A 72,089-nucleotide genomic window follows, 5' to 3' on the forward strand; every position below is an offset into this window, starting at 1 on the left:
TTCATGGAGAGTGATGAGGACATCCAGTGAAGAAGCCCATTATCTTTACAGAATATTCCGGCAGATATCATCATAGAATCTCTACAGTGCAGAATGAGGCCATCCGGCCCATCAAACCTGCGCCGACAACAATCACACCCAGGTCCCATCCTCATAACCCTAAGTATTTATCCTGCTAATCCCCCTGACACTAAGGAGCAATTTAACATGGCCAATTAACCTAACCTTTCATTTGATTTGATTTGATTTATTATTGCCACATGTATTAGTATACAGTGAAAAGTATTGTTTCTTGCGCGCTATACAGACAAAGCATACCGTTCATCGAGAAGGAAAGGAAAGGATGCAGAATGTAGTGTTACAGTCATAGCTAGGGTGTAGAGAAAGATCAACTGAATGTGAGGTAGGTCCATTCAAAAGTCTGATGGCAGCAGGGAAGAAGCTGTTCTTGAGTCATTTGGTACGTGACCTCAGACTTTTGTATATTTTTCCCGATGGAAGAAGTTGGAAGAGAGAATGTCCGGGGTGCGGGGCGTCCTGAATTATGTGAGGCAGCGGGAAGTGTAGGCAGAGTCAATGGATGGGAGGTAGATTTGAGTGATGGACTGGGCTTCGTTCACAACCCTTTGTAGTTTATTGCGGTCTTGGGCAGAGCAGGAGCCATACCAGGCTGTGATACAACCAGAAAGAATGGTGCATCTGTAAAAGTTGGTGAGAGTCATCATAGCTGACATGCCAAATTTCCTTAGTCTCCTCAGAAAGTAGAGGCGTTGGTGGGATTTCTTAACTATAACGTCAGCATGGAGGGACCAGGACAGGTTGTTTGTGATCTGGACAAATAAAAACTAGAAGCTCTTGACCATTTCTACTTCATCCCCATTGATGTAGACAGGGGCATGTCTTCCGCTATGCTTCCTGAAGTCAATGACTATCTCCTTCATTTTGTTGACATTGAGGGACATCACACCAGTTCACCAGATTCTCTATCTCTTTCCTGTACTGTGTCTCATCATTGTTTGAGATCCTGCACATCTTTGGAGTGTGGGAGGAAACCGGAGCACCGGGAGGAAACCGGAGCACCTGGAGGAAACCCACGCAGACACGGGGAGAATGTGCAAACTCTGCACAGACAGTGACCCAAGGCTGGAATTGAACCACAATGACACAGCACATCCCCAATGCCCACTATCTCTTCCTCAGGCAGTTCCACCCCCCCATGGCAGCGCTAGGTTGTACAGGGCACAGCAGGAGACAGCAAGGCATGAGACCCTCTGTGGATTGTCTTGTAGGGTCCACCTGACTGGCCCAGGCACCGGAACCTCATCTTCAGCATCTCGTTGGTTTGTTTGACAAAAGGGTGAGTTGCAGCATGAGCCTCATTGTATCATTTCTCCGCTGCAGTCAGTGGCCTCCACACATTACCCTCAGTGGGTAACTCTTGGCCCCAAGGATCCAACCCTGAGAATGTAGAATTCATGCGCATACCCTGGAAATTCGAACCCTGCAGGAGGATGCATTTGGTCTGGTCTCAGAGCAGCTGAACATTCAGCAAGTGGAAACGCTTGCAGTTCATATAGCAGACAGCTTGAAGCACCCAGTACCTGTGAGGAGCCAGAGATCTACATCAGTCCTGTTGCTCTTGCTCCCTGGCTTGTCTGATCCTGGCCAAAATACACAAGGCTGTGCGTCCTCACGAAGATAGCATCCATGACCTTTAGGATGCACTTGTGAAATCCTGCAGAGGTCACCTGCAGAGTCCTGGAAGGAATCACTGGCGTAAAGATTTACTGGCTCAGATCTTTAAGAGTCAATGTGGAGGAAGGAAATTAATGATTGTTCCACACTGATTTTGGCTTTCTGAGGGATTCTTCTTTCACTTTCAGCAAAAACAGTGATTTATATTTATATCACACCTTTAATTTAATAACACATCTCATGTCACTTCAAGGAACAAAATATGATGCATAAGAAAAAAATGGGGGTGGGGGGGGTGGATTCTCTGGCATCCCTGTGGCATGTTTCTGGTGGCAGCAAGTCGCGTGCTGCTTGTCGGTTGCAGGATCTTCTAGTCCCGCTACTGTCAGTTGTGGGATTTCCCATTGATCGCATCCCATGCCACCAGGAAACCCATGGCAGGGGCAGGGCTGGGGGTTACCGTTGGCAGAACTAGAAGATCCCACCAGCATGAATAGCCAGAGAATTCCCGTCATTGTGTTACTTGCCCGAGATCCTGATTTATTGGTAGATTTCAAATAGCATCATAAGGAAGCGCGAGAGATCTTGGAGGGGTTTGGGGCTAGAGGAGATGACAGTGATAGGGAGAAGGGAGGCTGTGAAGGGATTTGAAGCCAAGGATGAGAATTTGTAGATCAATGAGCAGGATTTTCCAGCTGCTCCAGCCGGCGGGATCTTCCAGTCCCGCCGATGGCAGCAGAAGAGAACAGGAACAATGGGAAATGTCGTTGATTGTGGCAGGACTGGAAGATCCAGTCATTGCCCAATGGAAGGCCACCTCTGCCGCTGCAAAACACTCCATGCTGGGGGCGGTAAATGCCCCACCAAGATGTGGCTTGACTGGAAGTCGATGCCATTCACCAAACACAGGGCGATGGGTGAAAGGAGCTTGGTGGAGAGTAAAGACATAGGGTGGGATTTCCCCCCAGGATATTCCCCCCCCCTCCTCCGCAGTGTGGTTCAGGGTGGCGGGAGGTAGCGTGCCACTCACTGGTGGTGCTTCATTCACTAGCGATGGGATCCTTATTCTCCTGCCATTGTCAATAGAGTTTCCTGTTGAACGCAGGAGACTGTAAGATCCCGCTGGCATGAACAGCGGCAAGATTTCATTGATAGAACGTTTGTTGACCAGAGTTTACAGAGACTAGAATCATAGGATCTACAGTGCAGAAGGAGGCCATTCAGCCTAGCGAGTCTGCACCAACAACAATCCCACCCAGGTCCTATCCCCATAACCCCACGTATTTACCTTCCTCGTCCCCCTGACACTAAGGCGCATTTTATCATGGCCAATCAACCTAACCCGCACTTCTTTGGCGTGTGGGGCATTAGTTAGCAGTGACTAGGGATAATCAAATCTGGTTCAAATGCACGACTATAGATAACAGATGCAAAGGAGACATTAAATTCCCAAATTATTTCCTTCGCATCAATCAGCCCTCACCGCCTGCTGTGCGAATTGACAGAACAATGCTTTTATCATAATGCTGGAATTTTAACGCTGCATCATCTTCTCCCCTGCGATTTTCCCAACATGTCAAAGATTTAGTTCAGCTCCAGGTCAATTGACTAATGGTCACTGGTCGACAATTTGAAAAAGGAGATGGTCAGCGCTCATCGCCAAACATCATTCTCACAGCAATGAACAAAGAACAAAGATCAAAGAAAATTGCAGCACAGGAACAGGCCCTTCGATCCTTCAAGCCTGCACCGACCATGCTGCCCAACTGAACTAAAACCCCCCACCCCTCTGGAGACAAAGTCCCTTTATCCACATCCTATTCATGTATTTGTCTAGACGCTCCTTAAAAGTCACGATCGTATCCGCTTCCACTGCCTCCCCCGGCAGCGAGTTCCAGACACCCACCACCCTCTGTGTAAAAAACATACCTCGTACATCTTCTTTAAACCTTGCCCCTCGCACCTTTTAACCTATGCCACCTAGTAATAGACTCTTCCATCCCAGGAAAAAGCTTCTGACTATTCACTCTGTCCATGCCCCTCATAATCTTGTTGACTTCTATCAGGTCACCCCTCAACCACCGTCGCTCCAGTGAGGAAAAATCAAGTTTCTCCAACCTCTCCTCATAGCTAATGCCCTCCAGATCAGGCATCATCCTGGTAAATCTTTTCTGTACCCTCCCCAAAGCCTCCATATCCTTCTGGTAGTGTGGCAACCAGAATTGAACACTATATTCCAAGTGCGGCCTAAAGTTTTAAAAAATCTTTTGGGAGCATAATCTCAGCTACATAGCACTGTGGAAGGTGCTGTGTTTGTAACCGAGGACCCTCTCTGCCCTTCCGGGAGGATGAGAAAGGAAGGAAGGGAAGGGAAGGAGGTCATGAAGGGAAAGAAACAGAGGGAAAGGGAGAGAGAATGAGACAGAGAAAAACGGAGAAAGACAAAGCAAAAGAAAAACAGGGTTAGAGGGGGAGAAACAGGGGGAGAAAGAGAGAAATGGAGAGGGAGAAACTAAAGGTGCGAAAGAAATATGGATACCGGGATAGGTGTTCAGAGAATGGGATACCAGGCAGTCAGGTAGGGAGATATTTGGAGTTTATAAAATCATAGAATCCTACAGTGCAGAAGGAGGCCTTTCAGCCCATCGAGTCTCCCCTAGGCCCTATCCCCATACATTTACCCTGCTAGTCCCCCTGACATTAAGGGGCAATTTAGCATGGCCAATCCACCTAACCCGTACATCTTTGGAGTGTGGGAGGAAACTGGAGCACCCGGAGGAAACCCAGGCAGACATGGAGAGAACATAGACTCAAGCCGTGACTCAGGCAGTGACTCAAGCCGGAATTGAACCTGTGTCCCTGACACTGTGAGGCAGCGGTGCTAACCACTGTGCCACTGTGCCGCCCATTCGTCCCATCAAGCCTGCGCTGACAACAATCCCACCCAGGCCCTATTCCTATTACCCCATGCATTTACCTTGCTAATCCCCCTGACACGAAGGGGCAATTTATCATGGCCAATCAACCTAATTTGCCCATCTTTGGCCTGTGGGAGGAAACCCCCAGAGCACCTGAGGGAAACCCACGCAGACACGGGGCAAATGTGCAACCTCCACACAGACCTAAGGCCAGAATTGAACCCTGGGTCCCTGGCGCTGTGAGGCAGCGATGCTAACCACTGTGCCACCGTGCCACCCCTTGGGGGAGGGTGATTGTGAGAGGGAGATATCAGGGGATAGGGAGGAAGGTATCAGAGGTAAAGAGAGAGACACGGGTCACAGAGAGAGATATGGAGATCAGAGAGATATCTGGGCAGGGGGATGGAGAGAGAGATATCAGTGAGTTGGGGAGGAAGCCATCAGGAAGATGTTGGATGTCTGAAGGGGGGATTTGACTGGAGTGAAAGTCAGGGCCAAGGCCTGGAGGTTAGAGGTCAGGTGTGGCAGCATGCCCCTTTAAGGGCCAAGTTAGCAGGATGAGATCACATAACTCATTGGGCCAATCATGGTGAGGCTCACAAATTGAGAGCGGGAGTGAGGGTTTTTTTGGCAGGTGGAGTCCCGGAGTTTTGGAATTGAGAAGCTATCTCTGTCTTGTATCGAGTTATTTTCCCCCAGATAAACCCCTGTTCATTGACCTGCCTTGCTGGGCGTCAGTTCCTCACAGGGCTCTGTGGGAGCTCACAGGCTCTCAGGGGAGTAAGCCGCAGCAAATGGGATTCATGGAGGTAGCACGTCCTTACCTTTCTATTTGTATCGGTGGCAACCTTCGTTAGTGAGAGCTGGATAACAGAGGATGAACAACTCTGCAGCTGGGAGCACACGGGTCTGGTTCATCCATCACTTGGAGGTGGTGGGGGATGGGGGGATGCTGGGTGGGGCATTGCTGGTACACTTTCATCTTTTCACAGTGAAATCTCAGGATGTCTGTACTCTCACATCTGAATAAGAAGGTTTCAGGTTCAAGACTCGCTCCAGAAACTTGAGCACATAATCGAGGCTGATCCACCATGCGGTGCTAGGAAAGTACTGCACGCTTTCAGATGAGACATCAAGGAGACACCTTGTCCGCTCTGTCAGGTGGATGTAAAGCAGTCGCAATGCGCTCTTGACCTGTTTTCCCGAGTCCTGGACAACATTAATTGCTCAACTAACAACAACGAAAGCACATTATCTGACCGTTATTGCATTGCTGATTGTGGGAGCTTACTGCTGCTTTTCAGAGAATCATAGAATCCCTACAGTTCAGAAGGAGGCCATTCAGCCCATCGAATCTGCAGTGACAACAACCCCGCCCTATTCCCGTAACCTCACAAATTTACCACCTGAGATGAAGGGGCAAATAAGCATGGCCAATCAACCGAACTCACATATCTTTGGACTGTGGGAGGAAACCGGAGCACCTGAAGGAAACCCTCACAGACACCGGGAGAACGTGCAGACTCTGCATAGTCACCCAAGCCGGGAATCGAACCTGGGTCCTTGGTGCTGTGAGGCAGTTGTGCTAACCACTGTGGGACCATGCCACCCAGACAAGGCATCAGCAACAATCATTTCAAAATTCTCTCAGACTTTTGAAGAACATTACATAAATTCAAGTCTCTCTTCCTCTTTAAGAGGCCGGATAATCCTTTGTAGAGCAGCTAATCCCTGATACATTATTTCACGAGACACTATGGCACACGGGGTGGCACGGTAGCACAGTGGTTAGCACTGCTGCCTTACAACGCCATGGATCTGGGTTCGAATCCCAGCTTGGGTGACTGTCTGTGTGGAGTTTGCACATTCTCCCCGTGTCTGCGTGGGTTTCCGCCAGGTGCTCCGGTTTCGTCCCACAGTCTGAAAGACATGCTGGTTTGGTGCATTGACCTGAATAGGTGCTGGAGTGTGGCAACTAGGGGATTTTCACAGTAACTACTTTGCAGTTTTAATGCAAGCCTTACTTGTGACTAATAAACAAGCTTTACTTTCACTTTTAAATATTTAGATACACAGCAATAGCTGACCAATATTTTATTCCAACAGGTTTATTTGGTAGCAAACGCCAGTAGCTTTCGGAGCGCTACTCCTTCGTCAGGTGAGTGGGACAGAACTCCCACTCACCTGACGAAGGAGCAGCGCTCCGAAAGCTAGTGGCGTTTGCTACCAAATAAACCTGTTGGACTTTAACCTGGTGTTGTTAGACTCCTTACTGTGTTTGCCCCAGTCCAACGCCAGCATCTCCACATCAATATTTTATTCCCATTCTCATCTGATGGCACAAACGGAACTTTCTTCTTGCTCTGGGGATTGGTGAAGAGGGATTTTAGTTTGATTTAATTGGATTTATTATTGTCACATGTATCAGCATACAATGAAAAGTATTGTTTCTTACGCGGTGTACCGACAAAGCATACCATACATAGAGAAGGAAAGGAGAGAGTGCAGAATGTAGTGTTACAGTCATAGCTAGGGTGTAGAGAAAGATCAACTTAATGCAAGGTAAGTCCATTCAAAAGTCTGACAGTGGCAGGGAAGAAGCTGTTCTTGAGTCGGTTGGTATGTAACCTCAGACTTTTGTATATTTTTCCCGACGGAAGCAGGTGGAAGAAAGAACGTCCGGGGTGCGTGGGGTCCTTAATTTAGGTGCAATTTAGATGGTTTGGACTCTTAAACTGAGGAGCTTATGAGCAGAAGCCAGCGATCAGCAGGAGGCAGTTCAAAGCCACTGACATCCGTCAGAAATAAATGGAAAGAGCCAAGGAAAGCTGTTACGCCAGCGATTCTTTCATCGCAACTTTTCCTCCCGTACCTCATCTCTCCACAGCCCGCCAACCACCCGCCCCTTGCCATTCCCCCTTGCGTGACCTGGCTCGGAGGGGAATCAGAACTCATTTGAAATGCCTGTTGCTTTCTCAAATTGAACCCTGACATATGAAGCACTGGGCCTTTTTATGATCTTCCTCTCTTTGTCCTGGCCAGCTCTCATTTATAATTCAGGCAATGACCACAGGAAAGATGAAATTGGCTTGCTATTTTGCACACAAAAAAAAATTTGTAAGCATTTGTGACCATCACTGCAGTGGATTACAGACCCCTGCTGAAACTTGGCATTCGGAAGAATGAGAGCAGTATATGGTACTGGTTGGTCACAATAGTCTCAATGCAGGCTTGGAAGGCATTTTTATTTTGTTCAATAAAGAAGCATTGAAAGGGGAATTGCAATGCAAATGAGTTTGAGTTTTCTTTCTGAACTGTATCCAGCTCCCCGGAATGCATGAATCCTAACCATCATGTCAGCTTAGTTCAGCTGGTAGCTCTCGTGCCTTCGAGTCCAGTCGGCAAGTGTCTTCAAATCCCGCTCCAAGAACCTGCGTTGGGTTCTGCGGCCCTAACACTGGACCAAAGGGACTCTTTAACCTTCCCATTCCAGAATCAGTCTCGGAAAATCTCACAGCCCGGCGGTGGGGGTGGGTTCCTAATGCCAACCTCCGCCTCTCGATTCCAGCCTCCGACATGAAAACCCCCGCGTCTGTGAGAGAGGGGAAAATATGGATTTATATTGATGTATATGGGTGGCACGGTGGCATGGTGGCACAGTGGTTAGCACTGCTGTCTCACAGCGCCAGGGACCTGGGTTCGATTCCAGGCTTGGGTCATTGTCTGTGTGGAGTCTGCACGTTCTCCCCGTGTCTGCCTGAGTTTCCTCCGGGTGCTCCGCTTTCCCCCCACAGTCCAAAGATTGAGCTTAGGTTGGTTGGCCATGCTAAATTGACCCTAGTTTCAGGGGGACTAGCAGGGTAAATATGTGGGGTTGCGGGTATAGAGTGGGATTGTTGTCGGTGCAGGCTCGATGGGCCGAATGGCCTCCTTTTGCACTGTAGGGATTCTATGATTCTATACAGAGGGCTGGATTCTCCGACCTCGCCCATGGCTGGGATTCTCCAGTCCTGCTGCTGTGAATGGGGGCTTGGCTGAGTGTCAAATACTCTGCTCTCACTGGCAGCATCAGCGGGGTGTGAGTGGCCGGAGGATTCTGGCATGAGACTTTCGCAAACTCATGTCACATCAGACAAAGCAAAATACTGTGGAACACTGGGAATCTGGAATGCTGGAAATATTCAAGTCAGGCAGCATCTATGGAGAGGAAGGGCAACACGGTGGCACAGTGGTTAGCACTGCTGCCTCACAGCGCAAGGGACCCGTGTTCGGTTCCCAGCTTGGGTCACTGTCTGTGTGGAGTTTGCACTTTCTCCCTGTGTCTGTGTGAGTTTCATCCGCGTGCTCCGGTTTCCTCCCACCGTCCGAAAGACGTGCTGGTTAGGTGGATTGGCCATGCTAAATTGCCCTTTGGTGTCAGGGCGACTAGCTAGGATAAACGTGTAGGGTTATGGGGATAGGGCCTGGGTGGGGAGTGTGGTAGGTGCAGACTCGATGGGCCAAATGGCCTCCTTCTGCACTGTAGGGATTCTATGATTCTATGAATAGAGTTAATGGGTAGAATCTTACGGCCCCTCCCACCAGCGAGATCTTGTGTTCTCCCGAAGTCAATGGATGTTTCAACGACTCTCAGTATTTTTCAGCCCTGTTGTGATCGGGTGTTAAAATTCAGCCAATGTTCCAGGCTGAAGTGACCTTTCAGCAGAACTGATGTTCTGATTGATGTTCCAGTTCTGATGGAAAGTTGTTTCGATCCAAAACGTTAACTCTTTTTCTCTCCATTGACGCTGCCTGACCTGCTGACTATTTCCAGTGTTTATTTATTTTCATATCTGGGAGGGGTTTTTACAGCCAATGAAGTACTTTTAAAATTATACACCATGTTAATGTTCAAGTATGGGCGCTAAACATTCTGGGTGGGATTTTCCGGCTGTGATCACCCCAAAACCGGAAAATCCTGCCCGAGGTTAATGTACCGTTGCATGGTCCACCCCACCTCCCCTCCGTCTGTTATGATTTCTATGGTGGGAAAACTCCACCCTCTGTATTTTTTTTTGCTATTGAGGTGGTGACCTTCTTGTTGGCAATGATCTCTACCGGCTATGTTGGGCATGATATGGACAAAGATCATTGGGGAGACCATGCAGACGCTACGACAATGGATGAATGAACACCGCTCAACAATCACCAGGCAGGAGTGTTCCCTTCCTGTCGGGGAACACTTCAGCAGTCAAGGGCATTCAGCCTCTGATCTTCGGGTAAGCGTTCTCCAAGGCGGCCTTCACGACACACGACAACGCAGAATCGCTGAGCAGAAACTGATAACCAAGTTCTGCACACATGAGGACAGCCTCAACCGGGATCTTGAGTTCATGTCACACTATCTGTAACCCCCACAACTTGCCTGGGCTTGCAAAATCTCACTAACTGTCCTGGCTGGAGACAATACACACCTCTTTAACCTGTGCTTAATCCTTTCTCCACTCACATTGTCTGCACTTGTAAAGCCTTGATTACCTGTTAAGACTCACATTCCAACCATTATCTTGTAATTGAGTTTGTGTCTATATATGCCCTGTTTGTGAAACAAATCTTGCACTCACGTGATGAAGGAGCAGTGCTCCAAAAGCTCGTGCTACCAAATAAGCCTGTTGGACTTTAACCTGGTGTTGTGAGACTACTTACTGTGACTATGTTGGGGGGTTTAGTTGACAAGAGACTGAGGTTTCAGGGATGAGAAACTTCAGTGATGAGGATAGATTGGAGAGGTTAGGACTGTTCTCCTTGGAGAGAAGAAGGCTGAGAGGAGATTTGATAGAGATGTTCAAAATCATGAGCAGGCTGGACAGAGTAGAGAGGGAGAAACTGTTCCTGCTCACAAAAGGATCAAGAACAAGAGGGAAAGGATTTAAAGTGATTTGCAAACGAAGCAAATGTGATGCGAGAAAAAACTTTTTCACACCACAAATGGGTCAGGTCTCAAGAGCACTGCCTGGAGATGTGGAGGAGGCAGGTTCAATTGAGACATTCAAAAGGGCATGAGATGATTATTTGAATAGAAACAATGTGCAGGGGTATGGGGAAAAGATAGGGGAAAGGCACTCAGCCATGATGCTCATTTGGTGCAAACACGATGGGCCAAATGGCCTCCTTCTGCACCATAATAATTCTGTGATTCTGTAATTACACAAACAGTGATTGCAATCTCTGGAATTTAGCAAATTTAGATGAAATTTAGTGTAGTTAGATCACTTTTCCAAGATATTAAGGGGAATAGGTAGGGTATGCAGTGAGAAGCAATTTTTGATTTCATTTGATTGACTTGATTTATTATTGTCACATGTATTATTATTATTATGCAGTGAAAAGTATTGTTTCTTGCGCGCTATACAGACAAAGCATACCGTACATAGGGAAGGAAAGGAGAGAGTGCAGAATGCAGTGTTACAGTCACAGCTAGGGTGCAGAGAAACTTTATACGAGTTAGGTCGTATAAATTATGGCGGCACGGTAGCACAGTGGTTAGCACTGCTGCTTCACAGCTCCAGGGTCCCGGGTTTGATTCCCGGCTCGGGTCACTGTCTGTGTGGAGTTTGCACATTCTCCTCGTGTCTGCGTGGGTTTCCTCCAGGTGCCCCGGTTTCCTCCCACAGTCCAAAGATGTGCGGGTTAGGTTGATTGGCCAGGTTAAAAAAAAAATTGCCCCTTAGAGTCCTGGGATGCGTAGGTTCGAGGGATTAGCGGGTAAAATATGTGGGGGTAGGTCCTGGGTGGGATTGTGGTCGGTGCAGACTCGATGGGCCGAATGGCCTCCTTCTGCACTGTAGGCTTTCTAGGTCCATTCAAAAGTCAGATGGGAGGAGGGAAGAAACAATTTTTGAGTTGGTTGGTACGTGATCTCAGACTTTTGTATCTTTTTCCTGACGGAAGAAGGTGGAAGAGAGTATGTCCGGGGATTATGCTGGCTGCTTTTCTGAGGCAACAGGATTTGTAGATATTGTCAATGGATGGGAGGTTGGTTTGAGTGATGGACTGGGCTTCATTCATGACCCTTTGTAGTTTCTTGCGGTCTTGGGCAGAGCAGGAGCCATACTAAACTGTGATTCACCTGGAAAGAATGCTTTCTATGATGCATCTGGAGAAGCTGGTGAGAGTTGTAGCAGACATACCAAATTTCCTTAGTCTTCTGAGAAAGTAGAGGCGTTGGTGGTCGTTGGCAAGTCTGGGATTAAAGGCCAAAATGTTACAGCCTCACTTTTCAGGAATGAAAGGAAGAAAAACCCCTCCACACAAAGGGTGGGAGAAGATTGAAACTCTCTTCTGCAAAGGGCAACTGATGCTCAAGCAATTTTTAATCTTAAATCTGATTTTCATAGCTTATTATTATCAAAAGTTGAGAAGGGATATGGGGCAAAGTTTGATATATGGGCTGAATTCTCCAGCCATTCACACTGGCGGGATCCTCCATTCCCGCCGGCATGGGGTGACGTCAATGAGAATTCCCATTGACAGCGGCAGGGCCAGCGAATCCCGCCACTAACATACAACATGCCACCTCCCACTGGTGGGAAGTACATAGCTGGGAGACCGGAGAATCTCGCCCATGGAGTTAGATCAGAGATCAACCATAATTTAATTGAGTGGCGATACAGACTCGTAGGGCTAATTAGCCTCCCTATGTTTGGTAAGCAGTTAGCAACGAAGAAACTTGTGTGGCTCAAATGGATGAGCCAATATTTCCTTAACTGTGCCCTGTAGTTGACTGTCCATTGTTTTCTATCAAAGCCAGAAAGAAATGAGAGAGATTTAAATACTGAAGCATAGTGGAAGAAGGTGGCAGAAGCCCTGGCACACCCAAGCGATGAGCTGGCCTGTAAAACAAAGCAGCTGCTTGGCAGGGGAAGTGGCAATCCTCTGAGATGATTTATACCTTGGCAGCAGGAGCGATAGTGAGATGAGAAACCTTGGCAATGTCTCTTAACTGTCAGTTGTGATCCCCGGGAAGAAAATTTGAAGAACAGAAGGTATCAGGAACAGGAGGAGGTAATTCCAACCTTCGAGTCTACTCTGCCATTCAATAAGATTATGTTTGATCTTTTATCTCAATTCCATCTTCCCGATTCTTTCCTCACATCCCTTACTTTCCCTTAGGGTGGCACAGTGGCTAACAGTGCTGCCTCACAACACCTGGGACCCTGGTTCAATTCCAGCCTTGGGTGACTGTCAAAGTTTATTTATTAGTCACAAATAGGCTTATATTCACACTGCAATGAAGTTACTGTGAAAATCCCCTAGTCGCCATATTCCAGCGCCTGTTCAGGTACACTGAGGGAGAATTTAGCATGGCCAATCAACCTAACCTGCACATCTTTGGACTGTGGGAGGAAATCGGAGCACCCGAAGGAAACCCACGCAGACACAGGGAGAATGTGCAAATTCCACACAGACAGTGACCCAAGCCGGGAATCGAACCCGGGTGTCTGGCGCTGTGAGGCAGCAGTGCTAACCACTCTGCCACCATACCACCCATCTGTGTGGAGTTTGCACATTCTCCCTGTGTCTGCGTGGGTTTCCTCCGGGTGCTCCAGTTTCCTCCCACAGTCCAAAGATGTGCAGGTTAGGTGAATTGGCCATGCTAAATTGACCCTTAGTGTCATGGGATTTGGAAAGGTAAAAATGTGGGGTTACGTGGATATGGTCTGGGTGGGTTTGTAGTCAGTCCAGTCTCTATGGGCTGAATGGCCTTCTTCTGCACTACAGGGATTCTATCGGTAGCACAGTGGTTAGCACTGCTGCTTCACAGCGCCAGGGACCGGAGTTCAATTCCCGCTTGGGTCACTGTCTGTGTGGAGTTTGCACGTTCTCCCCGTGTCTGTGTGGGTTTCCCCCAGATGCTCCGATTTCCTCCCACAGTCTGAAAGATGTGCGGCTTAGGTGCATTGACCCGAACAGGCACCCGACTGTGGTGACTAGGGGAATTTCACAGTAACTTCATTGCAGTGTTAATGTAAGCCTTACTTGTGACTAATAAATCAACTTTAATTTTTACTTTATCTCTGCCTTGAATATATTCAACAAATTGAGCATCCACAGTCTCCTTGGGTAGAGAATTCCAAAGATTCACAACATTTTGAATAAAGAAATTTCTCTATTATATATTTAAGTAGTTGCATGATTGCTTTGAATGCTGGGCTCATGATTTGATGCTGATATCATTTGGTATGTTTCATACAGTTTTTAGTTTCAGTTTGTACTCTGTGCAGGCAACATCTCTTTCAATAAACCAGTTATGTGTTACTTTGAATCTACATGTGCAAGTCCTTCTCTTTTTGTTTAAAACCCACAAACCTTAACATAGGCAGGACTATACAAAAAGAAAACTTGATGAAGTGGGATTTTGTTTCATCGAGATCATCGAGAATAGATTGTAAGTGGAAGAAGAAAAAGCATTGTGAGTTCTCACACTTCGAACATTAAAAGGCTGGGGAACATCAACAACAGGATTAAAAATTAAAGTACCAGTGGAGGAAGACCAAGTAAGGAAAAAAAGAGGTGGAAGCTCTCTGTGTGGTTTGGTCCAATCTGAGAAGGGTGAGATTCCAGGCAGGACTTGGCATATCTGAAAAGAAGGATTGCTTTGCTGGACAACTGGGATCATTTGAAAAGAAATGTATCAAGTCAGCGGTCTCCAGGGTGAAAAGGGAAGTACTGGGCAGACAGTAAAGAAAGGTATACTGAGCAGTCTCGAGTCGCTACTGCCTGCAAGAGAAATAGTGGGTCACTTAAGTTCCATGCGGCCTTTCAATAAAGAAAATCAATCATGGATTTCCTATGTTGCGCATTTTCAATACTTTGTACAAGCGAATTGCTTGTACCAGCTTTTTTCAGTACAATAGGAAGTAAAACCTTTAATATGCTCTGAAACTTGGTTAGAATCATAGAAACCCTACAGTGCAGAAGGAGGCCATTTGGCACATCAAGCATGCACTGACAATAATCCCACCCAGGCCCTATCCCTGTAACCCCATGTATTTACCCTGCTACTCCCCCGACACTCATGGTCAATTTAGCATGGCCAATCAACCTAACCCGCACATCTTTGGACTGTGGGAAGAAACCGGAGCACCCGGAATTGAACCTGGGTCCCTGGCGCTGTGAGGCTGCAGTGCTAACCACTGTGCCACCGTGCCACCTGAGCAGTGCCAATGGCCAAACGTTTTGATAATTTGACAAAGATCCTTGAAGGCCATTACTCTCCAAAGTTACTTATTATCGTGGAATGTTTCAGGTTCCATTGAAAGAATCAAGTGGAAGGCAAAGGTTTTACCCAGTTTGTGGCAACCTTTAAAAGGTTGTGAGTTCAATGAATTATTGGAAGATGCTTTTCAAAATTGTCTAGTTCATGTTCTCCAAAATGAGGCAATCCAAAGATATGTTTTGACTTTAAACAGAGCAGTAGAAATTATAGTGTTGATGGAACTGGCTGCAAAAGAGGCTTCACAATTTGGTGCAGAAATGAAGATTCACAAGTTGCCCATAAGAAGTCAAAACAGCAAAAAGCATGTCACAGATGCGTCAATATGGGCCATACAGTGAGTGAATGCTGGAGCAAAGATAGTCAATGCAAGAATTGTGGCAAAATGAGTCACATTGCAAAAGCCTGTTCGGCCAGACCAGTTTCCCCTGTGAAGAATATTGAGAAGAATGTGGGTACCTTCAAGAAGAACAAGTTGTTTTATGCAAATATAATTTGCAATATCATAGGATAGGATCATAGGATCCCCATAGTGCAGAAAGAGGCCATTTGGCCCATTGAGCCCACACTGACAACAGTCCCACCCAGGATCTATCCCTATAACCTCATGTATTAACCCTGCTAATCCCCCTGACACTAAGGATCAATTTATCATAGCCAATCAACCTAACCCACACATCTTTGGAGTGTGAGAAGAAACCGGAGCACCCGGAGGAAACCCATGCAGACACGGGGAGAAAGTGCAAACTCCACACAGACAGTGACCCAAACCCGGAATTGGACCCAGGTCCCTGGTGCTGTGAGGCAGCAGTGTTAACCACTGTGCCACCGTGCTGCATATAAACAAAGAACAAAGAAAATTACAACACAGGAACAGACCCTTCAGCCCTCCAAGCCTGCACCGACCATGCTGCCTGTCTGAGGTGGATACTGGCAAGGTGGATACAAAACTGGCTCGTTGATAGAAGTGGAGATGCCGGCGTTGGACTGGGGTAAACACAGTAAGAAGTCTTACAACACCAGGTTAAAGTCCAACAGGTTTATTTGGTAGCAAAATCCACCAGCTTTCGGAGCGCTGCTCCTTCGTCAGGTAAGTGGGAGTTCTGTTCACAAACAGGGCATAGGAAGACACAAACAAATTCGGGTAAGCGTTCTCCAAGGCGGCCTTCACGACATACGACAATGCAGAGTCGCTGAACAGAGACTGATAGCCAAGTTCCACACACATGAGGACGGCATCAACCGGGATCTTGGGTTCATGTCACATTATCTGTAACCCCCACGACTTGCCTGGGATTGCAAAATCTCACTAACTGTCCTGTCTGGAGACAATACACATCTCTTTAACCTGTGCTTAACGCTCTCTCCACTCACATTGTCTGTACCTTTGAGACTTGATTACCTGTAAAGGTTCGCATTCCAACCATTATTTTGTAAATTAAGTTTGTGTCTTTATATGCCCTGTTTGTGAACAGAACTCCCACTTACCTGACGAAGGAGCAGCGCTCCGAAAGCAAGTGGATTTTGCTACCAAATAAACCTGTTGGACTTTAACCTGGTGTTGTGAGACTTCTTACTCGGTCATAGAAGACAGGGGATAGCAGTGGAAGGGTGCATTTCTGAATGGACGGCTGTGACAAGTGGCATTCCTCAGGGATCAATGCGGGGACCTTTGCTGTTTGTGATATATAGAAATGATTTGGAGAAAAATGTAACTGGCTTGATGAGTAAATTTGTGGACTACGCAAAGGTTGGTGGATTTGCGGACAGTGATGAGGACCGTCAGAGGATACAGCAGGATATAGATCAGTTGGAGGCTTGGGCGGAGAGATGGCAGATGGAGTTCAATCCAGACAAATGTGAGATAATGCATTTTGGAAGGTCTAATAAAGATGGGATATATAGAGTAAATGGCAGAACCCTTAAGAGTATTGAAAGGCAGAGGGATCTGGGTGTACAAGTACAGAGGTCACTGAAAGTGGCAACGCAAGTGGAGAAGGTAGTCAAGAATGCATAAGGCATGCTTGTCTTCATTGGCTGGGGCATTGAGTTTAAAAATTGGCAAGTCATGTTGCAGCTTTAGAGCACCTTAGTTAGACCACACTTGGAATTTCATGTTCAATTCTGGTCGCCACACTATCAGAAGGCTTTGGAGAGGGTACAGAAAAGATTTACCAGGATGTTGCCTGGTATGGAGGGCATTAGCTATGAGGAGAGTTGGAGAACCTTGGTTTGTTCTCACTGGAATGACAGAGGTTGAGGGCGGCCTGAAATAAGTCTACACGATTATGAGGGGCATGGACAGTGTGAATAGTCAGAAGCTTTTTCCCAGGGTGGAAGAGTCAATTACTAGGGGGCATAGCTTTAAGGTGTGAGGGGCAAGGATTAAAGGAGATGTACGAGGCAAGTTTTTTACACAGAGGATGGTGGGTGCCTGGAACTCGCTGCTCGGGGAGCAGTGGAAGCAGATACGATAGTGACTTTAAAGGGGCGTTTGAGCAAATACATGAATAGGATGGGAATAGAGGGATATGGTCCCCGGAAGGGTAGGGGTTTTTAGTTCAGTCAGGCAGCATGGTCGGTGCAGACTTGGAGGGCTGAAGGGCCTGTTCCTCTGCTATAATTTTCTTTGCTCTTTATTCAATTTGAACCGTCCCGAGGACCCTGGAATCAGGCGGGTGTGCTAGTAAAATTCCAACCATAGTTTATGTAGAAATTACCCCTTGTTTTAAAATATATCTACAATGTCTGAACTTCCCCCTTTGCAAACAAGATCCAAAATAAATAAATCGCTAAGACAAATCCAGCTTTTTATTACCCAACTCATTCCAAATGGGATAACGTCATATTTTTTCATGTTACATTGCATCAACCGTGTTCTTGCCTCCTTACCTAACCTGCCTAAATCCTTTTTGCAGGTTCTTTTTATGGATACAATAGCGTACCAAATATGTTACTCGATTTGTAATACAGAATACAAAACTAGCACAGTAATGGTGACCATGAAACGAACAGATTGTCATCAGAACTCAATAAATGCTGGAAATACTCAGCAGGCCGGCCAGACAGCAGGGATATAGAGTGAATGTTTCACATTGATGATCTTCCATCAGAATCTTCCATCATCTTGCTCTGATAAAGGATCATTGACCTGAATTCTGTTTCTCTCCAATTAGCTTCACCCCTCAACACACTGGGTGGGTTTTTCTGGACACACTCACCCCAAGATTGGAAAATCCCACCCGAGGTCAATGACCTTTGCATGGCCCATGTTCCACCCGCTACGATTCCCGTGATGGGCAGGACGGGAAAATTCCACCCAGAGTTTCTGTGCAGTTACAACACTGGCATCTACCTGACAATGTGCAAAATTGCTCGGGGATGTCCTATCTACAGAAGACAGGACAAATCAAATGCAGCCAATTGCTACCCCATAAATCAACTGTTAATCATCAGCAAAGCGATGGACAGTCTTGTGGACAATGCTATCAAAAGGCATTTATTCCCAATAATTTGCAACATGGTGACACAACCACCTTCTCAAGAGGAATTAGGGATGTGTAATTATTGCTGTCCGAGCAATGTGATAGCACAATCTGTGCACAAATTAACTGAAAATAGTCTTCCCACTTAACCTTGTGTTGTCAGTAAATCTGGATATGTTCTAATAAGTTCCTTCATTTAAGTCATTGATATAGATTGTAAACAGCTGGTGCCAAAGCACTGATCCTCTTAGCAGCTCACTAGTTACAGCATGTCCTTTTCATTCATACAATGAGTCACCGTGTGGAACTGTTGCAGTCCTTCTGGTGTAACTTCATCCACAGTGCTGTCAGGGAGGAAGTTCCAGGCTCTTGTTCCAGCGACAGTGAAGAAATGACAATATAGTTCTAAATCAGGATGATACGTGGCTCAGAGGGAAACGTCCACCCGCTGCCCTTGGCTTCTAGGCGGTTCAGGACCATGGATGTGGAAGGTGTTGTCGAAGCATCCTTGCCCCAATATCGTACTGCACCATTGTTGAATCATTGCTGCCACTATGTGCCAGGTAGCGAAGGTTTAAGCTGGTGGATGGAGAGCCGTACTAGCTTTGTCCTGGTTGTGTTGAGCTTCTTGAGTCTTGTTGGAGGTTTTCAGGCGGGGAGACCCATAAAATGCCATGGGCACCTTTCCTAGCAGATGACACCAAGATCGGTGGCATAGTGGATAGTGAAGAAAGTTATCTCCAATTGCAACAGGATCATGATCAATTGGGTCAGTGGGTTGACAAATGGCAGATGGAGTTTAATTTAGATAAATGCGAGGTGATGCATTTTGGTAGATTGAACCAGGGCAGGACTTATTCAGTTAATGTAGGACGTTGGGGAGAGTTATAGAACAAAGAGATCTAGGGGTACAGGTTCATAGCTCCTTGAAAGTGGAGTCACATGTGGACAGGCTGGTGAAGAAGGCATTCAGCATGCTTAGTTTAATTGGTCAGAACATTGAATACAGGAGTTGGGATGTCTTGTTGAAGTTGTACAAGACATTGGTAAGGCCACACTTGGAGTACTGTGTACAGTTCTGGTCACCCTATTATAGAAAGGATATTATTAAACTAGAAAGGGTGCAGAAAAGATTTACCAGGATGCTACCGGGACTTGATGGTTTGAGTTATAAGGAGAGGCTGGACAGACTGGGACTTTTTTCTCTGGAGCGTAGAAGGCTGAGGTGTGATCTTATAGAGGTCTATAAAATAATGAGGGGCATCGATCAGCTAGATCGTCAATATCTTTTCCCAAAGGTAGGGGAGTCTAAAATTAGTGGGCATAGGTTTAAGGTGAGAGGGGAGAGATACAAAAGTGTCCATCGGGGCAATTTTTTCACACAGAGGGTGGTGAGTCTGGATCAAGCTGCCAGAGGTAATAGTAGAGGCAGGTACAACTTTGTCTTTTAGAAAGCATTTACATGGGTTACGTGGGTACGATGGGTATCGAGGGATATGGGCCAAATGCAGGCAATTGGGATTAGCTTAGGGGTTTAAAAAAAAGGGTGGCATGGACAAGTTGGGCCAAAGGGCCTGTTTCCATGCTGTAAACTGTATGACTCTATGACTCTCTGGCATCTACCAGCTCAGCTCTGTCCCTATCACAATGTTGTATGCAAGAGGACACTTAATGGACCACTTTCTCTGGCACAGTGGTCAGCACTGCTACCTCACAGCACCAGGGACCCAGGTTCAATTTCCAGCCTCGGGTCACTGTCATAGAAATCATAGAAACCCTACAGTACAGAAAGAGGCCATTCGGCCCATCTAGTCTGCACTGACCACAATCCCACCCAGGCCCTACCCCCATATCCCTACATATTTTACCCGCCAATCCCTCTAATCTACGCATCCCAGGACACTAAGGGGCAATTTTAGCATGGCCAATCAACCTAACCCGCACATCTTTGGACTGTGGGAGGAAACCGGAGCACCCGGAGGAAACCCACGCAGACACGAGGAGAATGTGCAAAGTCCACACAGACAGTGACCCAAGCCGGGAATCGAACCCAGGTCCCTGGAGCTGTGAAGCAGCAGTGCTAACCATTGTGCCACTGTGCCACCATGTGGAGTTTGCACGTTTTCTCTGTGTCTTCATGTGTTTCCTCTGGGTGCTCTGGTTTCCTCCCACAGTCTGAAAAATGTGCTGGTTAGATGCATTGGCCATGCCAAATTCTCTCTCACTGTGCCCGAACAGGTGCCAGAGTGTGGCGACTGGGGGCTTTGCACAGTAACTTTGTTGCAGTGTTAATGTAAGTCTACTTGTGATGATAATAAATAAACTGAACTAAACTATTCCACGGATGGTGGGCTGAAGTTGGTGATGGGAACTTGGCAGCTAACACTGCTCAAACCTTATATGGGTAAAGTGTGGATTGCCCCCTTAAAGGCCCCCTGCATCAATAGGGGGGCCCTGTCCAAGCTGAAAATACCCCCACTTTTTCCCTCTCCCTCTCCATGCCAGCCCCCGATCCCTCTCACTACCTTTTCCCTCCTATAACCCCCGAACTTGCCAAGGACTGCCAGCTTGGTGATGCTCCACCTCCCACTTACCTCGCATCTGGCTCCAGTAACAGATGTTGGTGAGTCATGCCAGTCCGAGCAGTGGCACTTGTTCGCAGTGGCGTTGTTCAGGCCAAGGAGCTGCCAGCCATCAAGGTAATTAATATTCCAATGGATGTTAAATCATTGCAGTCACAGGACTGGACAGGAGTGGAAGTTACGCATCCTTCCAATTGTGCCCATGAGATCGGGGGCTCAGGACAAAATTCTGCCCATTAACCAATCATCGAATTAAAGAAATCCATTTTCCTCAATCCTTCATGGGCATCACAGTGGCACAGTGGTTAGCACTGCTGCCTCACAGCTGCAGGGACCCGGGTTCGATTCCAGCCTTGGATGACTGTGTGGAGTTTGCACATTCTCCCCGTGTCTGTGTTGGTTTCCTCCAGATGTTCTGGTTTCCTCCCACAGTCCAAAGATGTGTAGGTTAGGTGGATTGGGCAGGCTAAATTGCCCCTTCGTGTCAGGAGAATTAGTAGGCTAAATATCTGGTGTTATGGAAATAGGGCCTGGGTAGGATTGTTGTTGGTGCAGGCTCAATGGGCCGAATGGCCTCCTGCTGCACTGTTCCTATGAACCCATGAGCCTGGATTTTGTCTAATAATCTCAAGTTTGGCAGCTTGTTGAATGTTTTTTTACAAATCGAAACACATAATCTAATACGCTGGTTCCCTCTTATCCATCCGATTAGTTACAACCTCATGAAGCTGTAGCAGATTTGTCAAACATAATTTTCCTTCCATTGATTTTCCAAGAGCCCTAATTTGGGTTTGAGCTGTTTCCCTACTGCTGATGTCAGACTAACTGGCCTATAGTTCCCTGTTTTCCCTCCTTTCCTGAATAGAGGAGTTATATTTGCGACCTTCTTAATAATGGGCAATGTTCGAGAACCTAGAGAATTCTGTGAAATCAAAATCAATGCAACCACTTTCTCTGTAGCTACCTCTTTTAAATCTTTAGGATGTGGATCACTAAGCGCGAGGGATCTGTGGTCCCATTTAAAGTTTATTCTTGTCACAAGTAGGCTTACACTGCAATGAAGCTACTGTGAAAATCCCCCAGTTGGCACGCTGTCTCGCTTGTTCAGACACGCTGAGGGAGAATTTATCATCGCCAATGCACCTAACCAGCACATCCTTTGGAGTGTGGGAGGAAACCGGGGCACCCGGAGGAAACCCACACAGATACGGGCAGAACGTGCAGACTCTGCACAGACAGTGACCCAAGTCAGGAATCGAACCCAGGTCCCTGGCGCTGTGAGGTAGCAATGCTAACCATTGTGCCACCGTGCCGCCCATTCCATCCCATTAGTTTCTCTGATAATGTTTCTTTACTCATACTATTACCTGTAAGTTCCTCATCTTCATGGGATCCTTGATTCCCTTTGAAATCCAGAAGGATTATTTTTGTCTTACACCCTGAAAACAGATACAAAGGATTTTTAAAATATCTTTCCCAGTTTCTTATTTCTTTCCTTGGAAGAAAGTATGTTTACACTTGTTAATCCCTTTCTTTTTACATTACCTAAAGAATCTTTTGCATCTGTTTCAGTGTCCCTGTAATTAATTTACTCTCAAGGATTAAAGAAACATCTCCACAAATGGCTGAGGAAACGTTGGCCTTCAATCCCTCCAAAAGCAAAGTCAGCCCTGTTGGGTTAGGTATCATACTGTGTTCTTTAAAGAGCTAAACTGTTAATCAGATTATCTGGAACGTATACTGCTCAAAAATTCACAATGAGAAAAATTCATTCTGGGTTTAGTTGTGGAAATAATTATAGTTTTACTGAATTTGGGCGTTAAAGTTATTTTTTATTCTGCATTAGTAAGCTTCAGATTTCATAAAGCCTATGATGCCCTTTTATTAAAAAGATACACGCTTAAATGCGTGAAGGAACACAATCCAGGAGCATGCCATTAAAGAAGGTTCAATCCCAGGTCTGTATTGAACGAGCTGAGTTCAAACTACGTGGCTGTGGAACAGGAATAGGCCATTCAGCCCATTGAATCCGTCTTGCCATTTCAGTAGACCATGGCTGATCTGAGTCACAACCCTACTTACCTACCTTTGCTCCATGTCTCTTGATGGGAAAAGGTAGGACGTCTTTTGATTTGATTGGTGATAAAGTGTAGTCCAGTAGCTTGGTGTTTCTGATTAGCCTTGTACAGTGATCAAGTTGGGATGAATGAAATAACTCCAACGCTCTAAGAAAAAGGCCAATTTTCCTCAAACCAGGTGGTGTTTGACGACAAGGACATTAATCTGAAATCGGTCCTGGATGTGTGCTTTGTGGACTGTTCCTGTGGATGTAGGGAGCAATGCTGGGCTGCCTGAGACCCTGCTTGTGATTCCTCTGGCAACACTTGTCTAATCACTTGATTTTTGCCACATCCTGAATAGCTGATGCCAGCACCCTTTGTTGTTTGACTCATTACAACTTTAACAAAGAACAAAGAAAAGTACAGTACAGGAACAGGCCCTTCGGCCCTCCAAGCCTGTGCAGATCATAATGCCCTTAACTAAACTTAAAAAACCTTCTGCCCTTACTCAGTCCATATCCCTCTATTCCCTCCCTATTCATGTATCCATCCAGATGCCTCTTAAATGTTGCTAATGTGCCTGCTTCCACCACCTCCTCTGGCAGCGCATTCCAGGCGCCCACCACCCTCTGCATGAAAAACTTCCCCTGCACATCTCCATTCAACTTTCTCCCTCTCACCTTGAACCTATGCCCCCTTGTAATTGACACTTCCACCCTGGGAAAAAGCCTCTGACTATCCAGCCTGTCTATGCCTGAAGCAAATGCACCCCAGACCTCCAGTCCCCCTGAGCCCCACGACTTTCCTCTGCTTGCTCTTACCCTGTGCTATGTTTATCTCAGTCTCACTTTCTTCCCCAGTCACGACACCAACTGGCCTGGTGTTCCAGTTCTCACTCCACTGTTGCACGAATATAAACCCTCCTGAACAGCACTAGCAAACTTCCTGCCCAGGATAGTGGTATCCCTCCAAAGGCTGAGATGTCTGTTGTCTTAGCAACAATTTACACTGTTGCTTCTAACACCCCAAAAGGAGCAAATGTTTTTCCATTAGTGTTGACTGAGCTCGCAAACATTACCAAGAAGGAAAAAATACAATTCAGACAAGTATTCTTATTTCCCTGTTTCACTGGTGTTCCATTTAAAAGTATTCAAGACCAGTTCAGACAAGTATTCCTTTTCTTAAGGTGAGGCAATGGTCTAATGGTATTATCACTAGACTACTAATCCAGAAACTCAGCTAATGCTTTGGGGACACAGTTTCGAATCCCGTTACGCCAGTTGAAGGAAATTAAATTCAATAAAAAATATCTGGAATTAAGGATCTACTGATAACCATGCGACCATTGTCAATTGTCGGGAAACCCATCTAGTTCACTAATGTCCTTTAGGGAAGGGAATCTGTCATCCTTGCTTGGTCGGGCCTACATGAGACTCCAGAGCCACAGCAATGTGGTTGACTCTCAACTGCCCTCTGAAACGGCCGAGTAAACCTTTCAGTTCAAAGGCGATTAGGGATGGGTAATAAAGGCTGGCCATTCAATGATGCCCGTGTCCCATGAATGAAATAAAAAATATATACTTTTTCCCTGCTGGAAGTCCTGCAAACTCTGCAGGTGGAATTGGTATAGAGGGAGAATTCCAAAACATAAACTGCAGCTGAAGGCATGGCCACCAATGGTAGAGTGATGAATATGAGGGATGTGCAATATTCCACCATTGGAGGAGTGGAAGAAACTTCAGAGTTAAGGATCAGCCCCTGAAGAGACTTGAAAACAAAGATGAGAATTACAATATTCAGGTGTTGCCGAACTGGAAGCCCATGTAATTCAGAAAGCCCAGTGCTGATGGGCGAATTATTATAAGGCCCAGATGGCCGATAGTCTCTGGAATTTAGAAGAATGAGGGGAGATCAAATTGAGGTATACAAGATAATAAAAGGTATGAATAAGGGAGATGTGGAGCGAATGCTTCCTTTTGTGGGGCATTTTAGGATGAGAGGTCATAGTTTTAGGATAAGGGGTAGAAAATTTAAAACAGAGTTGAGGAGAAACTACTTCTCCCAAAGGGTTGTAAATCTGTGGAATTCGCTACCCCAAAGTGCAGTGGATGCTGGGACAGTGAGTAAATTTAAGGAGGAGTTAGACAGATTTTTAATTGGTAATGGGTTGAAGGGTTATGGGGAGAAGGCAGGAAAATGGGGATGAGGAGCATATCAGCCATGATCGAATGGAGTAGCGGACTCAATGGGCCGAATGGCCTAATTCTGCTCCTATATCTTATGAGCTTATCAGAAATGAAAAGATTGAGCCTTCCATTATCAAGCATTCCATTTGTTTTTGGACAACTCCAGTCATTGGACAATCATTTGGCAGGATGCGGGATAAGGGCAGCATCCTTTGGGTGGGATTCTCCGGTTGCGCTCGCCCCAAAATCCCCCCCGACGTCAATGGACTTTTACATGGTCCGCCGCCGCCTCCCCCGCCCGCTACGATTCTTGTGGCAGGCGGGACGAGAAAATTTGCCCGTTTGTGTCAGGAGTGAATGAGGAGAATAAAATGGCCCCTCTTGCCGTGTGTAAGCGATACAACGCATTTCAGAATCTCATTATTCACTTCAATGACAATGCTTGGCAAACAGAAAGAGAAAATCCTGTCATGCCTTTTTTTTGGCATAAAAATAAAATCCCCCAAAGCTGTTAATGGAACTTGCTATTGCCTTAATCTCAGGTGTAGCTAATTAGCCTCACGCTAACATTGAGCAGTAAGTATTTTCTGACAGTCTCTCTGCCCATGACTCTTCTATTATCTATACACCTGTGGAACAATTACCATACTGTTTCTGTTTACTGTTTCTGAGTTGCGTAATATAAAAGTTTTCTCTCTGCTAATTGTGTTTATGGCAGGAAACCTTGTTAATTGCTGTTCCAGTAGGCGGGCAAGCTATTTCTGCTCATTATTCTTGTGCAACTGTACCTAGCATGCTGTGGCACCAGTCAGGAAAATAAAACCTGCATTTATATAGCACCTTTCAATACCTCAGGGCATTCCAATGCATCAGTGAAGTATTTCTGAAGTATAGTTACTGTACTGGGAGGTCTTGTGGCATCCCTAACTCTGGGCCTGAAGCTCTGGTTCGAGTTCAGGACTTGTTGGCCATGGATGGTGCGTGCATAACATGGCCAAATAGTTTGATTATCCAACAGTAAATTCTTCCAGTACCCCCGATGGCTATCAGTGAAGAGTGGGAGCTTCCTGGTCAGCCAGACTGCAGAAAGCAAATGGCAATATCTTGCCAAGTACAATCATGGGCCAATCCAGCAGAAATCCATGGTGGACATAATGTCCTCTTTGGTACCTCGAGGAGGAGGGGGAGTCACTGATGTAATGTAATGATTTCAATCAGGCCATTGAGTTGGCCTATTGGAATATGAAATCCCTGATTAAGGAGTCAATTGATGGGCCAATCAGGGAGTCTTTTCCTTGTATTTAACCGGGAGTGTCAGTCCCTCTGGTGCTCTTGAAGATAGGCTGCTAGTACATTGTGTATTGCTGTTGGAATTGTAAATAAAGGGATTTAGGTGAAGGGACTTCTGCCTCCAAAGACTTATTACAGGAACACAGCAGCCAGTTTACTTATGGCACTGTGATAATGACTGGAGATTCTATGTTTTGGTGATGCAAAAACAAAAAATGCTGGAAAATCTCAGCAGGTCTGACAGCAATGGTGGGGAGAGAATAGAGCCAATGTTTCCAGTCAGGATGCAGGTAATCCTGACTTGCAATGCTGGGTCTATTCCCTCTCCACAGATACTGTCAGACCTGTTGAGGTTTTGCAGCTTCTGTTTTTGTTTCAGATCCCAGCATCTGCAGTATTTTGTTATGTCTTTGTGTTTTAGTTGATGTTGGTTTGGAGATTATGGGGGTGTGATCTTACTATTTTGCCTGGTCAGTTGATGGTATGGTCCCCATCAATGGAGACCAGTTGTAGTGGCTTTGCTGGTAGAACCAGAGGCCATTGAGGCCTCTCCAGGAAGTTGGGGACAGTGGCTTGTCCCTTGGGCAGTGTTAGCCTTGCACTGCCAGCCTGGCACCATAGCAGTGCCAACCTGGCACTGCCCACTGGACACCCTGGCATTGCAGTCTGGCACACTGGTGGTGCTGACCAGCACCAGGCAGTGCTAAGGGGGCAAGGCCTAAGAGATCAGGGCCTGAGGGTCAGAGCCAGACCAGGGCAGGCCATTTATTGGGGGGAGTCACTGTGCACTCTGCAACAGTGATCTGTGGGGGTGTTGGTGATTGGTCTGGGTGGTGGGTGGGGTATTGGTCTGGGAGTGGAGGTAGGGGGTGATCCATCCATTGGTCTGGGTGGGGGGGGGGTTTGGTAATCGGTTGGGCTGGGGGGTGGTAATCAGTCACAGCCCTCTGCTGTTATCAGTCAGAAGGCTGGCTATAGTTAGGGGGAGGCAGTGACAGGTTCCTGTGATCTCAGAGCACAGTAGCAATTGCACATGTGCATATTTCTATCAGCTGACTTTTGAGTGATTTAGATCCCCCTCCCCTCTGCTGGTGGATTCAAAGATTGGTGAGTTTTTTTTGATTATGCCTGGTAAGATTTGATTTTTTAAGTTGCCCAAAATAACTGAATTTCTCCCATTTTCACACACGTTTGTGACTTCGAATCTTTTTGGTAAGATTGTTCCCTATATTTTTGCCAAGGCACTACAGAAATCTCCCCCACTCTTATTTGAAATATTGCCACTTGCGTCCCAAGAATGCAGGCAGGACATTAGTCTATGTTTCATCCTACCCTGGCAATGTAGCATTCACTCAGATGTTATGTAGAATGTAGCACCTACGTAACACCTCTGAGTGAATGCTACATCACAGGTAAAGAGCATTTGACCCAACAGGTATTTATGCTCCTCTCAATGTCCCTCTCACCATTATCACACCCCATCAACATATCCTTGTATGAGTTTCTTCCTCATGTACTTACTAAGATTCCTCTAAAATCTATCTATGTTGTTTATTTCAAAGGTCCACATTCTCAGCACTCAGAGTAAAGCAGGTTTTCCTAAATTCTTTATTGGAGTTATTAGCGACTAGCTGATCTTTATAGCCCTTTTTTTTTGGAAGCAGCATATCAAACCCCTTCATGATATTAAAGAACTCTATCAGATCACCTGTGTCTTAATCTGAAGAAATGCCTGTTCAGTTTTTCCTGGCAATAGTGTCATCTCAGTTCTAATGCAACGCTTGTACTTTTTTTGCCATTTGCTTCAATGTTTCTGCATCATTTTTGTAAAACAGAGGCAGCAACTGTATCATGCTGTGACATGAGTTTTTTTGTGCTCAAATCCCAGGAGTAGGACTCGGACATACAACTTCCTGACAAGAATGCAACTATTGAGTCACAGCTGACTCTAACTGAGGAATGTATCATGTTTAGATAATGTTAGCATCAAAAAAACCCTTGGTTGTGATTGATGGAGCCCAAACATAGCTCCACGAGAGAACTGCGACATTTCTTGGGGTGATGTCTGAGGTCCAACTATCTTGAAGAACCTTCCTTAAAGTCAGAAATAGAGATATTAATTGATAATTTCACCACATTAATGCTATTGCAAATTTTCAGATACTGAAGCAGCCCGTGTCCACATTCATAAGAACATAAGAACATAAGAAATAGGAGCAGGAGTAGGCCATCTGGCCCTTCGAGCCTGCCCCACCATTCAACAAGATCATGGCTGATCTGAAGCAAATCAGTTCCACTTACCCGCCTGCTCCCCATATCCCCTAATTCCCTTATCGATCAGAAAACTATCTACCTGTGATTTGAACATATTCAACGAGGAAGCCTCCACCACTTCAATGGGCAGAGAATTCCAGAGATTCACTACCCTCTGAGAGAAGAAGTTTCCCCTCAACTCTGTTCTGAACCGGCCCCCCCTTATTTTGAGGCTGTGCCCTCTAGTTCTGGTTTCCCTTCTAAGTGGAAAGAATCTCTCCACCTCTACCCTATCCAGCCCCTTCATTATCTTATATGTCTCTATAAGATCACCCCTCATCCTTCTAAACTCCAACGAGTACAGACCCAATCTGTTTAATCTCTCCTCATAAGCTACACCCCTCATCTCCGGTATCAACCTGGTGAACCTTCTCTGCACTCCTTCCAAGGCCAATATATCCTTTTGCAAATAAGGGGACCAAAACTGCACACAGTACTCCAGTTGCGGCCTCACCAGTACCCTGTACAGTTGCAGCAAGACCTCCCTGCTTTTATATTCTATCCCCCTCGCGATAAAGGCCAACATTCCATTCGCCTTCTTGGTCACCTGCTGCACCTGCAGACTGAGTTTTTGCGATTCGTGCACAAGGACCCCCAGGTCCCTCTGCACAGTCGCACGATGTAATTTTTCTCCATTTAAATAATATTCCAATTTACTATTATTTCTTCCAAAGTGGATAACCTCACATTTTCTAACGTTATATTCCATCTGCCAGATCCTCGCCCACTCGCTCAGCCTATCCAAATCTCTCTGCAGACTTTCTGCGTCCTCCACGCAATTCGCTTTCCCACTCACCTTCGTGTCATCAGCAAACTTGAATACCCGAGATTCAGTCCCCCCCTCCAGATCATCTATTCAGCAAGATCTGGACTATATTCAGACCGAGACTGATAAGTGGTAAATGCCATTCATCCCACACAAATGCAAGGTAGTGAATGTTGCCAACAAGACAGAGTCTAACACTTGATATTCAATGGCATTGACATTGCCGAATCCACAACCATCAAAATCCTGGGGGCCACCATTGACCAGAAACTGAACTGGACTAGCCACATAAATATTGTGGCAACAAAAGCAGGTCAGACCTTGGGAATTCCAGTGGAGAGTAGCTCTACTCCTGATCCCCAAAATCTGTCTACTGTCTAGGGACATGTGAGGAGTTTGATAGAATACTCTCCAACTGCATGAATGAGTGTGACTCCAATATTCCTCAAGAAGATCAACAGCATCAAGAACAAAACAGCCCACTTAACTGGCACCCCATCCACCTTAAGTATTTACTCAATCCAACATTGAAAAGTTTCTCACTATCACCCTTGTCCATACCCCTCAGGATCTTGAATACCTCTATCAAGTTTCCTCTCAGCCTTTATTTCTCCAAGGAAATCTATAAGTCATAACCTCTCCTTATGGGTGTTTATCCCTGGAATCATTCTTGTGAATCTCCTCTGCACTCTCTCTGATGCCCTCATATCCTTCCTCAAGTATGGTGCCCAGAGTTGGATGCAGTACTCTAGATTGGGCCTAACTCGTGTCTCGTACAAGTTCAACATGACCTCCTTACTCTTGTACTCAATGCCCATGTTAATAACACCCAAGATATGATATGCTTGATGAACTGCCCTCTCCACCTATTCTTCCAACTTCAATGATGTATGTACATATGCATGTGGCTCTCTCTGTTCCTGCACCTCCTTTGGAGTTTGCTCCTTTGCTTTATACTGTCTCCATGTCCTTACTGCGAAAATGAATCACTTCACAATTCTCTGCATTGAATTTCATCTGACACTTATCTGTCCAATCCATCAGCATGTCTATGTCCTTGTGAAGTTCAAGACTATCTTCATCACAGTGGACAATGTTTCCAACTTTCATATAATCTGCAAATTGTGAAATCATACACCACAGTCTCGGTCATTAATATATATCAGGAAGAACAAAGGTCCCAGCATTGACCCTGGGAAACTCCACCACAACTTTGCTCCAATCCGAAAATCAATCATTTATCACCACGCTCTTTATTAGTACTATTTTTAGGTAGGTTATAGAGTAGGCACATTGCTCCTAGGCATAGTGTTCCAACCTCTGACTCAAGAGTCTAACACATGACTGACTGATGTCATTGATGCATCATAATGTACAGCATATACAAACTCCCAACTGTTAACACTTTCTGCTACACTTCTCCCAAGCATCCTATCCTACTTATTAATAACTATGTGAAATTATGGGCAGGATTTTCTAGTCGAGCCCACACTGAGACTGGAAATTCCCACCCACGGCCAATGAATCTTTAAATGGTCCATCAAAATTTTCCACCTCACCCACAACAATTTCCGTGGTGGGCTGGATTGGAAAATTTGCCCCTGTGTCTTTAACTATTTAACTTGCATTTCTGCAAATCGCTTCTCAGTCATTAGGATCATAGCTGACTCTTCTAAAAACACAACAGAGAATTTATGTGGTGCGAGTGTCAACTGGAAAGATGAAACATTATCTAGGGCCCCAACTTCCAACAGATCACCCAATGCTGCAAGTGTAAACAGCATGCTTGGTTTAATTGGTCAGAACATTGAATACAGGAGTTGGGATGTCTTGTTGAAGTTGCACAAGACATTGGTAAGGCCACACTTGGAATACTGTGCACAGTTCTGGTCACCCTATTATAGAAAGGATATTATTAAACTAGAAAGAGTGCAGAAAAGATTTATTGGGATGCTACCAGGATTGATAGTTTGAGTTATAAGGAGAGGCTGGATAGACTGGGACTTTTCCCCCTGGAGCATAGGAGGCTGAGGGGTGATCTTACAGAGGTTTATAAAATAATGAGGGGCATAGATAGTCAACATCTTTTCCCAAAGGTAAGGGAGTCTAAACGTAGAGGGCATAGATTTAAGGTGAGAGGGGAGAGATACAAAAGTGTCCAGAGGGGCAGTTTTTTCACAGAGGGTGTTGAGTATCTGGAACGAGCTACCAGAGGTAGTAGTGGAGGCAGGTACAATTTTGTCTTTTAAAAAGCATTTAGACAGTTACATGGGTAAGATGGGTATAGAGGGATATGGGCCAAATGTGGGCAATTGGGACTAACTTAGTGGTAAAATCTGAGTGGAATAGGCAAGTTGGGCTGAAGGGTCTGTTTCCATGCTGTAAACCTCTATGACCTCTAAGTGCTTTTTTCTCATCGCTTTTCAATTTAGAGCCAATTCAGGTCCAGCAGGTCTTCATGGGGATGGTGACCATCTGCTGCCGTGCCTTCTGTATCCGCAATCCCTGGCCTTACGTGATGAAGAAATGAGAGATTCGTAACTTCAATCTCCTCCCGGGGTTATGTTGATTGTGTCTCTGAGAAAGAAAGGAACTTGTTACTGAGTGTACAAACATCCTCAGCTTCTGAACGCTGAAGCTCCACTGCTTCTAAATAAAAGGTGGAAGACCGCTGCATGAAAGGCAGTGGGTGGAATTTTACAGCCGGTCCCACCAGCAGGTTCTGGAAGGTCCGGATGGCCTGGGATTTTCTTTCTTTCTCCCCATTTGTTTGGGTTGGGGTGGTTGGGGTGTGGAATGGACTGTCTGCTGTGATAGTGGAGTCGGACACTTTAGGAACTTTCAAGCGGTTATTGGATAGGCACATGGAGCACACCAGAATGATAGGGAGTGCGATAGCTTGATCTTGGTTTCGGACAAAGCTCGGCACAACATCGAGGGCCGAAGGGCTGTACTGTGCTGTACTGTTCTATGTTCTATGTTATGTTCTATGTTCATTTGTTGGGCTTTCTTGTGTATGGGCACATGCCTCCGTTAGCCCTTTATACCAAAGGTTCAGACTTGTGACCTGCTCTAGGAAGACAAGCTACTGAAACAGGTGCAGACATGTGCTTCATCTGCCTCATGTGGCAAGAAGACCTCCATGTCTAAAATGGCAGATTGAGTGAAATTGCAGATCCGTCATCATCCCACTGAATAACATAATAGGCTCAAGACATTGGCTAGAATTCTCCGGTTGGTCATGCCAGCAGGATTCTCTGGTCCCACCGCAGTGAATGGAGATTTGGCTGAGCGCCAAATTCTCCATCCTCGCTTGCAGCAGCGGCAGGGCGTAAACGGCCAGAGAATTTTGGTAATTGGTTTTGCCTACTCTTCTTACGTTCTTTGTATCCATTGCTGCTGGGCTATGCATGCCCACTGCCCTGCCCAGCGAAGCGATGAAGAGAGCTGGACGTGAGGGGATTCTAGGAGTTTAGAATTATGGTACTTGAAGTAGGACATGAAGGGTAGGTGAAAAACAACAGAAAATCTAGATTTGTGAGGAATATTGGAAATGTTCCAAGCACATTCTTATTAATAATTAGTGCTTTATATAGCTGGTGCTAATTTGAATCTCATGAATACGCATTGAGCATTCCTTTTTAATGGTTTATTTTACATGCTGCAAGTCAGATGCTTCCATTAAAACAGAGTTGTTGTGCTGGGATGAACAACTCATGCTAATGATTGTGGTGAATCAGATTGAGAGTGTATTTTTAACCTGAGACCGCATATAATTGAGCAAATAAGCACGCCTGTGACATTTACTACATGCGGAGGCAACTTAACGCCTGAAGACAAGATTTCAATTGTGGTGTCCTGTCCTGTGATTTTAATCAAATGGTAGGCATAGTCTTATTGTTTTATGGTTAAAATTAAGCTGGACCTTTAGTGACAAAGGTGTCAATCATGCCTCTAAATCGAACTTACAGCACAGAGCCAACATTTGGTCGAACAGGTTTATGCCAGAATCTATACGCCATGTGAGTCTTCTTCCACCCCACCACACTTGAAATCCCCGACAATGGCCATGTAATTCTCCATGTTAAGGCTGTGTGGAGCACAATGGTTAACACTGCTGCCTCACAGTACCAGGGACGCGGGTTCGATTCCCGGCTTGGGTGACTGACTGTGCACGTTCTCCCCATGCATTTTTAAAATTCATTATTGGGGCACGGGTGTCTCTGGCTGGCATTTATTGCCCATCCGGAGTTGAGAAAATGGTGGTGAGCTGAATTCTTGAATCATTGCAGTCCATGCATTGTGGGTTAGTGAGGGAATTCCAGGATTTTGATCCAGCAACTGCGAAGGACTGGAGAATATATTTCCATGATGTGGAGATGTCGGCGTTGGACTGGGGTAAACACAGTAAGAAGTCTCTCAACATCAGGTTAAAGTCCAACAGATTTGTTTGGTAGCACAAGCCACTACCAAACACTGACTTATACTGTTGTACCAAATAAACCTGTTGGACTTTAACCTGGTGTTGTGAAACTTCTTACGATATATTTCCATATCAGGATTGTGAGTGGCTTGGAGAGGAACTTGCAGGTGGTGGTGTTCCCATGTATCTGCTGCCCTCGTCCTTCTAGATGAAAGTGTTTGTGGGTTTGGAAGGTGCTGTCTGAGGATCTTTGGTGAATTGCTGCAGTGCATCTTGTCGATAGTACACACTGCTGCTACTGAGCGTCGGTGGTGGAGAGAATGGATGGTTGTTTGGTGCCAATCAAGTGGGGCTGCTTTGTCCTGGATGGTGTCGAGCTTCTTGTATTGTTGGAGCTGCATCCATCCAGGCAAGTGGGGAGTATTCCATCAACTCCTGACTTGTGCCTTGTAGATGGTAGATAGGATTTGGGGAGTCAGGAGGTGAGTTACTCACCGCAGTATTCCCAGCCTCTGACCTGCTCTTGTAGCCACTGTGTTTATGTGGTGTCCAGTTGAGTTTCTGATTAATGGTAACCCCAAGGATGTTGACAGTGGGGGATTCAGTGATAACAACACCATTGAATGTCAAGAGGCGTGGTTAGAGTGTCCCTTATTGGTGATCATTGCCTGGCATTTGTGTGGCGCGAATGTTACTTACCACTTGTCAGCCCAAGTGGCAAGTAACAGTCTGCATTGGTTTCCTCCAGGTGCTCTGGTTTCCTCCCACAGTCAGTGCTGGTTAGGTGCATTGGCCGTGCTAAATTCTCCCTCAGACGCCAGAGTGTGGCGACGAGGGGATTTTCACAGTAACTTCATTGCAGTGTTAATGTAAGCCTACTTGTGACAATAATAAATAAACTTTAAAACTTTTATGTGATGGCTTTCAAACTTTTCCGTGAGGACGGTCTTCCACCTCACACTTCGAAAGTCAGCGTCAAGTACTCCAAGAAACACTTATGTTCCCTCTGGAGTCAACTATTCCAATGCTTTTCTGGTCAGCCTCCCACCTCCACCCTCCATAAAGACACGACATGCCTCATCTACCCATCATTCCTTGTGCTCACTGATCCATATTGGCCCCTGATTTGGAAATGCCTCCATTTAAAAATTCCTGTTCTTGATTTCTATTCCCTTCATGACCCTTGCTCCCTCCTCCAGCACTCCAGCTCTCTTTGCTCCTTCTATTCTTGATCATTGCATATCCTGTTTTACTTTGTTAAAAGTACAATATGTGTGCAAGGTATTGCTGAGAATTAATGTGTGGTTTTATTTCTGGTCACTCTACTTTCCTCCAAAGTAATTTCAGATCATTCCAGGCCAATACCGAATTCTGATTTCCCGAAGAAATAGGGAGTTCTGGCTTTAGGAGACTGCCCCTTCAGGCTTATTCTATGGATTCATTATACAAAGATTTGATCTGATTTATTTTTGTCACATGTATTAACATACAGTGAAAAGTATTGTTTCTTGCGCGCTATACAGACAAGGAAAGAACAAGGAACAAAGAAAAGTACAGCACAGGAACAGGCCCTTCGGCCCTCCAAGCCCGTGCCGATCGTGATGTCTTAACTAAACTCAAAGACAAAACCTTATGCCCTTACTCAGTCCATATCCCTCTATTCCCTCCCTATTCATGTACCGATCCAGATCCCTCTTATATGTTGCAAATGTGCCTGCTTCCACCACCTCCTATGGCAGCGCAGTCCAGGTACCCACCAGTCTCTGCATGAAAAACTTGCCCCGCACATCTCTCTTAAACTTTCCCCCTCTCACCTTGAACCTGTGACCCCCTTGTAATTGACACCTCCATCCTGGGAAAAAGTCTCTGACTATCCACCCTGTCTCTGCCTCTCATAATTTTCTAGACTTCTATCAGTCCTCCCCTCAGACTCTGTCTTTCCAGTGAAAACAATCCTGATTTATTCAACTCTCCTCATAGTCAACACCCTTGAGACCCCCAGGCAACATCATTATCTAATATTTACATGCCTAAAAGAAAACCAGATTCCAAAGGTTTTGTAATGGGTTCTGACAAAGTTATGATGGATTTGCCATGGAAATGCAACCAATCTTCAGGGAAATTTATATTAGTGGTGTCTCAACATTGGCAAGTGAATATTTGATTGAAACGTATATGATCCTGAGTGAACTTGACAGGGTGGAAGTCACTCACCATCTTGACTGGGAAATATATCATGGTTCTTTCACTGACACTGGGTCAAAAGCCTGGAACTCCATCCCTAATAGCATTGCAGGTGTACCTACTCCTCAGGGACTGCAGCAGTTCAAGGAAGGCAGCTCATCACCACCTTCACGAGGATACTTTGGGATGGGTAATAAATGCTGGCCTAACCAGTGACACCCGCTTCCTGTAAATGAATTAAAAAGATGTGGAAAGGATGTTTCCACTTGTGGGAGAATTTGGAACTCAGGACCACTGATTAAAAATAAGGAATTGCTTTTTTTTTGGATATGATTTGATTTATTATTGTCACATGTATTAACATACAGTGAAAAGTATTGTTTCTTGCACGCTATACAGACAAAGCATACCGTTCATCGAGAAGGAAACGAGAGAGTGCAGAATGTCGTGTTACAGTCATAGCTAGGGTGGAGGGAAAGATCAACTTAATGCAAGGTAAGTCCATTCAAAAGTCTGACAGCAGCAGGGAAGAAGCTGTTCTTGAGTCGATTGGTACGTGATCTCAGACTTTTGTATGAAGGAAGAAGGTGGAAGAGAGAATGTCCGGGATGTGTGGAGTCCTGAATTATGCTGGCTGCTTTGCCGAAGTAGCAGGAAGGGTAGACAGAGTCAATGGATGGGAGGCTGGTTTGCGTGATGGACTGGGCCACATTCACGACCTTTTGTAGTTCCTTGTGGTCTTGGGCAGAGCAGGAGCCATTCCAAGCTGTGATACAACCAGAAAGAATGCTTTCTATGGTGCATCTGTTGTGCATTGCAACGAATTGCACATTTAAGACAGATGAGGAAAATAATTTTCTCTGAGTGGGTTGTAAGACTTTGTAATTCTCTTTCTCTAAAGCTGGTTGAGTCTAAGCATATCTTGAAGGCAGAAGTAGATAGATTCTTGATAAGCAAGGAGATAAAAGGTTAGGCAGGAGTGTGAATTTGAGGTTACAATTGATCAGCCGTGATCTTATTGAATGGCGGAGCAGGATCGAGGGGCCGAGTGGCCTACTCCTGCTGCTTATTTGTATGTTTGTATTCTGACGATGGAAGGAACAGTAAGCTTGCATTTATCAAACACTTCATCACATCTCTCTGAAGCATCGCGCAGCCCTTCATATACAATGGATTACTTTGAAGTTCAGCTGCTTGCTGTAGGCAAACGCAGCAGCCCTTTAGCACACAGCAAGATTCCACAACAGTAATGAGACAGACCATCAGCTTTTAAGTTAAGGCAAGAATTATTGACAAGGACACACAATGCAAGTCCTACTGTTTGAATATTGGTATGGAATCCACCTAAACAGTTTCAGTTTAATATCTCATGAGAAGACGATATAAAGAGGATAAGCTCCTTGCCTGAAAATGAAATCAAGTGTTTTTGCAGATATAGAAATCAGAGTTATAGAGAATGCAGTCAGTGTCTGGTTTCTCCTCCAGAAGTGCGCAGGTTTAGCAAAACAAGCTGAGTCAATTTCAAGGGTTTGTCATTTATCTTCTTCCATTAGGAAACATATACAAAACACGTACCAACCGACTCAAGAACAGCTTCTTCCCTGCTGCCATCAGACTTTTGAATGGACCTGTTAAATATTAAGCTGATCTTTCTCTCTACACTATCAATGACTGCAACACTTGCCTGTATGGGTGCAGCTCCAACAACACTCAAGAAGCTTGACACCATTCAGGACAAAGCAGCCCCGCTTGATTGGCACCACATCCATAAATATCCACTCCCTCCACCACTGACGCTCAGTAGCAGCAGTGTGTACTATCTACAAGATACACTGCAGCAATTCACCAAAGATCCTTAGACAGCACCTTCCAAACCCACAACCATTTCCATCTCAAAGAACAATGGCAGAAGATAGATACATGGGATCACCAACACCTGCAACTAAGCCACTCACCATCCTGACTTGGAAATATATCGCCGTTCCTTCGCAGTCGCTGGGTCAAAATCCTGGAATTCCCTCCCTAACAGCATTGTGGATCAACCCACAGCACATGGACTGCAGCATTTCAAGATGGCAGCTCACCACCACCTTCTCAAGGGCAACTAGGGATGGGCAATAAATGCTGGCCAGCCTGCGATGCCCATATAAGAACATAAGATCTAAGAGAAGGAGTGGGCCATCTGGCCCCTCGACCCTCCTCTGCCACTCAATAAGATCATGGCTAATCTTTTCGTGGACTCAGCTCCACTTACCCGCCCGCTCACCATAACCCTTAATTCCTTTACTGTTCAAAAATTTATCTATCCTTGCCTTAAAAACGTTCAATGAGGTAGCCTCAACTGCTTCACTGGACAGGGAATTCCACAGATTCACAACCCTTTGGGTAAAGATGGGCAGCTTAGGCTGATTGGCCAAGCTAAAATGTCCCTATTAACTATGGTAAGATGTATAGGGTTATGGGGATAGGGTGGGGGAGTGGGCCTAGGTAAGCATCCCAGGAGGGTCAGTGGATACCCAATGGGCCAAATGGCCTCCTTCTGCATTGTAGGGATCCAATGAAAGGTTTGACCAAAGAGTTCAGCAAAGATACTGAAGGGCCTTCTTCTGTAGCATTCCATGATTCTATGGACTGAATTTTAACTCAACAAGCTGTGTGGGCTTGTGAGCAGCAAGTATTTCTAACTATCTACCTCACATTAAGTTGATCTTTCTCTACACCCTAACTATGACTGTAATACTACATTTTGCTTTTTCTCCTTTCCTTCTCCATGAACGGTATGCTTTGTCTGTATAGCCCGCAAGAGACAATACTTTTCACTGTATACTAATACATAGGACAATAATAAATCAAATCTAAATCAAATCAAAATTTCGAATGTTGCAATCAGTCAGAATGAGCAAAGCACAGCGATCCTGATCTGTCTGGATTCTCACAGCCCCAGGGAGTCACTGACTACAGACATGTGGTGATCAAGGCATCCTTGATATCTTAGGCATTTTCATCAATTGAAGGCACTTCCACTCCATTCATGTTCAGCTTCTCTGCAATCAAAGATGTTTTGTGCAAGGTTTCTGGAGAACTGCCATAGTGAGTTTGTGTGCTGCCAATCAGGCCTTCGTGAGACATCCACACATGGGTGCAGACTTAGCAGATATCACATCAGAGACAAGGGATATGCTCAGAAAATGAATCTGATGACACCCAGAAATAGATTCACTCAAGAAATGTACAACAGAAGCTACTGAAATGCCAAGATGGTTACAGAGCAAGCAAGCACAATGCTGAAGATATGGGATGGCAGTGACCAAGTGGTATTGTCACTGCACTACTAATCCAGAGACCCAGGGTAATGTTCTGGGGACCCAGGTTCAAATCCCACCAAGGCAAATGGTGAAATTTGAACTCAATGAAAATCTGGAATTAAGAGTCTAATCATGACCATGAAACTATTGTCAATTGGTACACTAATCTGCCGTCTTTACCTGCTCCGGCCTACATGTGACTCCAGATCCACAGCAAGTGGATCTTAACTGCTCTCAGGGATGGGAAATAAATGCTTGCCCAGCCAGTGATGCTCACATCCCATGAATAAATAGAAAGCAAAATAAAAATTATATGATTCAGGTACCCGGTCGATATGCAGATGCCATTTAGTTTACACTAAACAGGCTTTCCAGAAACATTGTGGTCATCTGCACCTTGTATGACTGTATGAATTGGAGCTACAGGAAGAATGATGCCCTGAGCACCACGCCTTTTCATCATCTTTAGAGGTGGAGGAGAAGGACTGATCTTTTTCCAGAAAACCAATTGCTGGAGTATAGAACTGGAGCCAATATTTACACACTTTTCTATTTACAACTACCCAATACAAGCACACACCTCCGAACCCAACAACCACTGTTTGAGTCTTTCTCTGTTGTTGGGGCTCAAGTGAATCCTCCGTTATTGCCCACCATAGTCATGCAATTAAACAGAACTGATATACAGTCTTGTTCTTATATATTATAAACCTTCACTGGAATTGAGAAGAATGAGGGGAGATCTTATGGCAACATATAAAATTATGAAGGGAATAGATAAGGTAGAAGCAGGGGGGTTGTTTCCACTGACGGGTGAAATTAGAACTAGGGAGCATAGAGCAGACTTAGGATTGAATTGAGAAGGAACTTCTTCACCCAAATGATTGTGAATCTGTGGAATTCCCTGCCCAGTGAAGCATTTGAGGCTCGCTCAACTGAATGAAGAGGATGAATTGTCTCAAGCAGTTAGGTCTCTCAGTTAATAGGATTTTGCAAACCCAGGATTTTGTAAACCTTCACCATACTGCCCAGGTTTGCAAATTCCTACTAGCTGTCCTGGCTTGAGACAATTCACACCTCTTTAACCAGTGATTATCCCTCTCTCCACGCATACTGTTTGTACCTGTAGAGATTTGATTACCTATAAAGACTCGCATTCCAACCATTCTTCACATTCCAATCTGTAATTATCTTGCAATTTACTGCCCCATCCGAACTATTTGACCTACAAAGGTTCCAATCAATATTTGGAAGGTTAAAGTCCCCCATGACAACTACCCTGTGACAAAGAACAAAGAACAAAGAACAGTACAGCACAGGAAACAGGCCCTTCGGCCCTCCAAGCCTGTGCCGCTCCTTGGTCCAACTAGACCAATCGTTTGTATCCCTCCATTCCCAGGCTGCTCATGTGACTATCCAGGTAAGTCTTAAACAATGTCGGCGTGCCTGCCTCCACCACCCTACTTGGCAGCGCATTCCAGGCCCCCACCACCCTCTGTGTAAAAAACGTCCCTCTGATGTCTGAGTTATACTTCGCCCCTCTCAGCTTGAGCCCGTGACCCCTCGTGATTGTCACCTCCGACCTGGGAAAAAGCTTCCCACTGTTTACCCTATCTATACCCTTCATAATCTTGTATACCTCTATTAGATCTCCCCTCATTCTCCGTCTTTCCAAGGAGAACAACCCCAGTCTACCCAATCTCTCCTCATAGCTAAGACCCTCCATACCAGGCAACATCCTGGTAAACCTTCTCTGCACTCTCTCCAATGCCTCCACGTCCTTCTGGTAGTGCGGCGACCAGAACTGGACGCAGTACTCCAAATGTGGCCTAACCAGTGTTCTACACAGCTGCATCATCAGACTCCAGCTTTTATACTCTAATGTGACCTCCACACCCATCCATAATCTGTTTAGCAATTTCTTGCTCCACATCTCTATTACTATTTGGGGGCCTATAGTAAACTCCTAACAACGTGACCGCTCCTTTCCTATTCCTAACCTCAGCCCATATTACCTCTGTAGGCAGATCCCATTCGAAATACCTTTCTGCAGCCGTTACACTCTCCTTGATTAACAGTGCCACTCCGCCACCTCTTTTACCAGCTACCCTACACTTACTGAAACATCTATACCCCGGAACTTCCAACAACCATTCCTGTCCTTGTTCTACCCATGTCTCCGTAATGGCCACAACATCGTAGTCCCAAGTGCCAATCCACGTCCCAAGTTCACCTACCTTATTTCGGATGCTCCTTGCATTGAAGTAGACACACTTCAACCCACCTTCTTGTCTGCTGGTACCCACCTTTGACCATGATACCCTTCCCAGTACCTCACTACACTCACTGACCTCTGGACTACAACTCCTTTTCCCATCCCCCTGACAAATTAGTTTAAATCCCCCCGAAGAGCCGTAGCAAATTTCCCTCCCAGGATATTGGTGCCCTTCTGGTTCAGGTGCACTCCGTCCTGTTGGTACAGGTCCCACCTTCCCCAGAAAGTGTTCCAATTATCCACATAGCTGAAACCCTCCCTCCTACACCATCCCTGAATCCATGTGTTTAACTGCACTCTCTCCCTGTTCCTCAACTCGATATCCCGTGGCACCGGCAACATACCAGAGATGACAACCTGTTTTGTCCTGGCTCTCAGCTTCCACCCAAGCTCCCTGAATTCCTATGTGTGCAGGAGGGGTTCCTGACACAATATGTGGATAAGCCTACAAGAGGTGGGGCCACATTGGATTTGGTAATGGGAAATGAGCCAGGCCAAGTGTTGGATTTGGTTGTGGGAGAGCACTTTGGAGATAGTGACCACAATTCGGAGTCTTTTGTTATTGCAATGGAGAGGGAGAGGGCCATACGGCAGGGCATAGTTTACAATTGGGGGAGAGGTAATTATGATGCAATCAGGCGGGAATTAGGAAGCATAGGATGGGAACAAAAATTGTCAGGCAAAGGCACTAATGATAAGTGGAACTTTTTCAAGGAACAAATACTGCGTGTCCTTGATAGGTATGTCCCTGCCAGGCAGAGAGGAAATGGCTGAGTGAGGGAACCATGGTTCACAAAAGAGGTGGAATGTCTTGTCAAGAGGAAGAAGGAAGTGTATGTTAGATTGAGAAAACAAGGTTCAGTTGGCTCGATGGAGGGTTACAAGTTAGCAAGAAATGAGCTGAAAAAGGGGCTCAGGAGAGCTAGGAGGGGGCATGAGAAGTCCTTGGCGGGTCGGATCAAGGAAAACCCCAAGGCTTTTTACTCTTATGTGAGGAATAAAAGAATGACCAGGGTGAGGCTGGGGCCGGTCAAGGACGGCAGTGGGAATTTGTGCATGGAGTCAGAAGAGATAGGAGAGGTGATGAATGAATACTTTTCTTCGGTGTTCACCAAGGAGAGGGGCCATGTTTTTGAGGAAGAGAAGGTGTCACAGGCTGATAGGCTGGAGGAAGTAGATGTTCGGAGGGAAGATGTACTAGCAATTTTGAATCAACTGAAAGTTGATAAGTCCCCTGGGCCTGATGAAATATATCCTAGGATTCTTTGGGAGGCAAGGGATGAGATAGCAGAGCCTTTGGCAGTTGATGTCATATACATGGATTTTAGTAAGGCGTTTGATAAAGTCCCCCACGGTCGGCTTATGAAGAAAGTAAGGATGTGTGGGATAGAGGGAAGTTTGGCCGCTTGAATAGGTAACTGGCTATCTAACAGAAGACAGAGGGTGGTGGTGGATGGAAAATTTTCGGACTGGAAACCGGTTACCAGCGGAGTGCCACAGGGATCAATGCTTGGTCCTCTGCTATTTGTAATTTTTATAAATGACTTGGAGGAGGGAGCTGAAGGGTGGATCAGTAAATTTGCTGATGACACCAAGATTGGTGGAGTAGTGGATGAGGTGGAGGGCTGTTGTAGGCTGCAAAGAGATATAGATAGGATGCAGAGCTGGGCTGAAAAATGGCAAATGGAGTTTAACCCTGACAAATGCGAGGTGATTCATTTTGGTAGGACAGATTTAAATGTGGATTACAGTGTCAAAGGTAGGGTTCTGAAGAATGTGGAGGAACAGAGAGATCTTGGGGTTCATATCTATAGATCTCTGAAGGTTGCCACTCAAGTGGTTAGAGCCGTGAAGAAGGCCTATAATGTGTTGGCGTTCATTAACAGGGGGTTTGAGTTTAAGAGTCGTGGGGTTATGCTGCAACTGTACAGGACCTTGGTGAGACCACATTTGGAATATTGTGTGCAGTTCTGGTCACCTCACTACAAGAAGGATGTGGAGACACTGGAAAGAGTGCAAAGGAGATTTACCAGGATGCTGCCTGGTTTGGAGGGTAGGTCTTATGAGGGAACTTGGGTTTTTCTCTTTGGAGCGGAGGAGGTTGAGAGGAGACTTGATAGAGGTTTATAAGATGATGAGGGGGATAGAGTGAATGTTCAAAGACTATTTCCTCAGGTGAATGGAGCGGTAACTAGAGGGCATAACTATAGGGTTCATGGTGGGAGATATAGGAAGGATGTCTGAGGTAGGTTCTTTACGCAGAGAGTGGTTAGGGTGTGGAATGGACTGCCTGCAGGGATAGTGGAGTCAGAAACTTTAGGAACATTTAAGAAGCTATTGGATAGGCACATGGAGTACTTCGGGATGATAGGGAGGAAATAGCTTGATCTGGGTTTCAGACAAAGCTCGGCACAACATCGTGGGCCGAAGGGCCTGTTCTGTGCTGTACTGTTCTATGTTCTATGTTCTAATTGTGTCTCTGTCTATATATCCTGTGTTTGTGAACCTTCCTCTCCACTCACCTGATGAAGGAGCAGCTCTCCAATAGCTCATGATTCCAAATAAACCTGTTGGACTGTAACCTGGTGTTGTGAGGCTTCTTACGGTGCCCAACCCCAGTCCAATGCCGGCATCTCCACATCAATCAAAAGCAATTCAGATAATGACCTGCCTTCCTATTTTTGCTACCAAAGCAGATAACCTTTTTGATTTGATTTTGATTTGATTTATTATTGTCACATCTATTAATATACAGTGAAAAGTATTGTTTCTTGCGTGCTATACAGATGAAACAGACCGTTCATAGAGAAGGAAACAAGAGAGTGCAGAATGTAGTGTTACAGTCATAGCTAGGGTGTAGAGAAAGATCAACTTAATGCAAGGTAAGTCCATTCAAAAGTCTGACAGCAGCAGGGAAAAAACTTCTTCTGTCGGTTGGTACGTGACCTCAGACTTTTGTATCTTTTTCCCAAAGGAAGAAGATGAAAGAGAGAATGTCTGGTGTGCGTGGGGTCCTTAATTATGCTGGCTGCTTTGCCGAGGCAGCAGAAAGAGTCAATGGTTGGTAGGCTGGTTTGCGTGATGGATTGGGCTACATTCACCACCTTTTGTAGTTCCTTGCGGTAACTTCATACTTATCCACATTATACTGCCACTGCCAATCATTTGCCCACTCAATTTGTCCAAATGACAGTGAAGCATCTATGCACCTTCCTCAGAACTCATCCAGCTTTATGCCATCTGCAAATCTGGAGCTATTACATTTAGTTCCCTCATTTAAATCATTGATATATATATATATATGGTGAATAGCTGCAGTCATAGCACTGATCCCTGCGGTACCCCACTAGTCACTACCTGCCACATGGAAAAAGATCTATGTATTGCTACACTTTGTTTCCTGTCTGCCAATGTATTTTCTATCTCTCTCAGTACACGACCCCAAATCCCAAGCGCTTTAACTTTGCACGCTAATCTTTTTTGTGGGACTTTGTTGAAAGCCTTCTGAAAGTCCAAATAAATCACATCCACTGGTCAACTCTACCAGTCACATTCTCCAAGAATTCCTGTAGAATCACAGGCAAAAAAAAAGAAAGGCATAAATTCTGTCTGTGACAATACAATTAACCGATTCCTTTCTCTTTAAGTAAAAGAAAGGGTTCATGTATCAACAAAATTTCAAAACAAGTTAAATTGAAAAGCTCCATATTCAGTACCAAAGACCTCAGAGGCACGATCCTCTGGGACTCTGAACAATTTCTTTATACATATATTTACTTTTGTAAAACAATCCAACCTTTTTTTTCTCCCCAGATTGGACTCCAAGTCAGCAAGGTCAATTTGCAATAATTTCTTATTCACACTTTTCATAGAGTGGACATTATCCCACAATGAACAATTATCTGCATAACATACTACCTACCATGGGGCGGCACGGCCGCACATTCGTTAGCACTGCTGACTCACCAGGGACCCAAGATGGTTCCCGGCTTGGGTCATTGACAGTATGGTGTTTGCACGTTCTCCCCGTGTCTGCATGGGTTTCCTCCGGGTGCTCCGGTTTCCTCCCACAGTCTGAAAGATGTGCTGGTTAGGGTGCATTGGCCTGAACAGGCGCCGGAGTCAGGCGACTAGGGGAATTTCACAGTAACTTCATTGCAGTGCTAATATAAGCCTTACTTGTGACTAATAAATGAAGTTTAAACTTTTATCTTCAATATGACCCTTGGACAGAATCTCACTTGAAACATTTGACATATAGAATTCCATATCTTTTGTTTTCACAATAACCAATGTTTCAACAGGTGAAGTATTTTTTAAAAACCCTTTATATTTTCTTAGCTTTCCCAGCTTTTGGACAACATTTCTCATTTTCATTCATAAGATACATGGGGTGTGATCTTACCGGCCATTCACACCACGCTCCTGCTGCAGCGAGGTCGGAAAATTTGGCGCCCAAACAAATCTCCGTTCACTGCAGTGGGATATGAAAATATCACCAGCGTGAGCAGTGGTAACATTCCAGGATGATGAAATCAGCTACACCAGAATATCGATTGGGAAGATTACCAAGGGACGCATCACGAAGAATGAGTTATTTCATTTTCTTTGGGTCACGCAAAGACAGAGCTTAAACATATATTTTTTCAGCTTTACCTTTTTAACATTTTATTTGCCCTCAACATTCTCTGTTTTAGAGTGTTTCATCATCGTACTTAATACCAATGCATTAAAATTAGCATCTGATCTAGTCTGAGTGCCTAACCAGTTCAACTGAGCATTGATGTAATTGCTTTGACTCTTCTTCAGATATAACATGATTTTCCTGTGATAACCTACAACAATTAACTGGAATGGCGGTAACACTCTTCAAATAGAATTGTTGATTTAAAATTATTCTGCTTAATGCTTAAATCAATATATTTAGAAGCCTCATAAGCCTGATTCACAATTTTAAATTCTGTTCCAATATTAATGGTACAACATCTTTCAAATTCCACCGTACAATCCCATAAGAAATCATCAACATGCATCATGAAGATCATAGAATCATAGAATCCTTGCAGTGCAGAAAGAGGGCATTTAGCCCATCGAGTCTGCACCGACCACAATCCCACTCAGGCCTATTCCCGTAACCCCACATATTCACCCTGCTAATCTCCTGATACTAGGGTCAATTTAGCATGGCAAATCCATCTAACCCACACATCCTGGAGTGTGGGAGGAAACCAGACCACCCGGACGAAACCCACACAGACACAGGGAGAATGTGCAGACTCCGCACAGATAGTGACCCGAGGCTGGAATTGAACCCAGGTCCCTGGCGCTGTGAGGGAGCAGTGCTAAACACTGTGCCACCGTGCCGCCCCAAAGTTTTCCTTTGTCATGTCAACAAAGCATTGGGAGATCTATTTTTAGCGGAACACATTTTCTATTTTCAATGTAACAAACTACACCAAACACTGGAAGCATCATTCAAGCCACAGATTTATTTGATTAGTTACTAAAGACTTTCTCCTTCTTAAATTACCAAAAAGGCAGCTCATTTTCGGAGGCAAGGGTCACTTCTCAATACTTACACTACACTTCCTTATTCTCCATGCTTTCACTCTGTTCTTCCAGTCCATCGATCTGTCCGTGTGGAGTCTGCACATTCTCCCCATGTCTGTGTGGGTTTCCTCCGGGTGCTGCAGTTTCCTCCCACAGTCCGAAAGACGTACTGATTAGGTGCATTGGCCATGCTAAATTCTCCCTCAGTGTACCTGAACAGGCCCCAGAGTGTGGCGACTCGGGAATTTTCACAGTAACTGCATTGCAATGTTAATGTAAGCCTGCTTGTAATAATAAACAAATAATAATAAACAAACTATTAAAACTTTTTTCTCCACCATCATCTGAAGCATTCAACCAACCAGCACCTTTTCCTCATTCTCACAACTCTCCTGGACTCTGTGGAATATTTGTCAAGAACAAAGAACAGTACAGCACAGGAACAGGCCCTTCGGCCCTCCAAGCCTGCACCAATCACATTTACCTATCTCGACCAACCGCTTACATTCCTCTATTCCCTGTTTGTTCAGATGATTATCAAGATAAGTCTTAAATGTGGCTAACGTGACTGCCTCAACCACCTCACATGTCAGTGCATTCCAGGCCCCCATCACCCTCTGTGTAAAAAACTTTCCCCGCACATCCTTACTGAACCTTTCCCTCCCTTATCTTGAACTTGTGCCCCCTTGTAATTGTCATTTCTGCCTTGGGAAAAAGCTTCCAACTGTTCATCTTATATAGATCTCTCATAATTTTATAAACTTCCATCAGTTGCTCCTCAGCCTCCCTCTTTCCAGGGAGAACAATCCCAGTTTATTCAATCTTGCCTCGTAGCTAATACCCTCCATACCAGGCAACATCCTGGTAAACCTTTTCTATACTCTCTCCAAAGTCTCCACATCCTTCTGGTAGTGTGATGACCAGAATTGGACACAGTATTCCAAAAATGGCCTAACCAACGTTTTATACAACTGTAACACAATCTGTCAACATTTATACTCGATGTCCCATCCAATGAAGACAAACATGTCATATGTTTTCTTCACCATCTTTTCTACCTGTGCTGCCACTTTTAAGGGTCTGTGGATCTGTATTCCTCGATCTCTGTGTGTGTCCATGCTCCTGATGGTTCTGCCATTTATTTCATAGCTCCCACCTGAATTGGATTTGCCAAAATGCATCACCTCGCATTTGTCCGGATTATATTCCATCTGCTATTTCTCCGCTCAATTGTCCAGCCTATCTACATCCTGCTGTATTCTCTGACAATCTTCATCACTATCTGAAACTCCGCCAACTGTCACCTGAGTAACAACACTGGCCTGTTGCTGTGATAACTCTGCCCTCTGCGTCATGATCATCCATATTTACACTCTACAGCTCTTGATTAACCATATTCTGTTCCTTAGGGCCTTCATCACAAACACTTGAGGTACAAGGTGCCTCATTTTCTTCGATCAGCCGTTCAGAGTACACAATTCTGTAATTAATTCAAATTGATCATGAGAAATTAATCTTAACAGTTTGATTGCCATGTTTGAGAACTACTGTGGTGTACAAAACTCTGAGGGGCGAAGATAGAGTAGATAGAAATAATGTTTTCCCCTGAACAGAGGGGTCAATAGCCAGGGAGTATAGATTTAAGATAAAGGGGCAAGAGATTTTGAGGGGATTTGAGGAAAAAACTTTTCACTCGGAGGGTGGTGGGAATCTGGAATTCACTGCCTGAAAGGGTGATGGAGGTAAGAAATCTCACCACATTCCAAAAGCATTTAGATGAGCACTTGAAATGCCATCGCATACAAGAATATCGGACAAGTGCTGGAAAATGGGATTAGAATAGATAGGTGCGTGACGGCGGACACAGACACGGTGGGCCAAAGGGCAGGAAGACTAACGGACAGCAGAAAAGGCAATTTGCAATTTCACCGATAGACTAACTGGTAAGGATTAGACCCTTTAACCCACCTGGAATAAATTATTAGCAGGAACCACAAATGACGCGGCAGATTTCAAATTACAGTCTGACATATTACGCAGAATTTCACTGATTACTGCATAATTCTTTCACAGAGTCCTTTGCTGAGGAACTCCCCTCTCATCCTTGCACCCCAACCCCCCCCCCCCCCAATCAAGCACCCACCCCTCACCCCAGCCCCCCCAATCCAGCACCCCCCATTCCCGCCCCCACCCCCTCCACCCACTGTGGCATATTTTCCAATCGCTCAGACCACCATGCGATCTTCCAGTCCCGCCAGTATCATTTTGCTGTGCTCGCACCCTCCACTCACCCGGGGAATGAGTTGAAGCAGGGGTGGGGGAGTTGCCATTGGTGGGATCGGAAAGATCCCACCAGCGATGAAGGGCTGAAAAATTTTGGCCTCTGAGTTTCTGCATGATTTTATCTGCAATAATTGTTTTGTTTTACCTAAGTACTGATCCGGAACATCCAGCACCTAGTTGGGGAGGTGGGGGGGGGGGGAGGGGGGGAGAACGGGACCTCCATTTCTATGGGTGGGGAGGAGGGGGTGTCGTATCCCAGAGGTATCTCAGAAGATGTACTGGGAGACTCATTCCCAGAGGTCCCCAGACAAAAACTGCCAGGGAATTATCTGGGAAGTTTAAACTGCTGATGGGAAATTACCCTGCATCGGAACGAAATGATTGTCCAACTTAATTCAGCGAAGACGAATGGTTCTGACTGTCTCAGCAGAATAGTTACCCAGGAAATACTAGATGGATTAAACTACTTCTAACTCCAGGGTAACTATTGTACTTGTGGTCTACCCCCATCCCCCTACCCCTTACCCACTTTTATCTTCCCCCTGCCTTCTCAAAGTGGCTGGGATCCACTGAAACATAGAATCCCTACAGTGCAGAAGGCGGCCATTCGGCCTATTGAGTCTGCATCGTCATCAATCCCACCCAGGCCCTATCACACAACCCCACATTTCTACCACACTAATCCCTCCAATCTACACATCCTCGGACACTGAGGGGTATTTTAGCATGGCCAATCAACCTAACCTGCACATCTTTGGACTGTGGGAGGAAACCGGAGCACTCGGAGAAAATCCACATGGACACGGGGAGAATGTGCAAACTCCACACAGACAGTGACCCAAGCCGGGAATTGAACCCAGATCCCTGGCGCTGTGAGGCAGCAGTGCTAACAAGTGTGCCACCGTGCCACCCTAACTTGCCTGGTTTATGGCAGTGGGTTGTGACCTCTTTCCCCGACATTGTTTGATTTGATTTGATTTATTTTAACATACAGTGAAAAGTATTGTTTCTTGCGCACTTTACAGACAACGCATACTGTTCATAGAGAAGGAAATGAGAGAGTGCAGAATGTAGTGTTACAGTCATAGTTAGGGTATAGAGAAAGATCAACTTAATGCAAAGTCAGTCCATTCAAAAGTCTGACAGCAGCAGGGAAGAAGCTGTTCTTGAGTCGGTTGGTATGTGATCTCAGACTTTTGTATCTTTTTCTCGATGGAAGAAGGTGGAAGAGAGAATGTTCGGGGTGTGTGGGGTCCTTAATTATGCTGGCTGCTTTGCCGAGGCAGCGAGAAGTGTAGACAGAGTCAATGGATGGGAGGCTGGTTTGCGTGATGGATTGGGCTACATTCACGACCTTTTGTAGTTCCTTGCGGTCTTGGGCAGAGCAGGAGCCATGCCAAGCTGTGATACAAAGAATGCTTTCTATGGTGCATCTGTAAAAGTTGGTGAGAGTCATAGCTGACATGCTAAATATCCTTAGTCTTCTGAGAAAGTAGAGGCGTTTCCCTGTGTCTGGAAGGATCCAGGAGCTGCTGTGCTGCATATTTCTCAGCAGACCTGGGAAGGAGGTCTCGGTGAGGTATGTGCAGCTCTGACTTGGGTAAAGAAGACACAGTGGAGATAGCGGCCTGGTGGTGATTGCCACTCTTTGAAAGTTCTGGGCAATTATTGTGGGAAGTTAAATCTGGTCGGCATTTCCACAAAATGCAGAATGAAAAATATTTCTGTCTTTGTCCCATACTTATAGATCCATGGTAACTATCTCACTCTAGTCACGTGCCAATGGAAGGCTCACAATAAGACATGGTGGCATGATTCGATACCTTTTACAGATTTCACACTTCCAGCTAATCTCTCCAATAGCCATTTGTTTGCTTGATTAACCACACCTGTATATTATGGCAGAATGTTTAATATTTGAAAATTGAAAATTGTCAGTGCAATCCGTGTGGCCTGAAGATAATTTGCTTTTTTTTTTCTCTTTCTGATTTTTATCTCCTGGTGCCATTAGTGCTTGCCTAACACTCATGAGAAGTATCAGGTTTAGTTCAGGGGAGTCAATAAAATCCTAACGAGATACTGCACTTTGCTGAGTTTCCAAAAATAATTACCTTATCACACTCCATATCAAATTTCATTTGTGCCTTTTTCACAGGTTTACTCGACAAGATAGGTATTTCACTGGAGATTATATCAGTATCTGTATCACGTATCCCAATTATTTTACATTGCTTTTCAACTCTTTTTCGATTTCTATGTTTTGGCATCATGTCGATCCTCACTATTTAGTGAAGCCCTTACCACCTGCTTCCACCATCCGAGCGTGATCCTTGAGCGGTTCCGACCCCCCATTTCCCCCACGGAACCATGATAACTCTCCTCCTGCCCACCTCCACCGCTAATGCCTGCGACACTGGATCCACGATCCTTCAGCCCTATCTTTACCCTGGGGCATTCAATTCTTCATGCTTGGAAATGCAACAAAATTTTTCAGTCCCACCCTACTGCTCTGTACAAGACCGCAAGAAACTACAAAGGGTCATGAGTGAAGCCCTGTCCGTGACGTAAACCAGCCTCCCATCCATTGACTCTGTCTATACTTCCCACTATCTTAGAAAAGCAGCCAGCATAATTAAGGATCTCACGTACGCCAGATATATTCTCTTCCACCTTCTTCCGTCGGGAAAAAGATATAAAGCCTGAGGACACGTAACAACCGACTCAAGAACAGCTTCTTCCCTGCTACCATCAAACTTTTGAATGGACCTACCTTGTATTAAGTTGATCTTTCTTTAGCCTAGCTATGACTGCAACACTTTATTCTACACCCTCTCCTTTCCTTCTCTATAAACGGTATGCTTTGTCTTTATAGCGTGCAACAAAACAGTATTTTTCAATCACTGTATCCCAATACATGTGATAATAATAAATAATGAAGGAGTACAATATTAAGGGAAAGACTCTTATACTGTAGAGGATCAGAAGGACCTTGGGGTCTGGGTCCATAGGACTCTAAAATTGGCCCCGCAGGTGGAGGAGGTGGTTAATAAGGCGTATGGTGCGCTGGTCTTTATCAATCGAGGGATTGAGTTTAGGAGTCCGGGGATAATGATGCAGCTGTATAAGACCCTCGTCAGACCCCACTTGGAGTACTGTGCTCAGTTCTGGTCGCCTCATTACAGGAAGGATGTGGAAAAGATTGAAAGGGTGCAGAGGAGATTTACAAGGATGTTGCCTGGATTGGGTGGCATGCCTTATGAGGATAGGCTGAGGGAGCTCGGTCTTTTCTCCTTGGAGAGACGTAGGATGAGAGGAGACCAAATAGAGGGATATAAGATGTTGAGAGGCATAGATCGGGTGGACTCTCAGAGACTTTTTCCCAGGGTGGAAATGGCTGCTACGAGAGGACACAGGTTTAAGGTGCTGGGGTGTAGGTACAGGGGAAATGTTAGGGGTAAGTTTTTCACACAGAGGGTGGTGGGCGAGTGGAATCGGCTGCCGTCAGTGGTGGTGGAGGCAAACTCAATAGGGTCTTTTAAGAGACTCCTGGATGAGTACATGGGACTTAATAGGATGGAGGGTTATAGATGGGCCTAAATGGTAGGGATATGTTCGGCACAGCTTGTGGGGCCGAAGGGCCTGTTTTATGCTGTAGTTTTCTATGTTTCTATGCTTCTAAATCAAATCAAATCCTGTCATTTCAGTGCAGGAGAGAGACGGACTGTCTTTGAGAACAGAAGGGCAGTTTCACCATGTGGTTTCAGTGAACATTGCTTGGTTCCCCACTGTATTCGGTGGCAGTGGTAGCAAGATGGATGCTCACCCAATGTACACAAAGTTGCAGCACCAGATTTGCATAAAACCCACTTTCACCAGAACTGGCTTGAACAGTGGCACAAATCATGACCCACGCGCCCAAATCAAAGCACTATTACATTTCTGACTCAATCTCACGTGATTTCCAATATAAAGTAAAGTTTATTTATTCGTCACAAGTAAGGCTTACATTAACACGGCAATGAAGTTCCTGTGAAATTCCCCAAGTCGCCACAGTCTGGCGCCTGTTCGGGTCAATGCACCTAACCAGTACGTCTTTCAGAATGTGGGAGGAAACCGGAGAACCCGGAGGAAACCCACGCAGACACGAGGAGAATACGCAGACTCCAAACAGATGGTGACCCAAGCCAAGAATCAAACCTGGGTCCCTGGTGCTGTGAGGCAGCAGTGCTAACCACGGTGCCACCGTCCATCTAATGTCCATCTAATTCCTCCCTCAAAGATTGGCACACCATCAGAGGCTCCGTTATCCCTTTGGACCAGCCATTCCACACAGTCATCATACTCAGAATAAACAGTTGCACCTAAACACGTCCTCTTCCTACATCCCTTGATTTTGGAGTTTCTAACAATTTCAGACGCCATATTGGATTTCCACTGATTTAGTCATTTGGGAATCCTGAATGGTTTGTGTGATGGCGCTTGCCCCTTTGGGGCAAGCTCTCGGGAGGGTCATTTGACCCATTCAGCTGATCGGACCAGAGCTCGCGAATCTTGGAATTGAGCGTGGGTTTTCCTTGCCGGTTGGAAGCCTGGACTTGGGTGGAATTCTGCCAAAAAAGTTCTAAATGTCGACATCGTAGGAAAACTGGAATAGTTCACGCTGGGTTTTTTTCAATGGGAGTTCACACTAGAATCTCCCACACTCTGTGCACTGCAGAGGACACCGGCATGAATATCATTATATTTCAGAGGGCGGGGCCTATTCACGCTGGAGAGGCTGAAACCAGCAGGCCTCTGTGCATGCACAGTGGCCCCAAACTGTCATCCCCTGGTTTGCTGCCCCCCCCAACATCCTCACGGCATGATCGCTGCCCCCATCCATTCGCGGGCCAGCCCCGAGCGCCCCCTGTCCCGCCCACCCCAATCCCTAGCTCAGCCTCAGCAGACAGAGCCCCACACCAGTAGACACCCCTCCACTCCCCCGTCGACAGACACCCCCACCGCCACCCTCCCCCCTGGCCCCACCCCCTCCCCCCCCCTCCTCCCACCCCCCCTCCTCCCACCCCCCCCTCCTCCCACCCCCCCCTCCCCCCCCCCTCCTCCCACCCCCGCTCCCATCAGAAGTGCTGTGTTTCAAATTAGATGTCAAACTGAGGCTCCATTTGTCTGTTCAGGTGGATGTAATGGATCCTATGGGAGAATTTAGCATGGCCAATGCACTTAACCCACACGTCTTTCAGACTGTGGGAGGAAACCGGAGCACCTGGGAGAAACACACGCAGACATGGGAAGAATGAGCAAATTGCACAGTCACTTAAGCCGGGAATCGAACTCGGGTCCCCGGTGCTGTGAGGCAGCAATGCTAACCACTGTGCCACCAAAGGTCAGAAACAGAGCAAAAAAAGTGAGGTCTGTGATTGTGTGGAGGGCAGGAGAGCAAGGAAGGGAAATTCAAAGCAATGAGGATGAACCAGGTAAAAGGGACACGTGGAAATCCTGTTGGAGGGAAGAGTGGATCCTCTTCAAAGTAGGGATTCCCAGATGAGAAATAATGGTAAATTAGACATTAAAACAAATTCAAATACAACGGATGTAAAATAAAATAGTATATTATTAACTCTGTTTCTCACCCCACGGATACTGGCAAATCTGCTGAATATTTCCAGCAATTTCTATTGCAAGTGATGCTGATAAATTTGCTGTACAGTGTTATGAAACCAGCTGATGATCAATATGAGGGCATCCTGAGGAAGCGGAGGGATGGGTTGGCAAGTTTGCCGACGACACGAAGGTTGGTGGGGTTGTGGATAGTCTGGAGGGATGTCAGAAGTTACAGAGGGACATAGATAGGATGCAAGACTGGGCGGACAAGTGGCAGATGGACTTCAACCCAGATGAATGCGTCGTGGTCCATTTTGGTAGGTCAAATGGGATGAAGGAGTACAATATAAAGGGAAAGACTCTGAGTACGGGTAGAGGATCAGAAGGACCTTGGGGTCCGGGTCCATAGGACTCTAAAATCGGCCCCGCAGGTGGAGGAGGTGGTTAAAAAGGCGTATGGTGTGCTGGCCTTTATCAACCGAGGGATTGAGTTTAGGAGTCCGGGGATAATGATGCAGCTATATAAGACCCTCGTCAGACCCCACTTGAAGTACTGTGCTCAGTTCTGGTCGCCTCACTATAGGAAGGATGTGGAAAAGATTGAAAGGGTGCAGAGGAGATTTACAAGGATGTTGCCTGGATTGAGTGGCATTCCTTATGAGGATAGGCTGAGGGAGCTCGGTCTTTTCTCCTTGGAGAGACGAAGGATGAGAGGAAACCTAATAGAGGTGTATAAGATGTTGAGAGGCATAGATCGGGTGGACTCTCAGAGGCTTTTTCCCAGCGTGGAAATGTCTGCTACGAGAGGACACAGGTTTAGGGTGCTGGGGGGGTAGGTACAGGGGAGATGTTAGGGGTAAGTTTTTCACACAGAGGGTGGTGGGCGAGTGGAATCGGCTGCCATCAGTGGTGGTGGAGGCGAACTCAATAGGGTCTTTTAAGAGACTCCTGGATGAGTACATGGAGCTTAATAGGATGGAGGGTTATAGGTAGGCCTAGAAGGTAGGGATGTGTTTGGCACAACTTGTGGGCCGAAGGGCCTGTTTGTGCTGTAGTTTTTCTATGTTCTATGTTCTAAATCCATGGAGGGAAACTTGGAATTCTGTTCTTAACTATTTACTTTTGCGATTTGGAATAAAAGATGAGGAAAGAGAAGAAATCCAGTGAGGGGAGGGTTTCAGTCTTGTTGTAAATGACTCAAATAACAAAACATTTATTAAATCACAGAACAAGAAAGGCAACAGGATTTACGATTAGCTACAATAATGGTTATCCAGATAGAATACTTAAATTACCCTCCAATTTAAATCTATCTACTTCCCTAAACGGCAAGAATATATCTTCCCCGAAACAACATCCCTTAGGTTTTCACATTCAGAGCCAAATCCACCAAATAGTTACCACACAGGACCTGGAGCTTTCTTTTGGGTAGTTTAGTGTAGAGGTTATGGCTTTTGACACATAGAATTTTACCGCCCCGTCCGCCTCTGTAATTGCAGCAGGCAAGAGGTGGAGCGTGGAAATGTCCATTGACCACGGGCAGGATTTTATGGTTTCGGGATGAGCGAGGCCATAAAATCCTGCCCACACAGATTTTCTTTGCTGCACCACAGTTTGATTTCTCTGAGCGAACTCTGCTTTGCAACTGGACGTGGCTATAAGAACATAAGAAATAGGAGCAGGAGTAGGCCATCTAGCCCCTCGAGCCTGCCCCGCCATTCAATAAGATCATGGCTGATCTGACGTGGATCAGTACCACTTACCCGCCTGATCCCCATAACCCTTAATACCCTTACCGATCAGGAATCCATCCATCCGCGCTTTAAACATATTCAGCGAGGTAGCCTCCACCACCTCAGTGGGCAGAGAATTCCAGAGATTCACCACCCTCTGGGAGAAGAAGTTCCTCCTCAACTCTGTCTTAAACCGACCCCCCTTTATTTTGAGGCTGTGTCCTCTAGTTTTAACTTCCTTACTAAGTGGAAAGAATCTCTCCGCCTCCACCCTATCCAGCCCCCGCATTATCTTATAAGTCTCCATAAGGTCCCCCCTCATCCTTCTAAACTCCAACGAGTACAAACCCAATCTCCTCAGCCTCTCCTCATAATCCAAACCCCTCATCTCCGGTATCAACCTGGTGAACCTTCTCTGCACTCCCTCCAATGCCAATATATCCTTCCTCATATAAGGGGACCAATACTGCACACAGTATTCCAGCTGCGGCCTCACCAATGCCCTGTACAGGTGCATCAAGACATCCCTGCTTTTATATTCTATCCCCTTCGCAATATAGGCCAACATCCCATTTGCCTTCTTGATCACCTGTTGTACCTGCAGACTGGGCTTTTGCGTCTCATGCACAAGGACCCCCAGGTCCCTTTGCACGGTAGCATGTTTTAATTTGTTTCCATTGAGATAGTAATCCCATTTGTTATTATTTCCTCCAAAGTGTATAACCTCGCATTTCTCAACGTTGTACTCCATTTGCCATATCCTCGCCCACTCACTCAGCCTGTCCAAATCTCTCTGCAGATCTTCTCCGTCCTCCACACGATTCACTTTTCCACTTATCTTTGTGTCGTCTGCAAACTTCGTTACCCTACACTCCGTCCCCTCCTCCAGATCATCTATATAAATGGTAAATAGTTGCGGCCCGAGTACCGATCCCTGCGGCACGCCACTAGTTACCTTCCTCCAACCGGAAAAACACCCATTTATTCCGACTCTTTGCTTCCTGTCGGATAGCCAGTCCCCAATCCACTTTAACACACTACCCCCAACTCCGTGTGCCCTAATGATGTTTAGGCTATGATCTCGGTCCCCGGACTGTTACTCTCCACTTTGCGTAATAAAGTATCCGCTCCACCCTGATTTGATTTGATTTGAATTGATTTATTATTGTCACATGTATTAACAAACAGTGAAAAGTATTGTTTCTTGTAAGCTATGCAGACAAAGCATACCGTTCATAGAGAAGGAAAGGAGAGAGTGCAGAATGTAGTGTTACAGTTATAGCTAGGGTGGAGAGAAAGATTAACTTCATGCAAGGTGAGTCCATTCAAAAGTCTGATGGCAGCAGGGAAGAAGCTGTTCTTGAGTCGGTTGGTACGTGACCTCAGACTTTTGTATCATTTTCCCGTCGGAAGAAGGTGAAAGAGACAATGTCCGGGGTGCGTGGGGTCCATAATTATGCTGGCTGCTTTGCCGAGGCAGCGGGAAGTGTAGACAGTGTCAATGGATGGGAGGCTGGTTTGCATGATGGACTGGGCTACATTTACGACCTTTTGTAGTTTCTTGTGGTCTTGGGCAGAGCAGGAGCCATACCAAGCTGTGACACAACCAGAAAGAATGCTTTCTATGGTGCATCTGTAACAGTTGGTGAGAGTCGCTACTTGGCTAATCTTTATCTCACAAGCCTCAATGCAGCTAAACCGCTGTCAGCTTCTTTGTTAATCCAATTCTTTACTTTTCATTTTATTCTAACTTCCGAACAAGAATGAAAAGCAGGGTTTGGAAAATGGCAAGGAAGAAACACAGTCATTCAAAAAGGGTACTTAAGATGCAGAATCAGTTTTGAATTTAGGATTTAGACTACTTGCCAGCTGCAGCAAGTTACATAGAGTCCCTTAAGTGCAGAAGGAGGCCATTCGGCCCATCGAGTCTGCACCAAACAAAAATCCCACCAAGGCCCTATCCCTGTAATCCCACATATTTGCCCCACTATTCCACACATCGCGGGACACCGAGGGGCAATTTTGCTTGGCCAATGCACCTAACCTGCACATCTTTGGTCTGTGGGAGGAAACCGCAGCACCTGAAGGAAACCCACGCAGATACAGGGAGAACGTGCAAACTCCACACAGACAGTGACCTAAGCCAGGAATCGAACCCAGGTCCCTGGAGCTGTGAGGCAGCAATGCTAAACCACTGTGCCACCGTGCAGCCCATATTCTCAGAGGATTTTCAGCAATCACAAGAACATTTCCCTTAAAATAAAAGTATCCTGAAGAATTAATGCAAATAATAAGATTTGCAAATGTGTCCATGTGACAGAATAACTTGGCTGCAAATGTGCCTCGTCTTTCTACTCCATCCAGCTCACTTCTAGAAAGCTCTCCCCCAAAAGAAGATTGAACATTTTCATTCTCGACCAGGTCATCCTGTTGGTAAGGCCAGATTGTGTATCCCAGCACTGTACAAATGAAAGAACATTATAAAGACTTTCCCTACACTTCCAGTTTTGTCCTATAATCTCCTGAGGATGTTGATTATTCTAAGGTGCGCTGGCGTAGGTTCTGACTCACCCCAACAAAATTGTCTTCTTCACATTTGAGTCCAGAGAACCAATATTTGATGACAATTAGCATAACTCTGCTCTGCTCTTTGTGATTTTTATTAATGACTTAGAGGAGGGGGCTGAAGGGTGGATCAGTAAATTTGCTGATGACACCAAGATTGGTGGAGTAGTGGATGAGGTGGAGGGCTGTTGTAGGCTGCAAAGAGACATAGAACAAAGAACAAAGAACAAAGAACAATACAGCACAGGAACAGGCCCTTCGGCCCTCCAAGCCCGCGCCGCTCCCCGGTCCAGGATTGAATCCTGAATCCAGGATCCCCGCCCAATTTTCCAGCCTATCTACATACCAATATGCTATCCACCGAGCTGTCCCTCACAGCTACGATGCTTTGTTCATTACAACCTATTAACTCACCCCCACCCCCCCATTCCAGACCATGTGATCTCCAGGGAGAGGCGAAAACCCAGAGTGAAAAACCCCAGGGCCAATATGGGGAAAAAAAAATCTGGGAAATTCCTCTCCGACCCCCTGAGGCGATCAAAACGAGTCCAGGAGATCACAATGGCCCTGATCGGAAAATGCTTCCCAACCCTAGTCATTTCCACTTCCACGAACACCATATGAATTCCCTGCCCCCGAGACAGGTTACCAACTATCCGCAGTCTCGCTCTGTACTGGCACCAGCAAGATGATCATAGAATGAAGCCTTGAAACGAGAAACAAGGAACAATTAGCCCGCGCCGCTCCCTGGTCCAAACTAGACCACTCTTTTGTATCCCTCCATTCCCACTCCGTTCATATAGCTGTCTAGATAAGTCTTAAACGTTCCCAGTGTGTCCGCCTCCACCACCTTGCCCGGCAACACATTCCAGGCCCCCACGACCCTCTGTGTGAAATATGTCCTTCTGATATCTGTGTTAAACCTCCCCCCCTTCACCTTGAACCTATGACCCCTCGTGAACGTCACCACCGACCCAGGGAAAAGCTTCCCACCGTTCACCCTATCCATGCCTTTCATAATTTTATACACCTCTATTAAGTCTCCCCTCATCCTCCGTCTTTCCAAGGAGAACAACCCCAGTTTCCCCAATCTCTCCTCATAACCAAGCCCCTCCATACCAGGCAACATCCTGGTAAACCTCCTCTGTACTCTCTCCAAAGCCTCCACGTCCTTCTGGTAGTGATCCCATAGATAGGATGCAAAGCTGGGCTGAAAAATGGCAAATGGAGTTTAACCCTGATAAATGTGAGGTGATTCATTTTGGTAGGACTAATTTAAATGTGGATTACAGGGTCAAAGGTAGGGTTCTGAAGACTGTGGAGGAACAGAGAGATCTTGGGGTCCATATCCACAGATCTCTAAAGGTTGCCATTCAAGTGGATAGAGCTGTGAAGAAGGCCTACAGTGTGTTAGCTTTTATTAACAGGGGGTTGGAGTTTAAGAGCCGTGGGGTTATGCTGCAACTGTACAGGACCTTGGTGAGACCACATTTGGAATATTGTGTGCAGTTCTGGTCACCTCACTATAAGAAGGATGTGGAAGTGCTGGAAAGAGTGCAGAGGAGATTTACCAGGATGCTGCCTGGTTTGGAGGGTAGGTCTTATGAGGAAAGGTTGAGGGAGCTGGGGCTGTTCTCTCTGGAGCGGAGGAGGCTGAGGGGAGACTTAATAGAGGTTCATAAAATGATGAAGGGAATAGATAGAGGTAGGTTCTTTATGCAGAGAGTGGTTGGGGTGTGGAATGGACTGCCTGCAGTGATCGTGGAGTCAGACACTTTAGGAACATTTAAGCGGTTATTGGATAGGCACATGGAGCACACCAGGATGATAGGGAGTGGGACAGCTTGATCTTGGTTTCAGATAAACAACATCGTGGGCCGAAGGGCCTGTTCTGTGCTGTACTGTTCTATGTTCTATATAACTACAGTGCAGAAGGAGGCCATTTAGCCCATGGGATTCACACTGACTCTCTAACAGAGTGGCCGGAATTCTCCCATTCCACCTGCCACTGGAATTCTAGAAGGTGGTGGGGTGGGTGGGTTGGAGGGGGGGAAAGGAGACCGGGGTGGGGGGGGGGGGTGGTGGCAAACAGGGGCGGGCAGACCATGTATAGGTCCATTCGACTCCGGCAGGAATCTCTGGTGTTCAGGCGAGCGCGGCCAGAGAATCCCACCCAGTATCTTATCCAGGCCCCCTTCCCCGACCCTCACCCCATAACCCCGCCCATTTCCCATTGCTAATCCTTCTAACCTACACATCTTGAGACACCAAGGGGCACCTTACACTGGCCGATCCACCTAACTTGCACATTTTTGGAGTGCGGGAGAACACCCAGGAGGAAACCCACTCAGATGCAGGGAGAATGTGCGCACTCCACACAGACAGTCACCCAAAGCCGGAATTGAACCCGGGTCCCTGGCGCAGACAGGTCCTCAGTTTAATGCACTGACTTTGCAGCAACACTCAGTTGACTCCACCGAAGTGTCGGCCTCGATTAGAGGCTCAAAGCTGTGGAATAAGATTTGATCCAATGACCTTCTGACTCAGAGGTGCGAGTGCTCCCCACAGCTGAGAGCCGTAACACGATGGAACATTAACTGAAAGGGAACGAAAGCCCTCTTAGTTCTCCGTGCACCGTTTAAAAATTCTTTTTATTCAAAAGCCTGTGAGATTTCTTGCTGTGTATCTTTTCTTTGAGAAGAAAGAGAAACGATTATTTCCTGACCTCTGCGAATCCCGTGTGCAGAAGCAACATGGCTCTTCCGTTTGAACGGACATATTAGCTGGATCAGTAAGGAGCATTAACTAGCAGACAGCAAGCCTTAAATTTAGCCCGCAAACAAATATACCCCCTGAGCAGATATCAAGACACCTTGCTGCTCAGAACAGGATGCTTTATCAAGCGGTTATCATCGCCTTGAAGGGCTCTTCCCTGGTCATCAATAGCCTGAAGGTGACTATCAAAAACACAAGAATGATGTTTGCTTGATTGAAGGGACATTTATGGGCAAAGGAAAAATAAAATAACAGGAAAGTACAATATTTGGTGAATGGCTGCTTCAGAGTGAGCAGAAGAAAAATAACAAAGGATTGATCTGTAAGAAATATCCAAATCTTCTTGCTTTGAGGCTTTATTAAGACAAAGAACATGCAGCACAGGAACAGATCCTTCAGCCCACTAAGTTTGTGCCGACACAGATGCCTCTCTAACCTAATATTTTCTTGCCTCTATGTGGTCCGTGTCCCTCTATTTCCTGCCCATTCGTGTATCTATCCAGATGCCTCTTGAACGTTGTTATAGAATTTGCTTCCACCACCTTCTCCGGCAGTGTGTTCCAGGCATTCATCACCCTCTGTGTGAAAAACTTGCCCCTCACATCTTTTTTAAACTTTACCCCTCTCACTCTCAACCTCTGTCCCCGAGTAATTGACCCTTCTACTCTGGGAAAAAGACTCTATCCACTCTATCCAAGCCTTTCATAATCTTGTAAACCTCTATCAGGTTCCCCCTCATCCTTTGACTTTCTAATGAAAACAATCCAAGTTGTTCAACCTTTCTTCATATCCATATCCTCCAAACCAGGCAACATCCTGGTAAATCTTTTCTGCACCCTTTCCAATGCATCAACATCCTTCCGGTAGTGTGGTGACCAGAATTGTACACAATACTCCAAATGTGGCCTAACCAAAGGCTTATACAGCTGCAACATGATTTTCCAATTCCTACACTCAATGCCTCAACTGCCTTCTTGACCACCTTGTCCACCTGAGTTGCCACTTTCAGGGAACTACACGCCTAGATCCCTCTGTATGTTCATATTTCTAAAGGCTCTACCATTTACTGTATACTTTCCTTCTGCAGTAGACCTTCGAAATCACATCACCTCACATTTATCCGGGTTAATTTCCATCCGTCATCTTTTGGCCCAGGTCTCCAGCCGATTTATATCCTGCTGTATCCTCTGACAATCATCCACACCATCCGCTACTCCCCCAATTTTTGTATCATCTCAAAATTGGTGAATCAGCCCACTTACATTTTCCTCCAAATCATTTATATATATATTACAAACAACAAAGGCCCAAGCACTGATCTTTGTGGAACATCGCTTGTCACAGACCTCCAGTTAGAAAAGTGAGCAGAAGAAAAATAACAAAGGATTGATCTCTAGGGAATATCTAAAACTTCTTGCTTTGAGGTTCTTTGAGGTGCAGACAGTGACCCAAGCTGATACTCTCTGCTTTCTATACCCAAATCAGCTTTGTAATCATCTTACAAGCTCACCTCACATCCCACATGACTGCACCTTCTGTATCAGCCTGCCATGAGAAACCTTGTAAGAGTTTGAACAACACCAGGTTAAAGTCCAACAGGTTTATTTGGTAGCAAATACCATCAGCTTTCGGAACGCTGCTCCTTCGTCAGATGGAGTGGAAATGGAGATGGACATCTGATGAAGGAGCAGCGCTCCAAAAGCTAACGGTATTTGCTACCAAATAAACCTGTTGGACTTTAACCTGGTGTTGTTAAAACTCTTTCTGTGTTCACCCCAGTCCAACGCCGGCATCTCCACATCATGAGAAACCTTATCAAAGGCTTTACTAAAAACCATGTAAACAACATCCCTGGCCCGGTCATTTTTTCTTCTCATTTCCTCAAAGAATTCAATCAGGTTTTTGAGACATGACCTCTCCTTCACAAAACCATACTGCCAATGCTAATAAGCCAGATGTGAGTACATCGTGTCCCTAAGAATCTCCTCCATTAATTTCCCCACCACTGATGTAAGGCTCACAGGCCTGTAATTTCCCAGATTGTCGCTCCTGCTGTTCATAAGCAGAGGAACAATGTTAGCTACTCTCCAATCCTCTGGTACCTCACCTGTGGCTAAAGAGGATACAAAACTTTTGGCCAAGGCCTCAGTAATTTCTTCCCTCGCCTCTCTCAGTTTTCTGGGATGGAACCTATCTGGCCCTGGGGACTTCACCACAGATACAGTCCATTTGGCCCAGTTGCCCTCTGCTACACGCAAGCTTTCTCCCACCGGTAGCACAGTGGTTAGTGCTGCTACCTCATAGCGCCAGGGACCCGGGTTCAATTCCCAACTTGGGTGACTGACTGTGTGGAGTCTGCATGTTCTCCCTGTGTCTGCGGGGGTTTCCTCCGGGTGCTCTGGTTTCCTCCCACAGTCTGAAAGACCTGCTGGTTAGGTGCATTGGCCACGCTAAATTCTCCCTCAGTGTAACCGAACAGGCGCCCGAGTGTGGTGACTAGGGGATTATCACAGTAACTTCATTGCAGTGTTAATGTAAGCCGACTTGTCACACTAATAAATAAACAAAGAAAAAGAATTACATAGAATTCGGAACACAGGTACAGTCCATTTGGCCCAATTGTCCTGTGCTGCATACAAGCTTTCTCCCACTCTATTTCTTCTAATCCTATCAGCATATCCCATGACTTCCTTTCTCCTTTGTGTATTCATTACTTATTATTAAGTAATTACTTAAAAGTTAAAGTAAAGTTTATTGATATGTCACAGGCAGGCTTACATTAACACGGCAATTAAGTTACTGTGAAAATCCCCTAGTCGCCTCGCTCCGGTGCCTGTTCGGGTACACTGACGGAGAATTTAGCATGGCCAATGCATCTAACCAGCACATCTTTTGGACTGTGGGAGGAAACCAGAGCATCCGGAGGAAACACCGCAGACACATGGAGAACATGCAGTCTGCGCACAGTTAGTGACCCAAGCCGGGAATCTGGTCTCTGGCATTGTGAAGCAGCAGTGCTAACCACTGCACCACCATGCCGCCCTCTTATTAATTACCTTGCATTTATTATGATTCTTAAGCGGCTAAAAGCACTAACGATTTTGGGAAACCGCAAAGATCACAGGCAAAGTAATGGCCAATTCATCCGCTTTGGGAATGTGCTGGCTGAGGGTGGAATATTGGCCAAGATACTGGGAGAACTCGCTGTCTTTCCTTGAATTCCATGCTGGGACCTTTCTCTTTGCCCTGAACCACAGGGTTTCACAAACAATTGTTCGTCAACAATGCAGCACTCCATTAGTACAGCGTGGAATTAGGCAAGAAATGAGTTAGACCAGTGCCACGAGACTGGACATACTTGTTACTTTCTTACAACGTGCGAACTTGCCTTTCTCTCGGATTCTACGCAATTAATTCAATCTTATAAGGAGAAATACCATGTAGCTCCCTTCCCCCAAAGGTAACTGAGTGAAAATACAGAACATCCAACTAATCTTACAGCCGGCATCATTCATTTTTGACAGGTTGCTTTCCATGCTGTGGTACTTTGAATCTGAATCCCTCACTTTTTTGCTCCAGGCTTGCTAATTTAATACTTGTGTCCTCTGGTTCTGTGATCACAGCCCAGCTTAAATAGCCTGCTCGTGTCTCCTTCATCCCTGTCACTCAGTATTTCACAGATTTCTCTTTCAACCTTCTCAATCTCTCAGATCTCAGATTTTCCCATAGCTTTAATCATAAGTCGTGGATGTATCTTGTTGTTGTCTGACTTTGCCACAATTAATTTATAAAGGTAGGGTGCACATGATATTCCAAGTGTGGCTCACCAAGGATACCTTCAAGGTCAGGAGAACTTACTTTGACAAATTTACTCCAGCTGAGTCCCAATTCCTGACTCAGCTTGACTGATTTTCCTTTCCCTTCTTTTCTGATCGGCATCTATTAAGCGCACGATGATAGCAGAAGTTAAAATCAGATGAAGAAGGTCCTTTTGGTTCGCTTGACCTGCTCCTTGAAGGTTTACCATTTTCTTACCATTTTCATTTAGTATCTATTCCGGTATCTGTACCTCAACCATTCATCCTGAGCAAGTAGCTCCTGCTTCAAAAGTATATCTTGATTTTGAACGATCATTTCATGTGCCTGAGATTCATGTTGTTTCATTCACGCTTGGGGTATAGTGTTGGTGCAAATGACTGCCATCTTTGTCTATTCAACACACACCGCTGTTCAATATCATTCACTGTGGGAAGTGCTTTGAGACATTTTGATGTGATAAGGTGCTATATAAATGCTAATCATTATGTAATATTCCTGTTCCAATCTGCTGAAACTTAAATTATTTCCCCTGCAGTTTCTCGCTTTGGCCCTCAGCTCCTGAAGATGCTGATAGGTTTTGGGAGATATTTCCCTGGGCACCGCCAGCCAACCAGTACTTCAGCTAAAAGGCTGTTCTTCCTCCATAAGCTTGCACACTTGAATACCAGAAGAATATTTGACCAAGGAGGCATTTCAGCTGAATCGCCCAATCAGCCCACATCCATTGACGTGACATGTTTAACAGGGAATAGTGGGAAGATCAAAGAACAATACAGCACAGGAACAGGCCCTTCGGCCCACCAAGACTGCATTGATACGTGTGCCGGAATTTTACCGGCACACCCGACCCAGAATCAGGGTGGGTGAGGCTCGCAAAACGGCATCTCCATTGGTCTCGGGCAGGATCTTACGTGCCTCGGGCAAGCGAAGCGGTAAAATTCCAGCAGTCATTTCTATCCCTCTGTTCGTCTCCCATTCATGTGTCTATCAAGATGCACCTTGAATGTTGCGAAGGTGCCTGTTTCCACCACCTCCATTGGCAACACGTTCCAGGCACCCACCCACCCTCTGTGTGAAAATCTTTTCCCGCACATCTCTCCTAAACTTACCACCTCTCACTTCAAGCCTGTGCCCTCTTGCAGTCGACCTTCGACCCTGGGAAAAGGCTCTGACTATTCACCCAAGCTATGCCTGTCCTAATATTATAGACAGGTAAGGAAAAGGAATCCTGGCTTTTTGTCTCCTCTCCAATTCATTGGCATGAGTGATAATTGGATCCCAGACCAAATGGTGAAGTATGAAATGAAACACAAATCCTTTCCTCGCTCATCTTCAGGATTCAGCATCACACAATTACCAATCCACTGTCCCAGCAGTCTCTCCATTATGCTCTTTTGGGGATCATTTAAAACGAATCAAATGATCAACCCCTTAAAAATGCATTGTGACAGGAAAACAAAATTCAAAAGGAAACGCATCTCATTGGAATGAGGGGGCGACCTGATAGAAGCCTACAAGATTATGAGGGGCATGGACAGAGTGGATAGTCAGAAGCTTTTTTCCCAGGGGGCATAGGTTTAAGGTGCATGGGGGCAAGGTTTAAAGGAGATGTACAAGGCAAGTTTTTTACACAGAGGGTGGTGGGTGCCTGGAACTCGCTGCTGGGGGAGGTTGTGGAAGCAGATGCAATCGTGACTTTTAAGGGGCATCTGGACAAATACATGAATAGGATGGGAATGGAGGGATATGATCCCCGGATGGGTAGGGGGTTTTAGTTCAGTCAGGCGGTATACTTGGTGCAGGCTTGGAGGGCTGAAGGGCCGGTTCCTGTGCTATAATTTTCTTTGTTCCTTGTTCTAAAACTAAATTAAAATGTTGTTTTGGGGCTAATGCTCTCCAGTGGTCACAGAAGGTCTAATATGTATCTGTGAACACTGTGCATGCTCGCGATCGAGGGACATTTGAACGTGGACCTAAGCACAGGAGAGAGTCAGGTCGAATGACCGCACATTGACGAGACCTGTTTATGGCCAGTTATTGGCTTTTGAGTAAACTAAAAACAAACAAAAAATTTAGCTAATGGCCAACCCCTTAAAGGGGTACTGCAAACAGAAAACCTAATGGCAACTTATCAAATTAAAACATCATTACCGGCGCTGATGATGTATTCCAATGTATCTCTATACTATGGGCGGCACAGTGGCACAGTGGTTAACACAAAGAGCAAAGAACAATACAGCACAGGAACAGGCCGTTCAGCCCTCCAAGTCTGCCCTGCTCATGTGCCCAACGAGACCATTTGTTTGTATCCCTCTATTCCCAGTCTGTTCATGTGGCTATCTAGATAAGTCTTAAACGATCCCATCGTATCCGCCTCAATTGCCTTGCTTGGGAGTGCATTCCAGGCCCCCACCACCCTCTGTGTAAAATACATCCCCCTGACATCTGTGTTGAACCTTGCCCCCCTCACCTTGAACCTGTGACCCCTTGTATTCGTCACTTCCCACTGTTCACCCTATCTATGCTCTTCATAATTTTATACACCTCTATTAGGTTGCCCCTCATCCTCCGTCTTTCCAGGGAGAACATCCCCAAGTTTACCCAATCTCTCCTCATAGCTGAGACCCTCCATACCAGGCAACATCCTGGTAAACCTTTTCTGTACTCTCTCCAAAGCCTCCACGTCCATCTGGTAGTGTGGCGACCAGAACTGGACACAGTATTCCAAATGTGGCCTAACCAATGTTCTATACAGCCGCAACATCATATGCCAACTTTTATATTCTATGCCCCGTCCAATAAAGGCAAGCATGCCATATGCCTTCTTCACCACCCTCTCCACCTGTGCTGCCACCTTTAAGGATCTGTGGACTTGTACACCCAGATCCCTCTGTGTGTCTATACTCCTGTTGGTTCTGCCATTTATTGTATAGCTCCCCCTTACATTAGATCTACCGAAATGCATCACTTCGCATATATCTGGATTAAATTCCATCTGCCATTTCTCCGCCCAATGTTCTAGCCTATCCATATCCTGCTGTATTCTCTGACAACGTTCATCACTATCCGCAACTCCAGCAATCAGATGGATTAACCATGGGAAATGTGTGGGGTTACAGGGATAGGCTGGGGGAGAGGGCCTGGGTAAGATACTCTGCCAGAGAGTCGGTGCAGACTCGATGGGCCGAATGGCCTCTTCTGCGCTGTAGGGTTCTATGATTCTACGATTCTATATTGAGCAAACTAAAACAAATGATCAAATTAACTAATTAACAATGCTTTAAAGGGGTACTGCAGCTAACACAAAATGACAAAGGAAACATCTCAAATTAAAATAATATTCCTGGCCTCTGATGGCACATTTCAGCCCCTGTGTGGCACATTCCGGTTACAGAAGGCCTCAGGCACACTGGCAGATACCACGTGACCCCTCTCCAAGGACAGCTGGGCACGGGCAAGTCCATCCTGAGTCAATCAAATAAACAAATTAACTCACCCCCCCCCCCCCCCCCAAACACCGCACTCACCCTAAAGCTGGTCTGGACTGCCTGTGATTCTAATCCCAGGCAGTGCAACTCACTCTGCCGATTCTCAGCGATCGCTCCCAAGAAGCTGACAGAAAAGTGAGCTTTCCCATTGCTCCCGACACCAGGGGGAAATTGGGTCGGATTGTGCATCACATGACGGTCCTGTCCAATCAGCTATCAGCAGAGCAATGGCCTTCCATTTAATAAAAAAAATCAACTGTTACCAACCAAGACGACTGCTATCAATCTCTTTTCTACTCATCGCACATCTGGTGCCAGCTGCGGATTTTATAACAGACAAATACAGCGCTCTCCCTCAGTACCAATCTGGAACATCAACTTTGTTTTATTTTGCTTGGATCTCTATGTCCTCCAACCTTCAACTTGCTGATTCTGAGGTAGGAGTGCTGGAACAACAGCTGACACCCTTCAACATTCCAATCGCGATTGAGGGATGGCATGGTGGCACAATGGTTAGCACTGCTGCCTCACAGCGCCAGGGACCAATTCCGGCCTCGGGTGACCGTCTGTGTGGAGTTTGCACATTCTCCCCTCCCTGTGTCTGTGTAAGTTTCCTCCGGGTGCTCCGGTTTCCTCTCACAGTCCAAAGATGTGCAGGTTAGGTGGATTGCTTTTTTAATTTCATTCGTGGGACATGGTCGTCATTGGCTGGCCAGCATTTATTGCCCATCCCTAGTCACCCTTGAACTGAGTGTCTCGCTCGGCCATTTCAGAGGGCAGCTGAGAGTCAACCACACTATTGTGGCTCTGGAATCACATGTAAGCCAGACCGGGTGAGGATGGCAGATTTCCTTCCCTAAAGGACATTCGTGAACCAGATGGGTTTTTCCGATCATCGACAATGGTCATCAGTAGATTCTAAATTCCAGATATTTTTTATTGAATTTACATTCCACCATCTGATGTGGTGGGATTGATCCTGGGTCCCCAGAACATTAGCTGTGTTTCTGGATTAATAGTCTCGCGATAATACCACTGGGCCATCGTCTCCCCCATGCTAAATTATCCCTTTGTGTCCCAAGATGTGTAGGTTAGATGGATTAGACATGGGAAATGTGTGGGCTTAAAGGGGGAGAGGGCCTGGTAAGATACTCTGTCAGAGAGTCAGTGTAGATTCGATGGGCTGAGTGGCCTCTTCTGCACTGTAGGAATTCTATGAGTAAAAGTCATTCTTAGGCAACTGGCCTTCATAAAGGCAAACCTTTGCGCCCAGTATCTATGTAGTGAATCTATGCTGTACCCCGTCATCCTGCAATATCAGCTAGGTCCCTTTCTTTACTGTAAGAAGTCTCACAACATCAGGTTAAAATCGAATAGGTCTATTTGGAATCACGAGCTTTCGGAGCACTGCTCCTTCCTCACGTGAGTCCACTCACCTGAGGAAGGAGCAGCACTCTGAAAGCTCTGATTCCAAATAAACTTGTTGGACTTTAACCTGGTGTTGTGAGACTTCTTTCTGTGCCCACCCCAGTCCAACGCCGGCATCGCCACATCATGGCTACCACCTTTCTTTACTGAGGAATTTTGTTCTCACTTGTACCTATTGAATAATTCTGAAGTTCACCACTCACCTTCCTGAAAGTTGGGGCTAGATTTAATGAACCTAGTGAAATATACAGGGGTGGAAATTCCTTTCAAATAAATTGGTCAAATGATCAGTGGGAGGAATTTGTGTATATTATTCATCTGTAAGAATCACCAACAGTAATTTCAATTCTTTGCCAACCAGCTATGAAGGAAACAGGGCTTGCCTGGATATGTTCATTAGTCAGATAGCTGCATTGGTCAGCAAAAGACACTGTAGTTCACATAATAAGTTATCTGAATGATTAACCTTTTCAGAAAGCCTATTATGCATGTTGTTAATTCAGCAGATGCAGTTTATGTATATCTGACCTCACCCCTGAGACAGTGACACAGTGACAACCATGTTGGCATAGTTAACAACTCGGGCAACTTTTGTCAGCAGACCCAGTGATAATGATTATCGAGGGACATGATTATATTCTAAGGAACAAAGTATAAATTGAACGGAAACTGCTGCACAGTTAGATCTTTAAATTTAAACACTTACCTGGGGTGAAACCATGATCAGGCAGGGGATGAGGCGAGCCCACTGCAGTTGGGGTGTAATAACATCTGCAATCATAGTTTGCGTAATCTAGGGCAGAGTAAAGGATCAGGGTAGCCAATGAGGTTAAATCGAGGCTTTAACTGACGCAATTTTTAACACCCTCTCGGCCTTTCAGCTAAGATGAAGCATTAGATTAACCCAGGAATGGGTGCAATGCCTCATCCTGTCAGCTTGGATTTTGTTTGATTGAGCCCAAGATGGGATGCAATGTCTTGTCAGCTTGGATCTAGTTTGTCCTTGATGTGGGGACCATGATTGGACTTCATTTGAATTGGTACCGAAAGGTGCCAATAAAAAACTACCTTGTGGTAGAGAATGCTGACTTGGTAAAACCAGCAGATTTA

The sequence above is a fragment of the Mustelus asterias genome, chromosome 4, assembly GCF_964213995.1.
Source record: "Mustelus asterias chromosome 4, sMusAst1.hap1.1, whole genome shotgun sequence".
Taxonomy (NCBI): domain Eukaryota; kingdom Metazoa; phylum Chordata; class Chondrichthyes; order Carcharhiniformes; family Triakidae; genus Mustelus; species Mustelus asterias.